Raw genomic sequence first — 72,089 nt, 5'->3', positions numbered from 1 at the left:
AATGGGTCCCCACCCGAAAGAAGTGTAGGTAGAAGCGGTGTATGTGGTATCCCCTTGAGGTATAAAAGGAGGACCTTGCCCACCGAGAAAGGGGACGACTCTCAGAAAACCTAAGCTTGTGGAGGAGGGAAGTAAGAGTGTTCTCCCAAGTTTAGGAACCCTTGTAACTCTCAGTCTAAATCCCATACATAGGAGTAGGGTATTACGCTTCATAGTGGCCCGAACCTGTATAATTTGGTTGTGTGCGAGCTAGCTAGGAGCCTTGGGGACGGATACGCGATTTCTAAAGGCGAGCTTCTTCCCCCGGCCGAACTCACGAAAGGGGGGTCTCACGATCTCCCGCTAGAGAGGATCACTGCTCGACAGTCCTAAACACCTTAAGAAACCCTCCAAATCTCATGAGCAGTTTGAAAATGCGCAACACGATCATAATCAGAACGAGAAATCCCACTCAAAAGAATATTGCGAGCTTTGCAATTTTGTTCAAATTCAGTTTTTGCAGCAACAATATTAATAACTTCAGGAATCACACAAGGATGAGAAACTTTTCTCCAAATATCATAATCTTCAGCCATAATGTAAGATTGCGTCCTACTACACCAAAGAGAAAAATCCATTCCATCGAAAACATGAGGCTTAGTTGAAAACCTAGCAGGAGTAGCCATGGCAAAAACTCTAGATCGATAAAAATCCAAAGAAGAAAACAAGGCTCTGATACCACTTGTAGGATCGAATCACAATAACTAAGCCAACCAGAGGGGGGGTGAATGGTTGGTATCACCACGGACGTCGTCTTATCCCCAAGCTGACTCCCGGTCCATCACCGCAAATACTCTCCCGAGGCATCGAGTCACCTACACATGAAATAAACAAAGAAACCATATTCCGAGACCAAGCTGTCTCCAACTTGACTCATTAGTAGAAAGCAATAGTATTACATACGTATATAGAGCATTTATAAATCAAACCATATGCTAGCACCAACGTTGCATATTTTCTTAATTCAAGTAGAATTTAAGTGTCATGCATTATCTCCCTTAAAAGCAAAATCTAAATCTCATGAAAAGACTAGAATACATACAAGCTATGCTAGAGACAAATAAACCTTCAAATTATTGCTAGCATGCACAAGAAAATACCATATGCACAAACAAAGCTCTATTTTTCTCAATTTTTCTCATTGTCATATTATTGCTTGATAAAACCATGAGGTACAAACTCCCCCTCAAACTATGCCAAAATGATGAACTATGCCCAATTCACCATGAAGAAAAGCAAATCGATTAGAATCCAAAGATTTAGTGAAAATATCAGCAAGTTGCAACTTGGTGTCCAAAAACTGCAAATCAACATCTCCCTTCTCAACATGATCCCTCAAAAAGTGAAAACGAATATCAATGTGCTTTGTGCGTGAGTGTTGAACAGGATTCTTAGCAATATTGATAGCACTAGTATTATCACAAAAGAGAGGTAGTTTCTCAAAAGTAAGACCATAATTTTTCAAGGTAGATAAAAGCCAAAGAATCTGTGAACAACAACTAGTAGCAGCAACATATTCAGATTTAGCAGTTGATTGAGTAACACTAGATTGTTTCCTAGAAGACCATGCAATCAATGATGTATCAAGAAAATGACATGTTCCACTAGTACTTTTCCTATCAATTCTACAACCACCAAAATCAGCATCGGAATATCCACTTAAATTCCAAACTCAAGTGTATGATTCAAATACCTCATTATTCGCTTGACTGCTTGACGATGTGAAGCACGAGGAGAAGCTTGAAAGCGTGCACACAAACACACAGCAAATTGTATGTCTGGCCTAGAAGCAGTTAGATAACAACAAAGATCCAATCATACTTCTATACTCCTTTTGATCAACAGCTTCACCATCTTCATCAGGATCCAACACAGTTGTAGAACCAATTGGTATTGAAATTGGCTTGCAATTCTCCATCTTGAACCGTCTCAAAAGATCTTTTGTATACTTCGTTTGATGTACAAAAATACCTTGAGGTGTTTGCTTAATTTGCAATCCCAAAAAGTACGATAATTCACCCATCATGCTCATCTCAAATTCCCTGCGCATAGTCTCAGCAAACTCTACAACCAAAGCGTGAGTTGAACAACCAAAGATGATATCATCCACATAAATCTGAACAAAAAGTTGATTATCACCATGCTTAAGAACAAAAAGCGTTTTGTCAACCTTTCCCATTGTAAAACCTTTCGCAAGCAAAAAGTTCTTAAGCCTATCATACCATGCTCTAGGAGCTTGTTTCAAGCCATCCAAAGCTTTAGACAATTTAAAAACATGGTTGGGAAAATCAGGATTTTCAAAACCTGGTGGTTGTTTGACATAAACTTCCTCCTGTATAAAACCATTTAGAAAAGCACATTTCACATCCATTTGATACAACTTAAAACCTTTTAAAGCAACAAAAGCCAACAAAAGTCTAATTGCCTCAATTCTAGCAACAAGAGCAAAAGTTTCATTAAAATCCAAACCCTCAACTTGAGTAAAACCTTGAGCAACAAGTCTAGCTTTATTTCTCACTATCAAACCATCCTCATTTTGTTTATTTTTGAAAACCCACTTGGTTCCAATAATATTATGTCCAGAAGGTGGTTCAACTAAAGTCCAAACTTTATTTCTCTCAAAATTTTCAAGTTTCTTCATGCATGGCGTTAATCCACGATTCATCAGTTAATGCATGTGCCACATCTTTGGGTTCAAAAGAAGCAATAAATGCAGAATTTGCACAAACATCATGAGTCGTTACCTTAGATCTTGTAGTCCGCTCACCTATATTACCAATGATTTGTTTTGGCGGATGTTGTCATTGAATATGCAAAGGAGCAGTGACTTTTGAAGTTGATCCACGTTCTGTATCAGTACTGGTTGAAGTTGTAGTTTCCGAAGGACCATCTCGAACAGCATCAACAGAACCCTTAGCCGACGACCCTGGCCGGTTTGACCGCACCTCCTGTGCCGATCTGACCGGAGGTGTGCCGGCGGCCTGACCGGCCTGGCGCCCGGTCTGACCGGCTGAGCCGACCTCGTCGTCGTCATTGTCGTCGCTCTCGTCTTCAAAAATACGACCATCCTCCCCATGAACCTGTGACAGTGTACCTGCAATATCGGGTCTAGTACCTGGACTAGCCTCATCAAAAGAAACTTCGCAAGTCACAACGATTTTGTTAGTCTCCAAAATAAGTACACGATAGCCACGAGTATGTGCGGGGTAACCAAGAAACAATCCATCGGTAGAACATGCCTCAAACTTATCCAAATTTCCAGATTTCAAGACAAAGCACTTGCAACCAAAAACACGCAAATGTGAAACTTTGGGTTGATGTCCAAATCGAAGTTCATAAGAAGTTTTTCCAAGTTTTGATCTCAAGAAAACTCGATTTGAAATATAACATGCAGTGTTTATCGCCTCGGCCTAAAATTTTCTAGGAGTTTTATATTCATCCAACATCGTTCTAGCCATCTCAACCAAAACACGATTTTTCCTTTCAACAACACCATTTTGTTGAGGAACACGAGGAGAAGAAAATTCATGTTCAAGACCTTTTTCACTGCAAAATTGTTCAAAAGAAGCATTTTTAAACTCACCACCATTATCACTTCAAATTCTTTTCAAAGAACCAGGAAATTCAAGATCCAGTTGAAGAAACAAACCACGAAAGTGTTGAAAAGCTTCGTCCTTAGTTGCCATAAAGAAAACCCAAGAATATCGAGAAAAATCGTCAACAATAACCAACACATACCACTTTCCTCCAACAGATTGCACTCTAGCTGGACCAACAGTGTCCATATGTAATAGCTGTCTTGGTGCATCCGTCATCACAGGAACAATAGGAGCATATGAAGTAGCAACCATCTTAGCATGACGACACGGTGTACAAACCAAATCAAGATCTTTCTTAAGTTTAGGCAAACCACGAACAAGATCCAAACCACTTAACCTTTGAGATGATCAAAACCAATATGTCCAAGTCTACGATGCCAAAACATCACATCTTTATCAAACTTAGCAACCAAACATGTTATCACAGGTGACACAGGATTTTCAAAATCAGCTTTAAACACTCTTCCATAGCGAGAAATATTCAACACAGAATCACCACAAGAATCAAAAACTTTACTTCCAGTTTTCTTAAAGTGAACCTCAAAATTTTCATCATCAATTTGTGAAACCGAAAGCAAATTGTACTTTAAGTCCTCAACCAAAGCTACATTCTTCAATTCAAATTTTTCATTTACCTTAACCAAACCTGTAGCGAGAACGGCACTTGTACAAGTATCACCAAAGATAATCGATTCAGTCTTGGATGCCTTTTTGAGGGAGGAGAACCAACTTTTATCACCGGTCATGTGCCGCGAACAACCGAAATCCACGATCCACATGTTCTCCTTCCTTGCCACCAAAACCTACACACAAGCAGAAGTCGAAGCCTCAGTATTGGGGTTAGATGATAACAAAAATTTAGGAATCCAGTACTGAGACACACGACCAGAAGATCCAATAGGCATATATCCACGTGCAAAAACAGTTTGAGAATTTTCAGAAAAATTTTTCCGAGGCTAGTCTGACCGAGGGTGTGCAGCTGGTCTGACCAGGGGCCGGTCGGACCGAGGCTTCACCGCCGGTCTGACCGGTGTCCGGTCTGACCGAGGCTGTGCAGCCGGTCTAACCGCGGGACCCACTGCGGTCTGACCGGTTTCCTCGAGGGAAAACCCGATTTTTGCCACTTCGATTTTGCAAAAGCAATTTCTCTCTCCTTTTTCTGTTTATGAGCTAATCTGAAACAAAAACCAACAATATGTCCATCTTTGCCAAAAAAAGAACAAGTATATTTTTCACGATGATTATACACATTGATAGAATTAGAAGACTTAGCAGCACAAGCAACAACAGGAGATTTTGCATGCACAACATTGGATTTCGAAGAGGATGCACTCAAGGTAGACATGCTACCAGCAGATTTAAACACAGTTTTGTTAGTATCAGGTTTAACCAAAATCTCACCACTTCTAGCACCAACACCTAACACAACAGGAGGATGTCTAGAATTATGAGCATAAGGATTAAAACCTAAACCACGATTATGTGTGCTAACCTTTGATTGATCTAAAATCATGTTGAGATTCTTTTTACCATCAGAAAATCTTAGCAAAGAATTTTTCAAATAAGAAACCTCTTTTTCCAAATTAGCACAATTTTCACAATCTACTATGACACCTTTGCTTTTACGACACTTGGGCCAAAAAAGCACTTCATTGTTTTTCATAACATCTTCCATGTATTCAACACGACCTAAAGCATCTTTTAGTTTCATCTTATTCAAATCATATGTTAAGCAATCCAAAACATCATGAGGTTGTTTTAACTTTTTAGCATAAATCATGTTAAACATCAAACTAGCATGAAAAGCAATTTGATATTTTTGCAACAACTTTTTAGTTAAAAACAACTCATCCAAAGTGCGTGTGTGCAAAGCAAAACTAAGAGCAAGAGAAGATTTATTTTTCAAATTATGTGCAGCATTAACCTCTCTAATTTTTGAAATCTCATTCATTAAAACCTCACAACTTTTGCAATCATCATCATTTGGAATAAGAGATTTTAATCTAGCAATTTCAGAATTAAGAGATTCAATGATGAATTCCTGTTTTCTATACATCTTCTCACACTTTTTATTTTTTGCACTCAAAATATTAATAGCTTCCTCAAAAGCACTTACCTCATTGTTCTCACACTCTGAATCAGATTCACCATGTGACATGAAGAAAACACCGGAGATGTTCTTTCCCTTAGCTTCATCTCCACTATCACCATTTACGTCGCTTAGTGGCTCAAACGTGGTGTAGACTTGATCAAAAGCCTTCTTGAGATTCTCCTTGATCTTCCTTCCTTTGTATGTATCCTTCGACTTGTTGTCGTTGGTCTTCTCACCAACTTTGTCTTCTCTTTTGCCTCTCCCAAACTTAGGACAATGCGAACGAAGATGATCAATTGAACCACATTCGAAGCAACGATTTGGACCACCTCTTTTCCTATTCCTGGCATTATTCATAGCTCGAGCAATTCTGTTAGCAACCAACGCCAAATCCTCCTCCTCAATTTGTTCGAGTTGATCATCGGATGTGGCATTAAAAACAGCAAGAAAAGAAGGCTTAGATGAAGAAGCATCAACATCCAAAGAGGAAGAAGAAGAAACCAAAGCACTCGACTTAGAATCAACTTTCCGAGAAAGAACATTCATCTCATGTGTTTTCAATTTTGTGTAAAGTGAATCCAAAGTCAAAGTAGACATGTTAATAGACTCATGAATAGATGTAACTTTCATCTCCCAAATAGACATGTCAAGACCATTCAAAAAGTGACGAGAAATCTCAGATTATGGATAATTAGCATCATAAGAAGAATCAACAAATCTAAGATCACTCAAAATTTTATTAAACCTAGAAAGATAGTCATCCAAAGCTTCTCCAGGTTTCATCTCAAATTTAATTTACTCCTTTTTGAAAATATCACGACGAAGTTCTTTAATGTTATTTGTTCCTTGATGAAAGTTACTCAAAGCATTCCAAATCTCATGAGCAGTTTGAAAATGCGCAACACAATCATAATGAGAACAAGAAATCCCACTCAAAAGAATATTGCGAGTTTTGCAATTTTGTTCAAATTCAGTTTTTGCAGCAGCAGTATTAATAACTTCAGGAATCACATAAGGATGAGAAACTTTTCTCTAAATATCATAATCTTCAGCCATAATGTAAGATTGCATCCTACTACACCAAAGAGAAAAATCCGTTCCATCGAAAACATGAGGCTTAGTTGAAAACCTAGCAGGAGTAGCCATGGCAAAAACTCTAGATCAATAAAAATCCAAAGAAGAAAAAAGACTCTGATACCACTTGTAGGATCGAATCACAATAACTAAGCCAACCAGAGGGGGGGTGAATGATTGGTATCACCATGGACGTCGTCTTATCCCCAAGCCGACTCCCGGTCCATCACCGCAAATACTCTCCCGAGGCATTGAGTCATCTACACATGAAATAAACAAAGAAACCATATTCCGAGACCAAGCTGTCTCCAACTTGACTCATTAGTAGCAAACAACAGTATTACATACGTATAGTATCCATCTAGAAGTCATAATCATGAAATAATCACGGATATCCAAACAAACAACCCGAAACCGAAACCGACACAGCGTCGGCCGGTCAGACCGCGGGCTGCGCCGGTCTGACCGCGCGATACATGCCGGTCTGACCGGCAGCACCTGCCCGGTCTGACGGGTCACATGAAATAACAGTACCTGTGACTCACCTGTAAATCCAATCATCTCCAAAACCACTTCGTGAATAAATTCCAAATAACAAAACCAATAATCTCCAATGCCAATTGTTCATCACATAATAACAATCAAAAACACCTTTGATTTTGATTTTACAGGTTAAATTGTTATGGGACTGAGGGAATATATGTTATAAATTGGTAACCAAACCTAAGTTATATCTACAGTTGGATTACCCGTCCAAATAAAAAAAACTAGAGTCTTTAAGTAAAGGCCTCTCTATATTAGGGATGAAAACGGATTGGAAACTAGCTTTATCATATTCGTTTTCATATTTATTTTTTCGGAATCGAAAACTCGAATACGGAAATAAAATCGAATATTATCGAATACAGATACGGAGCGAATACGAGACGGAACAAATATGGTAGCGAATATTTACCGGTATATAAAAAACCCCTCAAATTGAGTTTCTTGATCAAGGAAGAGATATCACTTATTATTGTAGTTCAACATCTCCAATATTTATATCGTCAATTTCATAGACGGTCCCACAACCGTATGTGAAAATCAATTTTCATAGCTGTTCCTCTAAGAGATTCATATGCAAATATGATTATCATTTTCTATTTCCAAGACCTTTTACTAGATATATAACTTACTTACCATTGTATAAATTGGAGATTTTATTTATTTTACTTCACATATTCGAAACTTGTAATGTTTGTATTATACTTTAAATGCTTTCAAATACAAATGTTATAAACTACAAAGTGGTAGATCCCATTGAGCTCTATAACTTTGATATAGAACACATCTCTATCAGATGTCGTTGAATTGTAGATCTGAGATTTCGTAAAAATTAATATGGTATATTATAATGAATATTTAGACCCATAAATGACCTCAAATAATAAAATAGTAAATAATAAAGTTGTAGATCTCATCGAGCTCTACAATGTTGATATAAAGTTTGTCTTCATCTGATTCCGTATGAAAAAGTTATGTATATATACGTGTTTTTTATATAATTTGCTCAATGTCTGCGGATATCCGAAAAAAATTCTGGATAGTTTCCGACCGTTTTCCGATTCTGACGGATAGTACCCTTACTGTATTCATTTTCGTTTCCGAGAAAAAATATCCAAATTCGTTTCCGAATCCGAGAATTTTCGGATAATTCTGACCGAAACTATCCGAATCCGAAAAATGGTCCGGACGAACGGAAACTATACGAACCAGTTTTATCCCTACTCTATATATAACGATCCACGTAAAACTTGCATAAGTGGACCAGCACATATGGGATGCATCCTGTTGATCCCACCTGATCGGAATGCTCTAGACGTTGTGTTGTTATGGTACTATTTTGATTTGGAGAACTGTTAAGGTACTACTTGGTTCTAGAATGATCACACAAGTGTTTGCATGAGACAAAACCTTTTTGCCGTTTTTATTTCTCTTGGATTTCTATAACTTTTTTCATAGATGAAATCTAGGATTTATTTGAGAAGATATGGGCACCACATGGCCCAATCAAAAGCCAGCATAACTGGTAGCTTGAGATTAGTAGATAGATATATATATGATTGCTTTCTCCGTATTCATTTCATCAACTACATAAACATTTGTTATTGTGTTGTATCATTTCATCAACTATGACTAATAATTTTATTATTTACACTAAATTTTGAATAAGATGAATAGTTAAATGTTATGTCTAAAACTAAACAATTTGGTACATTAAAAAAAATACATGTGCAGGCATCCATTTGCTTGGATGCTGATGTATATTTTTAAAAAAACTTCCCAAAGAGTGAATTAATTGTTCAAATTTGACGAGTAGTGCTAGCTCGCACCATTTTCACAGTTTTACGTTTACCAAATTTGATCAATTCATAGTCACTGTAGGTGCACAGTTGTATGAGATTTTATAGCCGTGTTTATCTTCACTATGACACCCCCGTTGTTTCATTCAACAAATAATTGTTAACTCGCTCGTTGCATAGGTAAAAGTTTTGTAGCTAGCGTTCAGTGTCGACAGTTGAAATTAACACGTCAAATCTAGATGATATACATTAACCCCACTTGGTATACAACTACACAACGCGTGTACGACTTCATCGTACTAGGACCTTTTAGGTTTCACGATTTGAAAATCCGTATATATATAAATTGTCGCAATCAACTCATACATGTAACAAAAACTTAATTACTAAAGATAGGTACTATATGTTTCAGAAAATATGCAGTTAAATTTTAAAAATCCTAAATCACTACTAATTACATAAAATACTTCATTTTGTATAGTTATTATTTGGGAGTGGATTCTAATCTCTCTAGGTGATATCCCCACGGTAACCTTTTCTTTTAAATTCGATACGTGAAAAATTCTGAAAAAAAATGGCAATCTCTATTGATCCACCAAAAATCAAATTCAAATTTAACCTACACACATCGAGAAAAAAAAATATTCAGATGTGAACAGAGCGTTACAATTCATACGCTAAATTTATCTTTTTTATATTTCAACGTGTGAATTGACTTTAGACTTAAGATTTTGTGAAGTTGTATAGATATGTTATATGAGTGTAGCTATTTTTTTCCAGGAATTTTTTATAACATTTTAGATGGTTTTTAAGCAAACAAGAGGACATCCCCTTGAAGGATCAAATAGTTTCCCTTATTATTTACCTACTTTCTATAAATATACTATAATAAAAAAATCAATTATAAATATTAAAGTAAAGAAGACTTCACACAGATGCCCAAAAATAATAAGTAAAAATATGTGCTTAGGTAGCTTTTAAAGCAATTCAATACATAGCAGCATACACCGCATACAGTACAGTGTGCGTGTGCGTTTTTCGTGTAATCGAAATCATAAAAGTCGTATCTCCGTGTGATCATCGTCAACTTGACAAGAATTTCCAGCTGCGATGTACTCCTCTACTATCAAATTAAGCCAAAGCCACAGAGCCAGCCGTGTCCTTTTCGATCCGTATAGCAATTAGCAATGCGATGTTGTTATTAGATCAGCTCTTAATTAATTTGACTTTGCTCTCCAAAAGACAACAAAAGTGTCGACAGTTATTTGTCTCGTCTCATAACTATATTGCTCTTTCTAGCGGCCTTTCGTCAATACGTGTTCCTTTGGTGCACATATATCGCAGCTCCCATCAGTTGGTTCATTTGATCTGCAATGGCAATAAAAAAATTCGCTATAATTTGGTTACAGGCATGGCATGATGTAATAATTCTCAAGAGGGTATAATTATTGGATTTTAATTAGACATATGAAAATTTGTGAAATCCAATAATACTGTTTCACTTTATTTTTAGCTGAGCTTGAATTAATATTTAGCTGCAACCACCCCTGATCTCAAGCGACGGCTGCAACCTCCCCTCGTCCTCAGTTCTTGTGATGAATGTCGGATTGATTATATGAGTCTGTTTTTTAATAAATGTTTGATTTTATGATGAACTTGTGATTCCCTTTCTCTCTCGCATTTTCGATTTTTCCTTTATGGATTGGAGCCGTGCCTGCCTTCTTTTTCTTCCTTTTCTTTTTCTTCTTTTTTTTAAAAAAATCATGCAAGCCATAGGTGCCGATGAGACCCCCTCATGAATGCCGTTAAATTAGTACCAATTGCAAATCCGACACTCATATAGGATTGGCACCAGCATCTAAAGGTGTTCAAGTGAAATATATAAAAGAAAAAATAACATCACATACTCCTATATTTTAAGATAACAATACAGAAAACTTTTGTCGGACAGTAGATTTTCAATTAGAAATGTCTATATGCAAGGACAGAGGGATCAGTGTTTTACAAGTTTGACTCAAAAACAGGTGCAAACAACATATATTCATGAGGACGGACAGGAAATTAACATATAGGACGTCGTACAATATCTAAATATATTTCTTGATGACAAAATTAGAGGAGAAAATGAGCCGGGCGGCAAAGCTGAGATTGATCGATCGGCCTCATGAACTTAATTTAATCAGTACGTACTCCGATCCTTTGCATAACCACAGTTGTAAGTAAGTACATTGTTGAAAAACGAAATACAGTATCTGGTTTCAGGACAAGGAATCGATTATGTCGTATGCAATCGCTACGTGTCGAATCGATCGTGTGGTATCTGTAGCAGATACCGCTAGCTAGCTAACTCGTACGTACCGATCTCATATGCATATATTCGACTCGACGGTTACGTACTATCGTACGCAACGACCTGCAGTACTCCTTCAGTTTCAAAATATAAGGCACAATCATCCTTAGAACAGGTATAATAGCAGACTATTAGCCGTAAACATATTGTAATAAAATAAAAAATGATAGAGAAGAGCAGCGGGCTACAGATCTGTAGCCAGCTGCAGCGCGAACTCCAAAACGCAATGTGTGTATGACAGGTGGGACCATATATTAATAATATAGTAAGCAACTATTGTATGAATTGGCTATTATATTGACTATAGATGAATTGGAGCTAGTAGTGGGCTATACTATTAAACTTGCTCTTAACTCAAAGACCAAGAAATAATTATTATCATCTTGTAGTTTGGATCATCCTAATAAATATAATGCATGCATCCAATAGGATTAGATAACATGAGAGTGGAGGATTTAAAAAAGTAATAATTTAATGGAGAAGATGTCATGGTTAATTACATGCTTGCATGCATGCCTTATATTATGGAATGGAAGGAGTATTTGGTTAGGAGTTGTGGCTCCTGACCATGTATACATACATGTAGTATTAAATAAGCTCGTGTGTACATACACTATGCAGAATCATCCGTGACACCACAAATGCTAATTGGTACGTACTCCCTCCGCCCCATAAAAAACCAACCTAATTAAAATAAGATGTTATATATTCTAGTGCTATGGAATCTGTACATACCTCCGTCCAAATTCATGGTACTAGCATGTGTCACATTCGGCACTAGGTTGTTTTTTATGAGGCGGAAGGAGTATACGTTGAGAGCACATATCCGGGCCATAGGTATAGTCCATGTTAGACATGTGAGGTGGAGACCGAATCCCTCCTGTCTTTTCTCGTCTCTCCTCTCGTTCGAGTTCGCCTCCTCGATGCGCTCTGCGCTGCCGGCACCCATTCATGGCCCCGACTTCATCTCCAACCCTTGCCGCACGTACTGCAGTCTCCTTTTCTCCCTCGCTTCTCTCTATCCCTGCCGCCCTTAGCTCATTCAGCCATACACACTGGGCCCCTCCCTTCTCCATCTAGCACCTCAATCCTATCCTCGAGGTTGTGACAGCAACGAAGACAGGAAGGCGGAGATGTGGTTGCTTTGGGGCAGCAGTAGGACACCTGCACGTGGTGGAGGCAGCGATGGGGAAGGGATTTTGCGTATTTAGATGAAAGTTTTTGAATTGCAAGTTTTGTGATTCTTGAGATGGAAATTTTAAATTTGAAGTGAAAGTTTTTTATGATTTTAAGATAAAATTCTAGACCTGCAATTAAAAGTTTTGTGATTTTAAGATGGTCTTTTTTAATTTGAATTGAAAGTTTTCATAATTTTAAGGTGAAAGTTTTAAATTTTCAATTAAAAGCTTTATATGACTTAGGATGAAAGTTTCATATTTTTTGGAATTGGAGGTTTGTGATTCTTAATATGAGAGTGTTGAAACATAAATTGAAAGTTTTGGGTAACTTCTAAGCATTTCTGACTGGAGTGCGACTCCCCACTGTGCGAGTACGGCATGAAGCCCTTAAGAGTGCCACGTGTGCGGCATGCATATGTTCCCTGCGTGCTTGTACGATGTATGGGTCCTCTCATGACACACTGCATAGGCAACACAACTCCCCTCCATCATAATATAAATCGTTTCATAGAAAAACTAGCAACATCTACCTAACTAAATTAGTAAAGTGTATTAGCGGTCCTTAAACTTATAAGGTTGTGTCATATAGGTCCCTAAACTCTCAAAATGCATATCCAGATCCCAGAACTTGTCAAAGTGTATCATCTAAGTCCCAAATCGACACATCCCCTCTAGGATTCTACATGGCGCTGATATGGCATGCCACATGGACATGACGTGTCCTTACTTTTTTCCGTTCTTTTCTTTTTCTTTTTCTTTTTCTTTTTCGTTTTCTTCTCATTTTTTTCCTTTCTTATGCTCGGGTCAAAGGAGAAGAAAGGGAAACAAAGAGAAGAAAAAAGAAAAAAGAAAAATTTTAAATGGGTCCCATTTGTCAGTCAAAATGATGCCACGTCATGTCCGTGTGTCATGCCACATCAACGCCACGTAGGATCCTAAAGAGGTTGTGGCGATTTGGGACCTAGATGATATACTATGCCAAGTTCTGGGACTTGGATATGCATTTTGAGAGTTAGGGACCTAAATGACACACCCCTAAAAGTTTAAGAACCGTCCGTACACTTTACTCTTCACTAAATGTAATACTGAATATATTTTGATAATATGTTTATTTTGTGTTAAAATTATTGATATATTTTTCTATAAACTTTGTCAGACTTAAAATAGTTTGATTAGCCAAAAAGTCAAAACGACTTATAATAAAAAAGGATGGAGTATAAAAGTTGGTAAAATATGGGAATAAACTAGTATAAAAGTTTATAGGTGGAGAATAAAGTATTTGAGACAAATTTAAATGGGAAAATCTTTTTTATTAAGGGACTTAGGAGGGAGCATCTTTCTTTTTGGATTTTTTTTTTTTTTTACGTTCGCGGTTGGGAGTTGGGCGTACTGTTTTTTGGGCCTTTTAAGATTTGGGAGGTCGCCACCGTTGACAGGCAGATCTCTGGGCCGGCCCATCTTCGAACGCCACACGGCCCGGATTTCCCGTCCGCCAAGTGGGCTTCATCGCGGGCCTCACTGCACGAGAGAGGAAAGAAGCGCCTCTTGCACACGCGAGTGGGCTGGGCTTCCAGCCTACGTCGTCGTCTGATCATCTGATTCCTACCAAAGCCCAAACCAGAAAAAAAAACCCATATCGATCGGAAGCTGCTACTAGCCTGCTTCAGTACATGTCTTGGTGAGATCCGGTTTTATAAAACCGATGAAAACCAGGATGTTTCTTTTTTAAACACCATACAAACCAGTCACTCACAACGTGCATATTCATCTCAATAAATACACATACATCCTACCCTTATAAGCATTTTTAATAAACTGGAACGGTATATCTTGAGATTCACGAAGTCACCATGGGTATCTCGTTATCAGTGGATGCGTCGCTTACTATTGAAGAAAAATAATAGGTCGTAAATGCGAGAACGTGTCTAGAACTTAAATTTGATAGGTTGATTCTACCACAAGAAGCCTAACCAGTTACTTTGCATAAATGATATTTTAGACTCGGTAGAAAACATAGATCTCTCTGTTTTCAGTCCATTTTTTCAATAAAATCAAAATTTTATTTTTTGATAGAAAAAAATTGTTCAGGTATCATTAGGTTTTTCTTTTTTTTAATTGTTTCCGCGGAATCTAAGTTTAAAGATACCACTCACGAGTGATTTTTATTTAGTACATGGATTGTTTTTTTTCTCGCGAACGCGTAAAAATATTGCACGTCACCATATTAGAAGAAACAAAATTTTAATTACGCAACGCAACCAGTCAAAAATGGCTCATTACCTTGGAAAAAAAGAGGAGAAAAAATGGACTGCCAAGTGCCAAGGGAAGTGAAAACACACTGCTCCTATAATTACATGGATTGTGTGAAGTGTGAGATGCACTGACGCGTCGATCGGTTGTATCTGTGTGTGGCGTACATACGATAAGATTGATAGTTCGGTAGCAAGAGGGAGGACAGCCTAGCTACTTTAACATATGGGGAATGAATGTTTTCTTTAATTTCTTCCCAAAATCATTCTTATGTAGCATATATAAGTATTCTGGAATTAATTAATTAATTAATTATAATCAATGCGACGAGACACATGCATATATCGATTGCTCGATCGATCGCCGCCATGATTTGTGGTAGCTTAGCTATGCTGTTGGTGGTGGACGCGAACGAACGACCGACCGACCGACGTACGAACCAAAACCTTATCGCATCGCGCTTGACACGACCACTCCACACCCTCGCACTACTACATCATCGACCCGCACGTGCCATCCCCTTTCTTTTCGTTTCGACCCCACTGTATCTACTCGTTCTATCCTAAAATATAAGAAATTTTGTTGAGATATACTATCCTAAAATATAAGAAATTTTAGTTGGATACTTAGTTGTAACATATTTTGGTATTGCAAATATTAACAGAGAAACTGTCTAAATTCGTAGCAATATGATATATTTCATCTAATTAAAATCCCTTATATTTCGAAAGTATATACTTTCTGCACTAAATCTTGAGCTCAATATATATGTAAACATATCACATTATATCTTAATATATATTTTCATCATTTTTAATATTTATAAATATTCATTCGTATATTTCATAGTAAAACACCAGATATCATCTAGCATATTATACAGCACGTACGAGACCACGTGACGGGAGGAGTCCGACCTCTAAGTCCCTCCTCAATTGAACCATTACTAGCCATCCCTCCAGTACAACCAAACCATCTACCGGTGGCCTCTCACCTCAACTTCTGAAGTGAACATCTCAACGCTCGATCGATCGCCTACACATATCAAACGCCAACCTAACCTCCTCCTGACCTTCTGCTGCTAATGCCGCTTGCTGTCTCACCTTCAAAAAAACGATCCCACGTTTCTACGTTTTGCCATTAATATATAGATGCCTAATTTTATGTTTTTATATCGTCGAGTGTAAGTTTTACAAATTACCATAGTACATACGGTTTTATCTAGAAAATGACACCATTATCACTTTTCATTTGACGTGAGGTCATACCAACCAGGTGGGTTAACACACCTCTATAATACGTACATACCACGGTGGCCGGTGGGTTGACCCATACGATTAGGTGCTTGTCAATGGCAAAACATATAATTCTTCCTTTTTCTCTCTTTTTCTCACGTAAAGAAACAAATCTGTTCTTTTTCTGTTTAATGGGCATATCAATGGATAGATATAATGGGTGCGCTTCCGAACCACTTAAGTGGTGTGTTCTTTGCGAAAACTTTCTTTACGCTAATTACTGTTTTAGATACATTTGTTAACTTTATAGTAATTTACTAATTATTTTGTATGTCGAATCATTATCACAAATCCATTCATCACAAAGTAAACACCCGTAATGTCGTAGCTAGTGCCCTTCAATTCTGTTCTCTCAAAGTGCTATAGCTGTCTACTCATACCTAATACATTTCACATGACTTTGACAATGGAAGCAAACATCCAAAACGGTTCTACAACTATCATCCTTTGCCAACCATATTGCGGCCCAACTGTATTCAGGTCCTACACACGCATTTCTGAAAATTCCCAAACTACGTAACTGTACGTCAATCAATCAGTCATGGAGGGTTTAAATCAAATCAAATCGAATCGAATCGAATTATTCACCACCTGAAACAGAAGAGGCTACATATACATATCCTCTTCTGCTTTTTTCTCTTCACCCTGAAACAGTGCATCCACAAGGCTTTGCACCCTAAATACAGGGACAGGCAGAGACAGTAACTCCTGGAGTCGTGGACCAGCAGCATAGCTACATGATCACACAAACAAATAAACCTGTCATAACCACCAATTCATTCTCCAATAATCTCCCATTTTGAATCAAAAGCTAGCAGCCAGAGATATTGGAGGTCCCGGCCATATGTAGGAGGATTGTAAAGGTAGGTCAAGGGTTCTTTTAATTTTTTTCTTTTTAGTGGCTACACTGCACTGCACACTAGTTCTGCAGTGCAACTGCGTGCATTTTCCTCATTCAGTTGACATCCCAACTGATCGATCGACAAGGTGTGAGTATGTATGTATCAGGTGCGCATTGACCACTGCACATTATATATTGCAATCATTCCATCCAAGAATTGTATTCTAGGATCAATTCCAGCCATGTATAATTCATTAGTCGGGTATGACGATACACAAACATCATGGGTTGTGGAAATCAGAGACAGAGTCAGGATTTAAAATTTTGAATGCGGATGGTCTAATTCTCGGATAAAATAAACTAAAAAGGAAAAATATATCAGTAATTTTTTTAGATGGCTAGGACTTGAAATTCTGAAAAGAGATTGTCTAATTCTATTGGAAAAAAATCACTCAATTCCTTAGACTGCTAAGATTGCCTTATTCATGCACGGACATTACCTATCCTTTTCCCCTCCCCAGCTCCCACGCACGGGATCCATCAGGTGCTGCCCTCCTCCCCTCGCCTGGCCGCATCGACCATAGCCTCATCAGCTAGCCAAAAGCCATCAACGCTGCTGACGAGGCCCGCCCGCCCGCCTCCTGTTCCCCTCCCCTCCTTGCTCTCCCTCTCTCTTCTTCCCTAATCTGGCAATGGTGCCATTCCCCTGCACCGCCCTCTTCCCCGTATCCGGTGGCCCATGACCTCCCTCGTCCCAACCACCAACCCTGTCCATTTCTTTAGATAATGGAAGCTTTATTGATCTCAGTCATTCTAAGGATACTCCCGGCCTCTGCACCACGACAATGCACACAGCCAACAAACTCCAACACACTCAAAGTAAGAGAAAAACAAAACCAGTATGCAAGATCAAGGCCCTACGACCTGAAGACTAGGTCGCCACCCATATGCCGGGGTAAAAAACTCCTTGACTACTTGCTCCAAATGTAGACAAGCCGAAGTGACAAAGTCCTGCAAATTGGGTTTCTGGAGAATAATCCATGATCAGAGCCAATGTGTAATCAAGAAAATAACCTGCAAAGGAGAAGAAACAGTTTTCCTATAAAAACCACATCATTCCTTGAGAGCCAAATTGCCCAGCAAGTTGTTGCCGTCCCTAGTAAGACTAGAGGTCTAAACTCTTCGGTATATCGTAAAACCCATTGTCCAAATATATGTGACATGTTCCTAGACGAATAAATGTTTGAAGCAATCTGGATTAGAGACCAAACCGACTGTGCTAGCCAACATTCAAAAAATAAATGTTTTATCGTTTCTTCTTTGTGGCAAAAAAAAATATCTTACTCCCTTTCCATTTCCTCTTAGCCGGGTTATCTTTTGTTAACACCACTCCTCAACGTAGATACCACAAAAAGATCTTTACTTTAAGAGGCATTTTTAACTTTCAAATAATTTTGTTAATATTGGGAGCTCCCGTATGAGCCAAAGCAAGATTCCCGTAGCTTTAGCAGTGCCAAGGCCATCTCTCTAAACCTAGAAAATTCCCCCTCTTCCACCCTCCCCTCCCATCATAACCCCCACCCCAAAAGTCTAACTCTAACCTCACCACCACCCTCGCACCATTGCCGGAGAAGATGACCTTGCCATCGCTTCCACCCCTGGGGTACCGCCGGGGAATTTCCATTGCCATTGAGTTCCTCCCCTCCTCCCTCCATAATTTCAGTACTAGATTGAAGGTGACTGAACACTAGCATTTCCCTTCTGAAAGATAGGATTAAGAATAACGCAGGCATGGCTAATCGCCTATGTATGTGGATATCGCAAGAGATAGTAGATAGATGGATCATGGATGGTCAGATGGACAACTCAGTTTATATCAAGACAAGAAGAAGAACGTCGATTGATTTGATTAAGGCCCCGTTTAGTTCTCAAATTTTTTTTCCCCAAAACATCCCATCGAATCTTAGGACACATGCATAAAGCATTAGATATAGATAAATGAAAAAACTAATCACACAGTTAGGGAAGAAATCACGAGACGAATCTTTTGAGTCTAATTAGTCCATGATTAGCTATAAGTGCTACAGTAACCCACATGTGCTAATGACGGGTTAATTAGGCTCAAAAGATTCGTCTCGCAGTTTTCAGGCGAGTTATGAAATTAGTTTTTTTATTCGTGTCCAAAAACCCTTCCGACATCCGGTCAAACGTCCGATGTGACACCCAAAAATTTTCATTTCCTCAACTAAACACACCCTAATTAATGGGGGCCCTCAGGACTTGATGGTGCAACTTGTCATCCATTGGCGCCTAACTGCAAAATTTCAACGCAGGCATCACATCTTGACAAGCTCACACAATATTCACTGATGGGTTTTGATTGATACACTGCAGAAGAATCAGAGATGCAATCAGTGGATGTTTCAATGATTTTTAGTATTTATTTTTGGAGTAGAAATCAGTGAATGTGCCGACGCACACTGCAGTGCTTCTGCATCCTGAAACAGTGGTTTCAACTGTACATGTGTGTTTGCATCATGCAAAGATTTATTATTTTTAAGAAAAATATAAGTCTTCTGCCGACTTGCCTAGCAACAAGACAAAGGCTAAAAATTTATGTGTTTTTTATTCACTTTGATTGGATTAATTAAAGCCATGTGTAATCTCCATTTCATGCTACAGGATTTCTTCACAACAAGATAAAAACTAGTAAACAAGAACATAGTACATCAACTGGGTAGAAATTAACTGGTTGCCCTGATACAATGGACTGAAACTATCACAAACACTTTTTGCAACCGCAATATAGAACCACAATTTTTTTTAAGAAAATGTTCATCAATAACATTAGAATTTTATTTTCAATAACTATTTTGACAAAAAGATAAATGATACTCTAATCTCACACCTAATGACGTTCAGTTTACTCCCTCCATCTCAAAATAGTTATTACTACTTATCTCATCAATCACATTGTTAATAATAAAAGTTGGCATACATACACACCGTTAGTCAAGGAGAAAGTCAAAGGCGGAATTAACGGTTTTGGTCGTGATTGCATCGGCTAATTAATGACATCGGCTACCATTGACATCGGGTTCATGATTATAGAGAAGGCCGATGAATGATGATTCAGGGCCAGAGGTCGAGTTCTTGTTGAATTTAGTTGAGAAAATTGGTCAATTAAGGAAAATATTATCCAGAAGAGACCAGATTCAAAAGGGCTCTATTGTGGCAATTTATCTATTAATTAACTGGAGTTTGTTTTTTTTTCCTTTTATACTTTTAGGAAAGATTGTTTTAGAGTCCAGTTTGGACTTATAATTTTACTTTATCTTTAGAAAAGTTTGTATCATGTCCGAGAATGACTAGTATCTACTCATGGGTATAAATATGTACGCCCAAGGTCTTTGTAAACAACAACAGTTCAATAATACAACTTCTGGTGTATCGCTACTCTAGTTTTCTAGGTTTTCATCTCGACGAGTTCTTATTTTTGATTTGGGCTGCATTGGTTGAGTTTGATCTCCAGCAATAAGGTAAGTTACGTCTATTTTGTTTGTATCATCGGGACTAGTACTTCCGTCGAATGGATCCAACACTCTAATCCAGTTTATACAAGTATTATTTATCATATACATTAGCTAATCTATCTTGATAATATTGTTTGACTTTTATCGGTTAATTCAAATTTGAGTAAGCCGATACTATTTAAACAATATTTTTTTGCTTTGGAATAGTTAATGTATCTACCACCCTGAATAGCAATTATCAGCTTGTTTAGAATAGTTAATGTATATACCACATGCACTCTGAATAAAAATATGTGTTTTTATTCACTTTGATTGGACTAATTAAAGCCATGTGCAGGAGATTGGGTCTTCTAATCTCCATTTCATGCTACAGGATTTATTCACAACAAGATAAACACTAAACAAGAACATAGTACATCAACTGGGTAGAAATTAACTGGCTACCCTGATACAATGGACTGAAACTATCACAAACAGTAAAAAGAACAAGCCATGTCCCCTTTTTATTACCCTCTTTCAGAGCAAAAAGTTTTCACAAGTCTTCTGCATCAACGTTAAGTAACTTTCATTGTTCCATACGATCATATCTTGATGTCGCAAAATGCTGTTCACCTGTTGTCTTCATCGTAAAAGTTAGCCACACAAAGCACAATTAGCAACATGTTTGTCAATATAAACAATAGTTTTCTTCTTCAGAATAAAAAGGGAGACAAAGATTTGGGAAGAATCCATCGTACTCCCTCCGTCAAAAAAAAACCCTAGATTTCCGTGTCCACTTACTGTTTGTCTTATATGAATTTCTTTAAATAAGAGGACGGTGAAACGTTGGACACGTAAATCTAAGGTTTGTTTTTTTTGGACGGAGGAAGTGCTAAGAGTAAATTTAATAGTATAGCCCACTACTAGTTTCAAATCATCTATAGCCAATGTAATAGCCAATTCATACAATAGTTGCTTACTATACTATTAATACCTGGTCCCACCTGTCATACACACATTACGTCTTGGAGTCCGTGCTACAACTGGCTACAGATCTGAAGCCCACTGCTATTCTCTCTCTTCATTTATCTTTTTAAAATATGTTTATAGCTTAGCTTATAGCCTGCTATTGTACCTGCTCTAAGTAGAAGCATCCACCAAGCTGATGAAAGGACGTGTGATTACTGTTAACTGAAAGCCTGAAGCTGCGAAACCATGGATTCGAATTCGCCGCTAGAAACTGTTCATCAAAGGTAATCCAAAACCGCAGCTGCTGCAAACATCTCGCCCTAATCCAATGCGAATGCAATTGCTATCACCTAGGAGGAAAAAAAATGCCATGAAACTGAAGCTACAGACAAATGGGATGCCAGTTGGACTCTCTCAAAGAAAGGGACGTGTGTTTGCTCGATCACTTCAAAAAGCGCAGATACATTCTGAATTCAGAATTTCAGAAGATCAGAAGTCTGAAAAATTCAGAAAATTAAGCAGATATCATTCATGTTCTTCTTCTTCTTCTTTTTGAAGTTGCTATGATCTTCAACGAGCTACCATGACCTACATACATGGCCGGTCACAGCAGATGGAGACTCAGCTCACGTCTGAGGCTGATGTAGAAACAATCTTGTTAAGAAATTCAGCAAAAAGCTCAATGCAAGATTGAAAAATCAGTAGAGGCAAGATCTAGGAGGAGCATGCATTTCTCTGTGGAATCAGACGGGGATCAAGAAAACGACATGAGAAATCCCTTTCCGGTAGGGGTAAAGAGATCTAGAGCTCACCGACGAATTGGGCATTTTTATCCGTCGCGTTCGTCCGTTGCTGCAAGCAAACAGATATTAGCATAAGAAATTACCACTGAGCGATCGAATGGAAACGTTTTTCAGTTTTTCGTATGGACTTGAGTTGAACCACGCGAACGCAAGGAAAGCGGCAGGGAAGACGCTGTCAGATCTTTTTTTCTCCCCCTCTGTAAAAAAAAAAAAAATCTAGGGAAGCCAATAGTATAATGAGAACCTTTACACGACTCGAGCACCGCATCTAGCACTGCTTGATAAGGAAAACTTTAAATATGTGGCATCTTCTCAGTGACGATAAAAACCGAACTCTACATATAAGATATAATGGTGAGTGCCCGCTACTTTAAAGCAAGTACAATAGCAGACTATAAGTCAGCTACAAGCACATGTGAAGAAGATAAATAAAAAGAGATAAGAGAAGTGGGTTATAGACTTATATCCAGCCACAGCTTAGACTCCAAGACGTTGTTTGTGTATGAGAAATGGGACCAGGTATTGATGATGTAGTATATATTTATATGTAACTATTATATAAATTGACTATTAGATTGGTTATAGATGATTTGAAGTTGGTAGTTGGCTATACTATTAAACTTGCTCTTATCTGTCTAGATGCTTTCAGATACGCAAATTTCTTGTTCATCTATAAGATGTTGCCAGCAAAGTTCTAGGATTTGGACCGAAAGATCTGAAATTTGGCGAATTTGATCTATTTTGGTGAGGTCCGAGCCAAAAATTTAACTCCCATTTTGTCTAAATTTGGTTCAAATTTTCGAATTTCGTCCATTTCGGTAGAGGCAGGAATTTTTACGCAATCGAGTCCCAGAACCCTGATTGCTAATTTCATTACCTTTTCTTAGGACTTCAGAACTATGATCAAAATTTCAAAGTTATAATTTATTTTATAAAAATAAATGAATGAGTAATGGGGACTAAGGAGTGAAAAAAACAGAGTCCACAACCCCAAAGTAGAGCAGCACTACACTTACAAGTATCCACATGTTTTCTCCCCAGAATTCAATCCAGTTAGTAGGAACAGAATCACTCCACATCCATCTTTTCCATCAAAACAGAACAAGAAAAAGAGGAATAATTATCTGCAGCCTGCACTACCCAATCCGAAATTCTGAATTGCTGGGAGAAAATTAGGAAAAAAAAGGTAATAACAAATTCGTTTGCAGGAGCATCCATCCATAGAGAATCCTGCATGAGTGGGCGCCGAGAACCCATCCGTTTCTGAAGCTTTGTCTGCCTTTTCAGTAACACTGGTAGCTAGCTTACCATCCTCAATCCTTTCAAGAAGTAGAAAGAAGAGAAGTAACCAATTCTGCTGTGCTGCACAGTGAAATGCTGCAAAAATTTCCTCTTTTCTCACCTCACCTCAATAATTGGACAGCTCTTCTTGCACAGTTCATAGTATTTACATGCAGACAGTAATACAAACAGAAGAAGAAGAAGAAGCTCAAGTAATATATATGTGTAGTATATATGTATTTTATTTACATCTCACACCTCCAAAATCTTATTCTACTACAGTAAACTGGGTACAGAGATATAATAATACTCATACAAATATGTACAACAACAAGCACACCACACACTGATCAACTTTTCCTTGGATTTTTTGCTCTGCAGCAAAACACCAAGGCAAAAGCTTATCACTGCTCATATGTATCTCATCATACTGAATTATACTAAGTAGTAGTAGTAACTACATGGCTGTATAGCTATATGCAGACCAAATCTCGTCAAAATTAAAATCCTAAAATCCAAGAAGAAAACAAGAAGGAGTAACAAATCGAATGAAGGTGTGCAGTGCAGGTAGGAGGAAGGTATCAACGGTGACCCAAACACACCAAGAGCAAGAAGGATGACAACGAAGAGGAGCTAGCTCGAGCTCGAGCTCGAGCCATGGCGATGGCGATGGCGAGAGAGAGGGGGAGAGGGAGAGATCACCACTTGCCGTCGACGGCGCGGGAGCACTTGCCCTTGATCCACTTGACGCTGCGGCGCACCGAATCCTTCACCTTCCCTTCCACGTCGTACGCCTTGTAGGCGACCAGCCGCTTCCGCCGCTGGAGCTCGGCGTCGTCGACGACGGCGCCGGCGAAGCTGCTCGTCGGCGACACCTGCTTCTTGGCCGGGATCGGCGGCGCCACGGCGGTGTCGTCCAATGCCGCGAACGACGGCGTGTACCCTCTCAGGTTCACCGACCGCCGCCCAGCCGACGACGCCCACGTCGCCGCGCCACCGCCCCCGCCGCCGGTCTTCTCCGCCGGACTCGGGTCCTCGAAAGGCGAGTACGACGCGGCGTACGACGCGCTGTAGCTCCGCAGGTTGAACCCGGGCGTCGGCCCGCCGCCGCGGCTCCACCCGGCGGCGGAGGACGCCACCGTCTTGGTGCTCCCGCTCCGCTGCACGCCGCCGCCGCCGCCCGGCCGCGACCACGCGTTGGCGCTCGTGGCGCGCTTCATCACCTTCGTCGTCGTGTTCGTCCCCGCCCCCGCCGCCGCCGCCGCGCCAGCGCCCGGCTTGTACGACGTGGCGTACGACGCGCTGTAGCACCGCAGGTCCGCGGCTGCGCCGCCGCCGAACGCCGCCGGTGGCCTCTCGGCGCACGACACCGACCTCTCCATTGGCATCTTCGGCTAAGCTTTGAAATTCTTTTCGAGGAGGAGAAGAGAATGGCAGCGAGGCGAGGAGTCGAGGAGGGGCGAATTTATGGGCACGAGATCGGGGGGCACCCGGATCCGATAAGGGGGGAGGCTTAGCGGGTACGGGTCTAGGTAGCAGCCGTGCATTTGCTGACCCGTCGGATTCGGAAAACGACGTGTCATATTTAGGATTTAAAGCTTTGCCTGATAATGGACACTGGAGTACAGCATCAAGAGCCGATCGAACGTGTTCATCTCAACATATAAAGAGAAAAGGAAAAAAATATGACGTGTCAGTCTTGGATATGCCACAATTGTTTCTTGCGATGTCTTTTTATAATTCTTATTTTATAAAAAAAATCGGGAATGTCTTCTTATTATTACGTGTCAAATTGTTATGGTAAACATTTAGGCCGCTACTGCAAATCAAACGTCCGATCTGAAAGGGAAACAATGTCGAGCGGTATTTTAGCGCTTTGGATAAAAATATTTGATCAAATGTTTTAACTAACTTAATCAGATATTTAAAAAAGATAGATCATTTAAAAATACTTATTTATTACTGCATCAGCCCCAAAATATAAGAAATTTTAGGCATAAACATGGGTATTTAAAATGTAGGTGTGTAATTAAATGGGAACATGTTTTGATTTGTTGAGTAGAAAAACCAGATGTAGAATTTGTATGGTTGTGATTCGTTGAAAAGGGGATGTTTTAGGATAAATTTTGAACGTTAGAAGTTATTGTATTTTAGATGGAGAGAGTAAAAAATATTGAATGCAACACTGACAATCTGTTGTATGAAACATTGAGCCCAATAACAAAAGCATATAAAAAATAAAATCAAAGATAAATTCTGATTGGAACTGTTTTCTCTTTCGGGTATGTAAAGGTTCAAAGATATATTTTCCTTTCATCATAATATAATTATATGAGACTTATTATAAAGACTTAATTATGACGGTATAGTTAGATTTGTGAATGTGATAAGTAACATATGAGAAAAATATTTAAAGTTTGGTAATAAAGCTCATGCATACATGTGTGCAGAGAGAGCCTAGCTATGTGGAGCTAGACCACCACTAGCGTATCCCATACAATGATGGACTCTATTCTCTAACGCCGGGGTGACGAAGGAATCGACCTTGTCGTTGTTGTAGTAGGAGCTAGAGGAGGTATGACATGGTGGAGGACTTTCGGAGCCTCAAGGCACGCTCTGCATATGTTGTGAGGAGCTAGTGTCGGAGGGGTAGGTGACGCATGAGGCGGAGATGATGAAGGGTGTAATCGAGCTGGTATTTTAGGGGTATTGAGCCAGATACTGATGGGTATTAGCTATTTCTTATATGATATAATCTCATTCGGAGGGGATACGTAGTATAGCTGCCTCCAAAGCTATTATGTCATTGGATAAAAAAACATTTACCCATGTTTTTCATGTCATGTCGATTGGGGATAGTCATTTACAACCACATAACATGAAAGTGCTATAGTCGAATGTGTCGAAAATTCACGTCGATCACATGATAATATTGCAGATGAAAGATTCAATTTGGAGGCGTACAAGAATGGGGAAGAAGGTGGCTCTCAATTTTTGTAGGGACAGCTGCAGCTGGTGGTGGTAGTGGTAGGGGATGGAGGTCGATCGTTGCTTGCTTTTTGTGTTTTCTTGGCGTTTCTTTTGGCCTGCTTCACTAGTTCAGGATGAGATTTTGTTTGTCTGCGTGTGCACAAATCATAGGGGATTCAGTCAAAAGTGCCTGGGAATGTATGCGTGCGTGCGTTGTCTTGTTGCTTCCAGTGTGCAACTGCAGTTGTGCAATTGTGTACGTGTGCTTAGATGATGTGATGAGAAAAAAAACAAGGGGAGCATGCAGGGGAGGATAGCCTTTTCAGACCACTCTGTTTTATCTTAAAAATGTGAAAGTTAAAAGATAAACTTATCTTGTGTGATTTCCTTTTTTTTCATGTGCTGTTGTTTTCAGAAAAGAAAATGACAAAACTTTTTTTAAGACAAGTCCTGTTTTTATCTGAAAATGTGAAAGTTCAAAGATAAACAGATCTTTGTGTAATTCCTTTTTTTATATGACTGTTCATGTTTTGTAGTTTTCAGGGAAAAAAAGATGAAAAACTTTTTACAAGAAGCAAGCAACTGTCATGACAGGAATTACTCTATGTTATGCACTAGAAAAAGACAAATTGCCCTGCACTATACATATATTGTGTAAAGCTGAAGCAATTCTTTTTTTTAAAGAAATACTATTAGATGATAAATGAACTAATATTGTTGGCATTATCTTTTGTAGGAAAAGGGGAAATATGTAGGTTTGTATACATTGGACAGATGGCAGGCCAGTAGCAACCATGCACACATGGTCCTAGTACCACGTGAGAAAAGAAAGCGCAGAGTTATGCAGGATATGGTCGTGAGTCATGACTCATGAATGAAAGAACAGAGTCTCATCATACGAAAATCCAATAGAAAAACAAGCACATGCAACTGACGACCTGACGTAAAGGACCGAGGAAAAAACAAATTTCAATTCATTAAATTTGGATTACCTCTTACTCCCTCCGGATCGTATTACAGGTCGCTTTGATTTTTTTAGAATTATTTTTAAGTTTAATTATATTTAGAAAATAATATAATAACGTAAAAAAATCAAACTAGCTGATAGATACTATGGTGCCAATGCCTAATGAACTATGGATGGCTACAGTGCTGGTAAGCCAGAGAGGTAATGATCCAACGGATTATGGATCGAAAAAAAAATTCTTGTTTAAGGGCGTATAAACTTTATTGTTATATTCAACCTTATTAAGTTTTGACATTACTAAATTTTTGTGATTTTAGCAAACTAAACATAATCTTACCATTGCTACCGCCGTCGGCCATTGGTGCAAGTGGATCCACTGGCTTCGAGCGGCGACAGGCTTTGGGTGGTGGCGGTGGGGTAGCTACGAATATGGTTACGGGATTAGGGCTAGGCTTTCTGTAATTTTTCTAAAAAGATAAGTTTTATTTTCGCTAAAATTCTTATGCCAGCAGGTATTGCCCGTGTGTGAAAATAAGTTTTTCCATTCAGTTGTGATGCCGTCTATAATAATCAATATTTTTACATACCTCTCCGTTCAGACCAATTCTACCTATGAATCTGAACACATATATATCTAAGTTCGTAGCTAGGAATTGATTTTTAGACAGAGTAATATATCTGACGCTACATGGTCGTTTCGTCTGTCTGAAAAAGCGATTTGGTCCGTTTGAAAAAATGAAAAATGTTTATGTAGGTTGTGTTTAGTTCCTCCTCTAAATTTAAAAAGCGATTTGGTCCGTTTGAAAAAAAGAAAAACGTTTATGTAGGCTGTGTTTAGTTCCTCCTCTAAATTTTTTTTTACGTATACGGACGTACATTTGAAGTATTAAATATAGACTAATAACAAAATAAATTATAGATTCTGCTTGTAAATTGTGAGACAAATTTATTAAGCCTAATTAATCTATCATTAGTAAATATTTACTGTATCACCACATTATCAAATCATAGCATAATTTGGCTCAAAAGATTCGTCTCGCAATTTACATACAAACTATGTAATTGTTCTTTTGTCATTCACATTTAATGTTTAATGCTTCATATATATATATCTAAATATTTGATGCGATAGATTTTTTTAAGTTTGAAGGTAACTAAACCCACCCGTAGCAGTAATATCGATTAATCGGTCTCAGAGAGGGTGAGAGAGAGAGAGAGACGACAGGTGCAGCTGTCGATGGGGGCATTGAATTAGGCGAAAGGCGATACCCGGCCGGCCGCGAGCGAAAGCCACAGCGCACAAATGTACTATCTTGGTTGCTGGGGCGACACGTACGTTGATTTGAGACTCCTCCACGTTGCGTTACCGCAAAGCTATCCACAACAAAGGATTAGTGCTGCTTTGCCCATCCATCCATCCGTCCGCATCGATCCATCGTGGCATCGTACGTATCGCGTGCTCGCTAGCTCTGGGGACTGGGGACACGCGCGCTAAAAGAAAAAAACGAATAATTCACATTTTTTCGCACGAGATTTGTTTTGCCAGAATATGTCATATCCATCCAAAATCCCTTATATTATACTCCCTCCGTTTCACAATATAAGTTATTCTAGCATTTACCACATTCATATAGATTTATTAACATCAATATGAATGTGGTAAATGCTAGAATGACTTACATTGTGAAACGGAGGAAGTGGGACGGAGGGAGTATATTTGATTTGTGAAAAAGTTAATAATAGATTATCATAAACGCACATTTGACATTCTTTGAAAAATATTTTTAACACTTTTATGAGTATATAGCCAAAAGGATAAATGATAAAGCATGTAAAAGTTTCACGAAAAGATCGAGCATGCACATTAGATCCTGATATCAAACTGAACTTATTCTATGGCAAAGTAACATTATTGTCATATATCGACAAAACATCGTGACTTTACGATGATATGTCCGATAGAAAAGGTGATATTTTGCGGCAGTATTTAATTTACTATCTGCCACCTCGACAAAAAAGTATATCGTTAAAAGTAAATTAGTTGGCTAGCTTCTTTTACAACTGATATAAGTGGTTTAAATAATAAATTGATAATATATTTTAGTTGTGTGCATCTAGATACATAGGCTCAGGATGTAATTTATTTTCCTAATCTTAAATAATTCACCAGAATTTGAATTAATTTTTTTTCTAACGATCTGACGAGGCAATTTAATCTGTTTATCAAGACCGTAGTGGGAAACGGCTTGGGACTAGTCTTTCAGCTCGATTTCAGCATCTGCAGCCAAGATCGCCTCTCGACATCTACAGGCTATTTTATAGGCGTGCTTGCTGTTTCAGGAAGAGACAAACTGCCAAGAAAACGAGACAAAGCTCAATGTACTCAATCCTCTAGTATCTCCTGCTCTTGCTTGTACTTGATCAGTCTATAGTACTACGCCTCGTCGTTTTGTTCGTTCTCTGCAAAAGTTGTGTGTCCATATATATTTGCTATCTCTACATGTACATAAGCCTAGAAGATGCATGCCTACATGATACGGCTATGCACCTACCATAATAGGGTTTGAAGTCTAGGTTTGATGTTGATGCTAGTTTACTTTTGGAGTATGCATTCCAATTAGTATAATCTCTCTTCATCTTAAAATATAGCAGCATATATTATATGATGAGACAATCTAATACAACGAATCTGAACATATCCTAACTCGTATTAAGCTTTGTAAGCCGTTGGAGTTGGATCAAAGTGTCTAGCTGTAAGATCAATGTTCATGCATACAAACGAGGCCTACATATATCAGACTGTGGCTGGATCTAGAAGGAGGCATCATGCATGTATATTTGGGGATTCCAACACATATATAGGTTTTACTATATATTGTAATAGAATATTACCAATAGAAATGGTAATATTTTAGTCACCTAAAATCCAGCCAAGATTCAATAGTAGTGGGACCTTCTCTATTGACAACCCAGTCATGGTGACAATGATACTAGATTAGGGGTTAGGGTATTGAGATAGGAGTCAATGGATGGCAAAGAGGAGGGGTTTCCTAGCTTAGAGTGATGGTTGGATAGATAGAGGATTGGTCGTCGATGGCTAATATGGGTGTGCAGCGGCGCCAAAGCCATGGGGTTGAAGGGCGGTGGATAGGCAGTGGGGTCGTGAGATCCATAGTGCTTAGAAGGCAGGGGCAGGGCAGGTGCGGCTGGTGATGTCTTCAATGACGAGGGAGCCACTAAAGATGGGGACAAGGTGGGGCGGGGCACCTCGCAATCGCTTGGACTTATAGACTAGGAGCAAAGGGTAGGGAAGGGAAGAGAAACGAGGAGGCCAGTGTCTTGTTGGTAGACCAAGATCTAGGGAACCAATGTTCGGTGATGGAGTTTTACGGTTATATTGAATGGCTTTAGCACCGAACAAACTAATAAACGTACATGATTTACTAAGGACCAAGCGTCTCAAAGGATAATAGGCCTACTACTTCTTTCTTGATTGGAATGTATAAGTTTTACACTAGGCAGAGTCTAGAGCTCCTAGAGGTTCTGTGCGTTCTGTCATGTCTAGCTAAGTCCACACCCCCTCTTGGTGAGCCCTTGCCAACTTATATACTCAATAGGACCACCTAACCACCGCAGGGGCCCCAAACAAGGCACTGTAAACATATATCTTGCTTACACTATAGTTGCTTTCATGTCATATGTCCCTCGTTCCTTTTTCCCTGCAGTGCTGCACGGGCTTTGCCTCGAGCCTGCCACCAAAGTGACCATGCCTCCCTCTTGTTATAATGGGTTGGTTGGAGAGAGAGGTACTAAGAGAGGATTGATTCACCGAAGTGCATGCATTTAATGCCTTTGACTAGCCATGACCAGATTGAAATAAAGAATTTGATGTACTTGATATACAAGGACAAGTTATAGCTCTCTGTTAATTTTGAAAGCCCATCATAAGGGTTTTTTACAATATGATAAATATGTATGATTGCATTTTTTGTTTGGTTACCAGGATGCGAAATGCCCGCCTAAATATATTGCTTCCAATAGTTTTACATATGATAGGCTTCAGCTATGCAAGCGTAGGTGCCCTGGAGGAAAACACGAGAGGTTACACAGGGAATACAATAAAGAGAACAAAAAAAAGAAGAGGAGCTTGATGTTTTTCACCTATTGAACATGTGTCGAAACTCCCAAACAACTAAAGCTAGCTTCCTAGTTTGACAACATCCACTTCACACAAAGCCATGAAGCATATAGAATAGAAGATTGCTAAAGAGCCTTTTGCCAAGCGCAAGCCGGCTCAGTTTCCGGTGATCGGAGGTTGTGGTTTTCTAAGGCCACTTGCATCAAAGCCACCAGAAATGACTTAACTTTGTTGATGTCTAGATAAATGGCCACCAACACCCTTTAGGGGAAGGAAGCCCCAGAGGAGGGAGGTCCACTGAATGTTGCGACCATCGGCCACACACATCAAATTATATTCAATTAGTTTTTAACAAACTATTAGCCAATTCAACACCCTCCAATACCCTTTTGGGAAGGGATTTTTTAAGACCCATAGGGGGAGAGCCGCTAAACGTTGTGGCGAAGGCCACCAAGCGAAGCGGATGAAGACGAAACTAGGAGCATGACTAAATTGAAATGGCAAGAGGCAAAATCGCAATGGGAGAGGAAACATCAACACGACATTAGAGAAACATAGTTTAGAAATCATAATGGCCCCCGAAAAAACCTAGGCTCCCAACCAATTTGCAAACCCATGTTATGGATCAACGAGCATGCCAAAAAGTGCAAGTTTAGAGAAGGAGACAATGCAACGCCATACTCGTGGTATATGATGGGTCAAGGCAATGGTGGTTGAAGCAAAAGCTAAGAACGGTGGTTGTATTGACTCCGACGTTAGAGGCACGTTGGTGTTGGCACCGATTTGACAAATAGGGGAGGAAAGCAACGGATTTAGTGGACTGGTGTTGGACGAGTCAAAGATAAGAAGTGCCCCAAGGTTGAAAGTGTGGGGAGGAGGACGAGGATGGGAAGGACACAAAGAGTCTAGGTGCCAGGGGACAACCAGGATTGTTGGTAGAATGATGATGCCTTCAAGAAGGGAAGCGACGTTGAATGACACCGCTATCGCATACCGGATGGGGTTTTCACCTAGAGATTCAAAGTAGAGAGGAACATGTCATGCAAAAGACAACGCCCCTATGGAGGGAGATGATGCCTGAGGGACATCTCCTCCACGGGCTCGACTTTTGGCCAATGATAAGTACATCGCTGTAATGTATATGCACAAAACACCTACAATAAAGATCACACGTTCCTGTGTTCTTTTGTGTTGTTTATATTTTGTGTGTCTAGGTACATTGGCACGCGCGTGCACACACACACACACACACACACACATCTCTCTAAATAGAGAGATCCAGACGTTTTTTCTATCCTAAACAAATTGGTACTTGGCAAACTTTTGTTCTTCCTCTCGTGGCTCTTTCACCTTCTGCTCATGCTCTTTTGCCTCTATCTTCCAAGAGGCTCCTAATTGCTTCGCCACCTGAAGACCTGCAACTATGGTGACGTGGCCGCTCTTGATGACATCGAGGTCGGACAACCATTGATCTAAACGTTGATCGAGACCTGCCAAAGAGGAATGCGCTTCACCTTCATGAGTGGCCAAAGTTTTCTCTTCAAAAGTTTCTTTTTTTTTATCATCTCTTCAAAAGTTTCAGGAGGCTCTCCTTTGAGGAGTAGCACAAGAGCTTCTAGATGAGACATCAATATCTCCAGGTCCGTTAGGAGTGGAGGGTTATAGCTTTTAGTCCTCGCAGCATTAGCCATCTTGATCAGCTTGATAGTATCCTTATCGAACTTCTTCCTTCTCAGGCAATCCTAGATCTCGACTAATCCCCTTGCACCATCCTGGCATCGCGACCGTCAGCAGGTGTGGACTTCGGGAGCTTTAGTGCTGATGGCTCATCTTTTATTGGGTGCACAGAACTGAGCTGAAGGTTGGGGCTGCATACTACAAACTTGGTGATATAAGCAGAGGTCTTCACCTTCAATTTCTCCACATGACAAGAGACGTTGAGTGCACTGGTATCCACCCCTCTAAAAAGAAAGAGAACAAAACAAAATGATGCACGCTGAAAAAAGGAGAAAGAAACAGCAAGAAAAGAATAACATATATATATATTAGGAAATTTGATCACCTTTGTCTTTCTGGTGCTTCCTAATCGAAGACCCCAGAGCTGAGACATCGCCAATCGGTGCGGCCTGAGTCGCGACGCCCTCGGATGCCAAAGCAGTGGCAGGGGAGACAATAATTTTGGATCCGTGCAATCTAATACCATGGTCTATCATATCCTGAATCAGGGGTATGTCTTCAAGTGTTAAGTTCTCAAGCCAATGGATTAATGCAAGAAAAATAGTTGTGTAAAAAGAAAAAAAAGAAGAGAAACGAAAAGCATAATAATAGATAAAGGAAGAAAAATAAGGAGAAGCACAGGTACCTCTTTGGTCTCTGGAGAGAAGTCGCTCAGATCATCCACTTGTACAGCCTCTGAAGAGCCTGTAGATGATGACGAAGGAATCTTGTTATAAATCACCGGAGGGGCTCTTGCTTGCCCCTCAGAAGCTGCTGGATCCAGCCCGGGTAGAGGAGTTTCCTCTATGAGCGAGCACCTGAAAGGTTTTGGTGGTGGAACCTTCTCGAGCCACACATATTTTTCTCTCTTCTCGTGACCATCGTGCAGAGGCTGGGCACTTCGACTCACCTTGATCGGACAAGTATCTTAACGATGTGATTGGGTGCAACGTTGTTTCTTGGTTCCTTCAATGGCCTGTCACCCTTGTCGCTCTTGGCCTGAGGCTTGCTGCCCGAGTCTCCCATGCGCCTATCCCTTGCGACGCGTTGGTTGCCGATAGAGCCAACACACACCTTACCCACTCTGATGAGAGTTCCTTACCCACTGAGCATAGCCGAGGGTCTCTCGCTAGTCGCTAGAGCCGACTACAATTTAGGGGGGGGGGGGGGGTCTTCCTAGGGCAGCACGGCATTGGCCGCCCCACCCTATCCACACATTCCATTGCCTGGTAGAGTTATAGATGTAGGCAGCCTCAGCATCTACAACCTATCTCCGCGCTATGCTACACCAACGCTGCTAGAGAAGGAGCAACAATCATTAGGGTCTAGATGCAAACATGCTCGCCATCTCCTCAGTGCCCCATGCCTACATTGCGGGTGAGGAGCCGCTACCGATGGGATTTGGACGTGATGGTGTTGGATCAAGCCACCATGACACGACATATGGTATTCCCCGCTATTGCTACTAGTCGATACTGATGAGAGCTCGCTGTAACTGCCACCACCGACACCCCAGTGACACTGAGACAACAAGGATACTGGCACACCGTGAAGAGCTCGCATGGATCTGGATGAAAGCTCCATTAGCAACTCTAGGTCCATGTGCAGGCTCCATATCTGGCTGTCGTTGTGCCACCACTGACGCCTCTCACCTCAGCACTACCCACCAGCATTTGAATTTGACCAGTACGGTCAGCTCCACTCCCGTCGCTTGGCAGTTGCTCCAAGACCAGCGTGATGAAAATACGGAGGCCCCACCGCCACCATCTTCAATTATGTCTAGCGTGATGCGGCCTGCTCAGGCGGCATCGAGGGAGAAGGGATGGATGTGGACAATGGAATATGTGGGATGAGTCTCTGCCATAGTCACCCTGTAGAAGCGACGTGGGGGCTAGTGGTGGATGGATTTATGATCGTATTTGTTCCACCTCATATCACGATTCGAATTTGTATTCGATAATATTTTTTATCGTTTTCGTTTTCCATTTTCGTATACATTTCCATTTTCGTTTTACAGTCCAAAATATATATCGAAACAAATACGGTAAATGCAGTCCATATCTAAGCCATTTTCATCCATAAATACAAGCTACTGCTACAGTCCCAAAATAAATTGATTTCTGTATGCGAATCTGGACAGAATTGAAGTTGATTTATTTGGTACACAGTCCCAAAATAAATCTACTTGTTCTACACACGAAGTTTGATTTATTTTTGGTAGAGAGGAAGTAGATGATAAGATCGCATATGAGAGATTATATTTCATCAGAAAAAGATCAGGAGAGAGATTGTACTAGAGAAAGAGAGGGAGATAGAGATGCGTACATTCGTACCTAGTGCAGGTAGCTTTCGTTTGGCTCCAATGGTGAGTACGTACGTATACCCCACATCCTCCACCACTTGTTTGCCAGCAGCAGCAGCATAAATGCCTCCCGGCTCTGGCGGTGATGGATGGATTGGTGGTGGTGGCCTGAAAGCTACCCGGGGACGGGAGGCGAGCGATCGAATTCTCCATATTTCCTCCTCGCTGACGGCGACGCCGGCGGCAACACCATCAATGATTGATGCCATCCGTCCATCCATCGGGTTCTGGATCATCCGCCAAGGTGCAGTGCTAGCTATAGCCAACCGGCCCGGTTGTATTAGTTCGTACAGTACGTAATTATATTTCTTCCGTGGTTACAGTTTAAGTTTATCATGACGTAAACGAGGGAGGGGATAGATCTTTAATTTACTCCTACAGATTTTGTATTGATTGCGAGCTCCAGCATCAGCGTGGTTCGTATATAGTTGACACTTGACAGGTGGACAGGTGGGTCATATATATAGCATCGCAATCTCGAGTCTAGGTGGACAGGTTTTAATTACCACAACGATTCTAAATTCATTTCACATTTACCATAAGTAACTAGATTTTATAGCTTTCTTAGCGTTCTTGTCGTGAGTCATGACATGTGAGGTACCAGGAGACATCAAACTTTATAATATAAAACTTAGTACCCAAAATATCTCGAAATACGTTGGAATATGTACCAAAAATTTTATCAAATTATAGTATATCTATAGGTACTTTATGAAAGAAAACATAAAACTTATCTTTTAAGGATATAGCTAGTGTGAGCTAGTCGTGTGACACGTCGAATGTATATATATAGCTGAAAACAAGGTTTCAATTGTTTTTTTTAAGTTCAATTTGTTTGTAGTTATAAAAGATATTCAGATTTAGTGAAAATCCATTCAGTTTTTTTTTACAATTTGTGCCAATATTAGCCTTTTTTTACTACAAAATACATAAATCTGGTTGAAAATCTTGCATATTTCAATTAAGTATGAGTACCGTGCATGAACTTCAAGTTTCTAAAGAATTTTGCACGAAAGCATAGGGTTCATTGTCTACACGCACTGTTTTTTCTGATTTTCTTTTCTAGCACCAAGATATGTCAGGTTCTAGTGGGCTGCGTCCTAGACTTTATGTTTTTCTCCTCGCGCACACTTTTCAAACTGTCGAACTGCTAAAGGTAAGTTTTCTTGCAAAAATTTGTATATGAAAGTTATTTTTAAAATCATATTAATATATTTTTTAAATTTAAAATAATTAATACTCAATCAATCATACGATAATAACTTACCTTATTTTGCATATCTTCTTATCTCTTCTTTACCCCTCCTCTCAAACACGCTAAAAGTACATCAGTGATATATGATCTTGAGATGTGACGATGGGACTATGTATATACATACTTTTTTTGGAGACACATTACAGACATTGATGCTCAAACTCATGCACGCACATCCTATCTCTATGAGAACTTTTATCGTCACATCTCAAGAATTCACCCTATGCTCAAACTTTCGAAGACTAGGCAACATATATCAAGATTGACAAAGTCACTACAGATATCTTGCTGTTGACAAGTACATCATATATCACTGGAAAAAATAATTAGCCGTATAATGCGAGCACACTTGTGTTAAGTGTAAAACTTAAATTTGGACGGATATGTTCCATGCACCATAACAGACTTTAATTAGCTCAGCTAATTAAGTTCGCTGACTACACATAATTTAAAACGTCATATATGATCTATTTGAAAATAGTAGTAGTAAAAGGAGACATCAGTACAAATTTACAGTTAGGGAGTAATAGAATTGGGTTAATTAAGAGACAAAAATTTTCAATAAATTCCCTCTACGTCGATCGAACTACGTACTGTAAATTGACTATACATAACCAGCCTTTTTTTTAGGGAAACATAACCAGCTTTAATATCTCAGATATTTTTTTTTTTAAGTACAATGTAGGCACCTACCAAGATGTGCACACACGGGACCATATATGGGTCCATGTCCCTAGAGGCCTCAACACGCAACGATAGTAACCTGAGCTATGGTATATGATTAAGATTTTGCCCACACAAGCCTGTCCGGAAATGTAAATCAATGGCGACCTAAATTTTGTTGCACTCAAGGTACAAACCGAAAAATTTCTAAGAGAGGTTTGCTCTGGTCCATCAGCCTTGTGGTACTGATACCGCATAGTACCGAAATCATCCCTGCCGTTCGCTCGCAAGGGGCATGATGGGAATCTGTGGAAACGCACCGCTCCTGCACCGCGTGTACAACCAATCCCCTCGAGCGTTTTCCTTTCTCTCTTCCCTGAAACGCAGCATCGTGCGGTGCGACTCCGCTGATTCATCCCGTGGAGATGCGCCGTCGCCATCGTTGTTGCCCTGCTCGTCGACGGCGCAGCGGCCGGGGGACGGGGAGAAGAGGAGGCCCCATCAACCTGTACGTGAAGGGGTCCGGCTTTCCTCGACGCTCTCAAGCCATCTGGTCCTCGGCGTCGCCGCGCTTCTCGTCGTCGACTGTTGAGATTAATCCTTGTGTGCTAGATTAGTGTTTGTTTTATTTGGTTAGTTACATATCCATTATGTGATCATGCATGTTTCGGCCTGATTGGAGGCTATAATTTCCTTTCCTTGTAATCGCATATTTAAGCAATACAAGAGTCGGGAAAAAGCTGCCTAGTTAGTAGCACCAAACAAGATGGTGTTCATTCCTATGTTCGCGGGAGTTTTGTGTGTGTATTCTTGCCGGCGACGTGAGTTTTGTGTGTGTGTTCACCGTGAGCCCTTCGCCTTGATGGCCTTGCCGTCAGCACCCTTGACGCCGGAGGTGTTCTCAACGGCGGACGCGGCGCCGACTTTTCCAATAGACGCTCCGACATCAGCCGCTGCCGCTTCCGCCTTGGAGAGGAGCTCCTCCTCGGCGGCGCCTAGCTTGTCGTTCTCAACGCGGTCATCCGGGGCCGTCATCTGCACGCTTCTCTTCTCCACGCTGGCGGTCGCCGTGGGGAAAAATTCACCGGTGCGGAGATGGAGATGGAGAGAGAGGCGGCGTCGGACGAAACGATCGAAGTGGATAAGACCGAATCAGCCATGCGAAAATACAGAAATACCCTTCCACCTCCACATCCTAATACAGTGCCACCACAAGGACGAGTTGGTACCTCGTGGTACCCAGCGATGACAGCCATTAGATCCTATCTACTCAACGGTGACGATTTGGTACCGCTTTGGCCTGCTGTACGGTAAAAAAACTCTTTCTAAGAACATAATTAAGCTGTCTATTTAAGTGTCAAAACTATATACCATATGATGTGTATTCGGTGGGCGCCGGTGTAAGTGTGTCCATCAACCGATCGAGAGAGTTAAAGTGGAGTTGAGCTCACTCTACAGTGTCTCACTAGGACCAGGTATGCCTCTGGCCTACCTAGCTACCACCTAGAGGTGTTGTAATACAACGTCAAGGATAAAGAAGCCGCATCGTCTTCTCGCGAGTAAAATTAATTTATAGATCCAGTCTTATATATAGGTTTCACTGGTGGAGAAAACATCTTTAATCGTTCGACCAGATTTTACATTAGTCCTGGTTATATTAAAAATTGGGACTAAAAACATCTTTAGTCCCGGTTTAAAAGCTCAAGGGTACTTTTTAATCTTTAGTCCCGGTTGGTAACACCAACCAGGACTAAAGATCTATTTATAGTCCCGGTTGGTAACACTAACCGGGAAAAAAGATCGACATACGCGGGGAGGCGTGCGCGCAGATCGGATCTGAGGTACATATCTCCTCCTCCTCTCCTTTAACTCCTCTCCTCACACCCTAACTCTTCCTCTCCTTCTCTCCCTCCTCCATCCTCCCCACTTCTGATCTGCAGCGCCGGCGGTGGTAGCGGGGTGTGAAGGGTCGGGCTGCCGGCGCGGCGGTGGCTAGCGGCCTCGCGCGGCGCGGCGGGTGGCGCACTGGCGGCCGGCAAGGCGGCGGCTAGTGCGGCAGCGAGCGAGATTCGTCGGCCGAGCTTTTTTTCTTTTCTTTTTTTTTTGAGAATTTGTGATTCGGATCTGAAATGTATTTGATTTGTGTGTGATGTGAATATGTGATAAATTTTGTAGAAGTTGTGATGTAATTTTTTTAAGATTTTGTGATGTATTTGGAGATGATCGATTTGAGTATTTGAGGATTTGGAGGCGATTCGGGGATGATTGATTTGGAATTTTGGGGACGAGGATGAAGTGAAATCCATATATTAAAAACAATGAAGAAAAGAAAAAATATAAAGTGGCAACCGGATCTAGCCTCTTTAGTCCCGGTTGGTAACACCAACAGGGACTAAAAATGGATTTTTACTCCCGGTTATTTCACCCCGGACTAAAGATAGCGATCTTTAGTCCGGGATTCGTAGTTCTGGTTGAAAAACCGGGATTAAAGGGGGTTACGAACCGGGAGTAAAAACCACTTCTCCACCAGTGGTTTTCAGAAAAGCTCGAGACTCGCGAGCTGGTCGAGCTCGGCTCACCTCAGATTCGATTCAAGTTCGGCTCGAAATCTTAACGAGCCAAACCAAGTCTAGTTGCAAGCTCGCGAGCTTTGTCGAGCCGAGCTCGTGCTTCTCACGAGGCTAACTTTATGTGTAACTTTTATCTTTTAAATGATAAGTTAGTAACTCAAGGATAAATTAGTATAGATTCATGTGAAAAATTAGTGGATTTTGGCATCAAATACATCAAATATTAATCTTAAGTTCTCATAATCTTTTTCTTCAATATTGTTAATTACTCCCTCTATCCTAAAATATAGCAACCTTTGAGTGGATGGGACACATCCTAGTACCACGAAGGATGTGTCCCATCCGCTCAAATGTTGCTATATCTTGGGATGGAGGGAGTAAAATTATTGCTTTTTACAAAATTTTATCATTAAAATATACATAATCATATACTCGATCGAGCTCATAAGCCTAATCGGGCTTGAGCCGAGCCTGCTTAGATGCTCGAAGGAGAATTAGACTTGATTCAAGCATGGCTCAAGCTTGTGTCAAGGTCGGGCCTAGGCATGCAAGCTCAGCTTGTTGAAAACCTACTTATATAGGTCTTATCTGCTTAAAGAGTTACTCGAGGAGCTAAAAACCACAATAGTGAGTTATAAACCCACCATAAACATTGCAAATGGATCCTTATGTATTGCCTTCCAACTTTGAGTGTTGATATTATGGGCTCCACAACTAGCGGGACCATATATTAGTAACCCACGTTAGAGGGTAGTACGTTTAGAGAAGACTCATCCTATAAATTTATATGGAGAAGAGAGTCAAAGAAAAAAAATAAATTATTGGCTCTCATGTAAGTACCAGCTCTTTACATGCTTTATGATAAATGCATTAAATATATATGTGAGAGAAAGAAAGAATAAAAAAAAAAGACAACATTATATGTTATCTTGTACACATTAGCTTTAATACGAGATTATATTAGTTGGCTCTACTATTCAATTTTCTCGAAGAAACAGCTGGCTGATGATAATCTAGCAAAGTTTCTAGATTCTACAATCACTAGTTCTGGATTTTTCAGAGTAACTGTACTATTCAATAAGGCTGCGTTCGTCACCGTGAGATTGTGAGATAGTTCCGTTTTCCATGCGCACGCTTCCCGAACTACTAAACGGTGCGTTTTTTTAAAAATTTTCTATAGGAAAGTTGTTTTAAAAAATCATATTAATCCATTTTTAAAATTTAAAATAGTTAATACTCAACTAATCATACTTTAATGGCTCATCTCGTTTTGCGTATCTTCCCAATCTTCTCTATCTCCCCTTTTTCAAACTCAGCCAAATCGACAAGATCATTTCAGTTCCCGCAATTTTGAGGATATGAGTTGGTTCAAGTTGACGAACCGCTCGGAAAACCGTTGAAATTTGAAATAAAATTTTAAATTGATTTTCAATGTCTTAATAAAATTCGATAGAATTTTCAAAAAAAATAATGGTTTTAGCAAAAACTGTCAATAACTTTCTTAAACGGTTTTGGATCAGCCAATGGTTCTGTGAAACCGTGTTGCATAAAAAACCTCACCAAAGAGGCCATAGAATTGGCAAGTACGGCTGTGTTTAGATTCAGGGCTGTAAAGTTTTAACGTGTCACAGCGGATATACGAACACACATTTGAAGTATTAAACGTTCTATAATCTGCCTGTAAACTGCGAGACGAATTTATTAAACCTAATTAATCCGTCATTAGCAAATGTTTACTGTAGTGCCACATTGTCAGATCATGGACCAATTAGGCTTAAAGGATTCGTCTCGCAATTTACACGTAAATCTGTGTAATTAATTTTTTTTCGTTTATATTTAATACTCTGTATGTGTCCAAACATTTAACGTGGCAGGGTGAAAAATTTTACCAAGGATCTAACCGAGCCTACAATAACAAATATAGCCACACGATCGAATCATTATCTGTGGTATCTGTGGCCATATTGAATGCATGCTAGATCGATCCCAGATCATCAGCCGTACGAACTAAACAGGCAGAGTGATCTCTTTGGCAGCAAGCTAGCTGTCATCCTCCTTCCTCGGCCCTACTTCTTCAATCCTAAAATAAATACTCTATTCCATTATCTAAAAAAATAAAAATATAATAGTATATGATATGATATATTCTAATACTATTAGATCATATCATTTATTATATGCTTATTTATTTTACATCTCATCGAGAGTGTAACTTTTCAATTTTATAGTAAAATCCGCTCCTCACCGGTTTATCGAAATCCGACAGAAAACCAATAAAACCGATAATTAACTTTTGGTCAACGCTGTACGAAAACCGGCTAGTATCGACCGGTTTTCATAAACCAGAACCCAGTGGTTTCACGAAAGCCGACTGGTTTTCGTGAAATTCCATCGGTTTCGTGAACCCTGGTCTTGTCTACCTCCAGCTAGGCATGCCGCGACATGCCAGCAGCTAGGAGCGCTATAGCACAGTGGTCACTACACAACTGAATGTGTGATGACCAGTGATCGAAATTCCAAGAACCGGCAGTAGCTCGGCTCTCGATCTCTAGCCGAAAGCGAGAGCTTAAAATTAATGGAGGAGTAGTACCCGTCAGTAGTGAGCTGATCTAGCGTTCGTTGGGGCGTCCAGCTCTCGCCGTACCGTACGCCCCGGTCCGTACCAATGGCGAGATCCATATGTAATGAAATGGTCCTGGGATCGGTGCCTAGCTAGTTAATCGACACATCAATTTTAGTTTCATTTTCTCGAATAATCATGTAATATTAGTACCTTCTTGGAGGCACATCTTAATTTGCATGAAAAATATCTACAATATGTACTCCATTCTAAATTAAAGTATAAATATTTTCTGGATTCAAAATTTTTACCATAATATAAGTATTTTTGAGAAGTCCATACATTTTCAGTGCATGGAAATTCATGAATTTTCTCTGTATCAGGTGCTTGGGAGGAGAATTTAAATTATTTAAAACTCAAAATCTGACCACTGATATGACTAAAAGGGAAACTTTCTTCAACCACAGTATTTACTAAACAATCTATAAATGTTTAATCAGAGACATCAATTTTAGTTTCATTTTCCTAATAATAATGTAATACTAATACCTTCTTTGGAGCTGAGGTAGATCGATCTCTGCATGCATGAAAATATCTGAAATATCAAATATGTATATAGTATAATCTTTATTACTCATATATGTAATCGATTGGGCAGTTGGCCGGGTTTAATGCACGGGGGCCGGTGCGAGACTGTTCTCTGTCAAGTCACTATCTCTGCTTAATTATGGGAAGCTAAGCTGGTATTATCTTTGCAAGTACTCTCCAAAGACTCTAACTCTCTTGTGGGCACCATATATATGGTCCTTGGTTTAATTTCAACGATATTATTTTCCGACACTTGATGATCATATGCTGGCACAAAAAAGCTAGAGCTAAGCTCTGTGCAAACATGTGTGTGCGACAAGGAAGAAAAAGAGATTGGGTATTTAATTAGCCACAACCATCTGTAGAGAGAGCACCGGTTCACTGTTTTGGAATAATTGCTACATGGACATTTATGTCCTATTTGGTTTTGTTGCCAAGAACTAACAAACCCTACCAAATAATTAGTCTGTTCACCCCAAACTTAGACTAATTTGTTGACGCCAAACTTAATTTGGCGTCACTGGGATTTTGGTAGGGTCAAAAACATGGATGTGTATTTTGGTTTGAGACCTTATGGTGTAGTATGTTTCGTAGAGGAAAGGTGTCAAATTATTAAATTTTAGTAGGGATAAATTGGTGATTTATTTTGTGATTGAAAGAGTTCGTTTGGTTTGTTGCCCTCCTAAAGTTTAATAATAAGCTCTTAGCCCCGTCGTTTGGGCGTTTAATTAGTGGTGATAATTTCCTCGTTTTTCGTTACACTTTCCAAACTATCATACGATGTTTTTTTTAAATTATATATATAATTTTATTTTTTAAAAAAATCAAATAATACTATTTTTAACTTTTTAAATAATTAATATTTTTTTAAAAATTATACATATAACTTTATTTAAAAAATTCAAATAATATTATTTTTAACTTTTTAAATAATTAATACTTAATTAGGCATGCGATTGCCTCGTTTACATGCCGCGGAATTGCCGATGCCAACTTAAAACTAACTCAGCCAAGGTTTACGAAAGGGATCACCGATACATTTGTTGACAAATTTTCTCCTAAAAATTTAACAGATGTAATTATAGTGCAATAGTAGTGTAATTACACTGTAACTTATATGTAATTACACTGTAACTTGCATGTAACTACAGTGTAACTTGTATATAAGTTTCACGTAATTTTGAATCGTTAAATCTATTACAAGATTTATTTTGGTGAGGAAGAAAAAAATCACAGCACACACACATATGTGTAAGGAAATAATATATTACAGAGAGATTTTTGAAAGTTATATACAAGTTACAGTTACAGTATAATTACATGTAAGTTACAGGGTAATTACACTACGATTATACTGTAATTACATCTGTTAAATTTTTGGGAGAAAATTTGTCGACAAATATATAGCAAAATCGTTACGAAATCTTCGTTAATTAATGCTGATGTACAAATAATATGATCCTTTTGTCGAAGTTTTTTAAGCGTATATAAATGGAAACTTAAATATAATAAAATAAAAAATGATAGAATTGTTGAAGATTTACACGCACATGTAATAAAAAGGGAACGAGATAACTGGAACTGAAATGAACAGTGATTCTTTTAGGATGGACCAATATCATAATTGAAAACGAAGTAAGGCTGCGTTCGTTTGGGTGATAGGGAGTGAGAATGCATATCGTTTTCCGCGCGCACGCTTCCCAAAATACTAAATGGTGTGTTTTTTTGTAAAAATTTTCTATATGAAAGTTGCTTTAAAAAATCATATTAATCCATTTTTAAAATTTAAAATAGTTAATACTCAATTAATCATGAGTTAATGGCTCACCTCATTTTGCGTATCTTCCCAATCTCCTCAATCCCCTTCTCCTCAAATACACCCTAAGTGTAGCTAACTGGTTAGGTTTTTTTAGTGAAATCATAAAACTCATGTTCATGTTTTAAACTTAACACGTGCGCTCAAATTTATGATTAATTATTTTTCAGTGGCCGTCAACATAATTGTCGATTATTCTTTTTGTGGGACGATATACCCGTCGATAGTGAGGTGTTCGTAGTAACTTTGTTCATCTCAAGATATATCTGTCCAGTCTTCCGACTCAAACAAAATACTATAATTGAAAATTCAATAGCAAGATATGCGTTGTGATTTTGTCGATCTTAACAGATCCTTCCGGCTAAAAAACTATAATTGAAAAAGGAAAAGGGGTTAAACACAATTCTTTTCTAGCCATCTAGCCCATCAAATTATCCACATGCGACTTTGCTGGCACAGACATCTAGCCCATCAAATTGTCCCTGAGACTTTGCTGGCTATCTCGTCCCTCCATGGGCTGGGCCGCTCGGCTCTTCTTCTTCATGTGGCCCAATAGACCGCCTCTTCTTCATGTGGCCCAATAACTAATCCAGTTAAATAGCAATAAGTTCATCCGAGACCTCTTAACTTGTCAACGAATCCGATTTTCGTCCTTCAACCAAAACCCAGATACACCGGGTCCCTCAACTATCAAAACCGGTGCAAACGAGGTCCCTTGGCAGTTTGGAAGGTGGTTTTGGCTGACGTGACGCCAACGTGGCTAGTTTGACTTGGTCTTCGTCCCACGTGGCATTTGACGTGGCGCTTATGTGGCAATTCGAACTCGGAAAAATAATAAAAACTGTGACCCCACATATCAGTTACACACAAAAAAATAATTTAAAATGGTGGGGCCCACATGGGCCCCACATGTCAGCCTCACCCCTCCTCTTCTTCCTCTTTTCTCCCCAACTCCCCTCTATTCATCTCTCTCTCCCCTCTCCTCTATCATCTCTCCAGGGGCGAGTGAGGAGGGGCGGCGAACGGATGGGTAGGGATGGCAATTTCCCCGTAGGGGGTGGGGACCCATCGGATACCCACCCCTACAGAGACGGGGACGGGGACGGGGCTGGTTTTCCACCGCAGGTTGGGCGGGTACAGGGCCCGCATATATGCGGGGCCGGGTCCGGGTGAAGGGTTCCACCATGGGTCCCCGAAATTAAGAAAGATAGAAATATAATAGAGGTCCATTACCTTAAATCCCAGAAAAGAATTGATATAGATGATCATTTGACAAAGGCCCAACAGAAAAGCCCATCAAGTCCTTATAGGGGATGATATAAAAGCAAAGAAAACCCTAGCTCTCCCCAGTCCCCAACCATGTCGTCAACGTGCGGAGGTTACTTCTCTCGACAGTGGCGCTGGATGCCTTCTCCTCCTTGCGTCGTCGGCCTCCTGCTACTCCTTGTGCCGCCAACCTCTTCCTCCTCACGCCGCCGGTCACCTGATCCTCCTTCCTTGCGCCGCCAACCTCTTCCTCCTTGCGCCGCCGGTCGCCTGATCCTCCTCGCGCCGCTAATACCTTCTCCTCCTCATGCTACCAGCCTCTCCCTCCTACTCCTCCTCGCGTCACCGGCCGCTTGCTCCTCCTCGTGCCACCAGCCACTCATTCCTCTTCGTGCCACCGGCCACCTCGCTCATCTTTCAGATGGAATCCACTTTCAGATGATTTTGGTCCCACGTCAAAAATATGAATAAAAATTTCACAAAACTATATGTATTTTGATCAAATTATCGCAAACTACTGATTTAAGGCATTGTATCATAAAACTATATATTTAGCACCATATTTATCACAAAACAATAGATTTAAGATTAAGTATCACAAAACTGTATATTTAATATTAAAATTTAATATTGAAGTTATCACCAAACTATAGCTTTTAGAGTTTAAATCCCAAGCACCATTATTATGCTGGAGCTATAAACATTATTGTTTTGTGACTAAATTGATTTAAACCTGTAGTTTTTTGATAGTTTAGTTAGTAAACATGTATTTTGTGACACTTCATCTTAAATGTGTAGTTTTGTGATAAATTTGGTGTTAAATGTGTAGTTTTGTGATAATTTGAACATAGTATTTGTAGTTTCGTGAAATTTACTCTAAAAATATACCTAAGGCTTCCAGGTGGTTTTTTGGTCCGTCTTTTTTTCACCGTTTTTTCTGCATATTTTTTCGCTGTTATTTTTCTTTTTTTTTTTCATCCGCTTTTTCCGTCCTAATTTTTTTTTGAGTCGGGCCAAACCTAGCGTCGCCACCATGTTAATTTGACTTTCATGTGTCTGCTCCTCCAATTTATTGTAATTTCCCACTACTCCCCCATTATTTTCCCTACTAAAGATCGCTATATTAGTCTCGGGTGAAAAAACCGGGAGTAAAAATCCATTTTTAGTCCTAAAGATAAAGCATCTTTAGTCCCAGTTGGTGTTACCGGGACTAAAGAGGCTAATCCGGTTGCTCTTTCTGGTTCCTCTTTATTCTTTTCTTTTCTTCATTATTTTTAAATATACTAGTAGGGTGCCCGTGCGCTGCTACAGGGAATTTTGTTGATCACGGAAAAAAAAATCTTGCAATCCAAAAGAAACTATAAGTCATAGTTGTTCTGAGATTAATTTGAAAGCAAGATATATGTTATCATTCCAGAAGCGTAGTGCAACTTTTTTGGCGCATAAAACAATCTCATGGCGTTTATTAAATTATAAAAAAGAACATAGATAGTGCAGCAGCGCGAAGATAGCGACGAGGGCTGGTCGCCGCGGCGGCGTCCGGATGTGTGCGGCGACAAGTTGTGGCGGCCGGTTGCATGCGGGCCGGCAGGTGGACGGCGATTTTCTTGTTTTTTTTTAATTTTTGTTTTTTTCGTGTGGGCGGTATAATTTGACCGCACGGGATAATCGATTATAAAAAATCAACACTGCACCAATCAACTCAATAGTAATGCAATAATACTGATATAAACAGGTGATTTATTGCTTAGGCCAATGCAATGTGAAGCAACTCTGGCACCAAATATGTAGCAATTAGTTTAATTAACATACAGCTAACATATAACTTACCACCAGGATGTATCGAGATGGAGGAATTCTCACGAACAGCTGACTCCAACTTCTTGACTAACTGTGCCTTCTGGAGATCATAAACCTGAACAATTTTCTTAGTGGCCACAAAGAACATCTTTTGACTTGGATGAAACACCGCTGCAATAGGAAGGCCTGGCAATTTACGGAAAGGATGATGCGAATGCGTCTTAGAGAGCTGATGCAACAGTACAGCTCTTGAATCACGTAATCAGGAATTAAGGAATACACTTGAATAAAATCATAATGAAGACGCATGTGTCTATAATTATGCATTATACAGGGACATGCAAAAGAATAGAAAACACATGCCCCTCCCTGAACAAAGAACATAGCTTATTTACATGGGAGCTTTGCTGTAGACTAACTGATAATATTCCTTCCAGCCAGCAAATAATCACTATCAAGAATGCATGCAATCAAATCATATTTGTTTTCACCAAAGTTATTATTTTGAATCAGATAACTTTTTTGCAATACTGTAACGAACTACAGTGAATCTTGTGCAGAATGTCTGCTTCTGCAGAATCCGTGACTGAATTTGTGCTTGTGCAGAACTTAAAATATCCAGTGACTGGGTGCCTGCTTGTAAAGAATTAAGAGTATAAAGATTAGAGATATAGTATACAAATTCAGAGTACCGTGAATATGCAATTCAGAGTATAGAGTGATTGAATGTGTGCTTGTTTACAAATTACAATTATTGACTTACTTTCGCTGTTAGATTGGACACAGCTATTTGGAACTTCTCTCTTGTTCTTGACCCAGCAACATGAACAGTCTTAGCAACCTTGCTGAAGGCACCATTTAGCCAACTTGTTCTAGCAGACACATACGAAATGTTAGACTTGAAATATAAAAATTACAAAAAGAATGGAACTTAAGCAAGCATAATATACCTGTTCTAATATGTAAGGACCTCTCTATACACAATATTTTTTGCGTATGTTGCAGTCTGTTCAGACAATTGCTTTCCTTTCTTCTTATTGTCCTTCACTCCAGTACGCTTAGACCTTTTCTTTTGTTTCTTCTCTTCTACTGGCATCGATAGTATTTTTATATTTGTTTTAGAGGTTGCTCTAGACAACGCAACGTATAGCTGACCATGAGAGAACACCGGCTCCGGGAGGTAGATGCCTGCATTTGAAATTGTTTGTCTCTGTGCCTTATTGATCGTCAATGCAAAGCTCAGTCTAACTGGAAACTGCTTCTTCTTAAAACGAAATGGGAACATCTCATCATCCGAAGGACATAGGGGTATCCGAGGAAGGAAAACTCTCTTACCGACATGCTGCCCTACCACAATCTCTACGTCTATAGCATTTCTTCTGAACCCACGAACAACCAGCCTAGTCCCAATGCAAAGTCCGTTGGCTGGGTCAATGTTCCTCGATAGTATGACGGGGCAATTTATCTTGAGCTTAAGCATATGCGGAGGTAGACCGTTGGGAGTTAGATAGTTCAAGAATTCAGGCGGGTAATAATTGTGGGGGTCATCCTCGGCTCGGTCAAAACTATGGATGTCACCACCTCCCCATGGAACTGCCCGATCATTTTCATGTTTATTCTATCGACATACTCATTCCGAGTAGATAATATGGCCCTTGATGTTATGTAGTTTGGGTCTGTGAGGTTATCATTTAAGTTGGGGAACACGGTATCGATAAGGCCATCGAGATCCCCTTTGTATGGCACACAGATATCCAAAGGTAAGCATATGTGCCCTTCTTTGTTGACCTCCTCGGTGCCATTCCCGACTCGAAGGAGATATTCCGCAAACCATGCGTCGTTCTGCGCTCTCATATTGCGAACGAGCTTTAGCTGAACCATACAATCCCACAGATAGGACCTACGCAGAGTTGCATCCGTAATCTGAGACCTAGTGCCCTTCCTAAAAACTGGGAGGACTTGCCTGAAGTCCCCTCCAAACACAACTGTCTTTCCTCCAAACGGCAAACGTTGGCAACCCATAATATCTCGCATACTCCTATCGAGGCCCTCAACTGCCTGCCTCTTTGTCATGGAGGCCTCATCCCATATTATAAGTGATGCCCTCTGGAGAAGCTTGGCTGTCCCGCTTTGTTTGGTGAAACTGCAATACGCCCCGTCATCAATGCCGATAGGGATTTTGAACCGTGAATGTGCAGTCCGGCCTCCAGGCATTATAGAGGCTGCAACACCAGACGTCGCGGTTGCCACCGCCAGATTGCCATGGCCACGAACAGTCGCAAGCAACGCCCTATAAAGAAAAGTCTTGCCAGTGCCTCCTGGGCCATCAATGAAGAAGACACCCCCTTGAGCACTATTAATCGCACTCATTATTTCGTTGTACGTGGCCATTTGCTCAAGATTCAGCTAATCCGACAAATTCATGTCACCTTGCTCTACCACAATCGATGACTCCTCTAAAATCTCTCTAGGTTCTCCTCTAGCCGTATCATATGATTCGTCAATCTTGGGAAGTGGAAACGATGTGATTTCTTTACCCATTGACTGTAGCATTCCCCGGATATCTATCAGCACCATCTGTTCGACCGTATACTGGCTCGAGGTGTTGCGCTTGTAGTCATCACACATAGCATCTACATGTTTATCCCAAAGAACAAGCACATCGCTAGGTTCACAGAACACCAGGATGGTAGCAAATAGCCTATGGAGCGACGATGGCATCTGAAATACCTCGGCCTCCGTAAGGCACTCGTCGAGGGTGTTGTCTGCCTCAATTAGTCCCCTTCTTTCAGCGGCAGCACGAAAGGAAGGCATAACCACACCATCAATGGTGCGTAGGTCTTCGAAAGAGGTGGAACCTGCCACATGGTTTAGCAACACCCGGAGATAGTAGCGCTCCCCCTCCGCTGGATAGGCACACACAATTCTCCCGACCTAACCCCCTCGCTTTCTTTTTTGCCAGTACTTACCTCCTGGCTGCCAAGTAAACCACATCGGGAAATCTCTGTAGAGGATATCTCGAGCCCATTCGTATTGTCTATTTGCATCAAAATACGCTGTAAGCATCGACTTGCCTGCGTCTTCCTTATCGAGAACATCTCGAAGATCTTGACTTGCATCAAAACACAACATATGCATGTTGGGTAGATGCAGTTGCAGTTGCTTCACAGAGGGAGAGATCTGGTTAGATCGAAGCCATATATGCGCCACAATGCTTCTGGAGGGGTTACCCACCTAGCGTCCCTATAGTGCTGGATCTCATCGATTTCACCGTTGCTACCAGCCTCGTTGATGGAGACTGATGCCCTGTCATGCCCCCTGTATAGGTATTTAAAGAGATACTTTACAGCCTTGATACTCGAGCAAACCTCCATGTTGATGTGACAGTTGTACATCCGAAGGAGATAAGGATTGTACGGAACAACCCACCTATTATCGAGAGGATGGCCTCGAACCACCTTTGAACGATGGTCGTTGCGTCTCCTATACAACGGGTATGAATCCTTGCCCTGTGAGGTAGAGGGGTTGAAGTCTCGTGGGTAGTGGTTCTTGGACTTTCCATCTTGCATGCACTGGCATCTTCTATTCAGTGGACCACAAGGGCCATGCATCATATGATTGGTAACCATATCGTACAACTCCTTGTACTTGCTATTGTCTGGAAGTTCGGTAGAAATGATGCGGTCATATTGTTGCGCGCTCGTTAGCTTGTATCGACCACTCATGATTAACAAGAAGTGTGCGTGCGGTAGGCCCCTCTTCTGGAACTCGACGACATAAACATGTGCAATCACCTTGCCAAGCATGTGTTTCTCGAACAACTGCTTCTTTAGGTCCTCTAGCTTGGCACGGAAGACACGAACTATGAGATCAGGACGATCTTAAGGTGTTTGTCCAGGCTCTAGCTCACGCATAATCTCTTCCCACCTCGGATTACATGTCATGGTCAAGAATACGTCCGGCTTCCCGTACTTCTGCACTAAAGCCATGGCATCCATGTATCTGCGCTTCATGTCTCGACCCCCGCCGACGAACAACGCTGGTAGCACGGTTCGTTTACCGATCGCGCTTGCGCGACTCTCACCAGCCTGGATGCTATCCATCAAGCCTTGATACAGGTCGGCCCTTATCTCCTTCTGGTGGTTCCTAACATAGTCTAGGCGCGAGCTCTCAACCTTGATGTACATGTCAACCGCGAACTGTTGGAACAGGCGTCCGCCATGTAGTATGAGATTGAAAATCCCACATCGCATCTGAAATTTGTAGCAGTAGTAGTCCCTAACTGAGACATGTATCCTGCTATTGCAATCTGCATGTGTGAAACATGTGGGTTAGACTAATCATAAAACGCACATATGAAGAGAAGCAAGACTACATACTCTGAAGATGAACTCACCAGGATCATCGTCATGTTGTTTGCTCGCATCTTGCTTTGTTATTTTGTTCTTTGGCAAACCTTGATGCCAACCACTCTCCCCTCTAGGGAAGAACAGAGGGTAAGAGAGTGGATCGTAACATCCGTAAAAATGTTGGATACTTTGTCGCGTATTATTGTTTCCATATATTGTCACGCTAGGCTCAAACTTCCTTTGGCTCTCGTTCCCCTCCACCTAGACAGCTGCCACCTCAGTAGTCAACGGCACATTGTACCGCCTTTGGTCCAACCTATGATCCAGATTAAGTGTCACCCGGTAGTTTGCGAGGTCATCGGCCTGCCCTAGACTTTGAAATGTCTCTGAATACGGATTATTCCGAAGGATGTTTGCAACACTCCTGATGACATCCTGGTCGAGACTCGGGGAACGCCGAAATCGATGATCCAAAGTTGGATCGTCATCATAAAAGTACAATTCAAGATGTTCCGGACCAGACTCTCTAGGTCCAAAGGAGTGTATGTTATGATAAATCTGGCCATGGGCCAGAAACGTGTACACGCCTGAGCTCATGTTTGCAATGGTCTCATCGAAGCTTACACCAAGAGTAGTGAATGAGAAGTGGCCATTGAAATATCTAATGTGATCTCGAAAATGCTTTGCATCTGGATCCGCGCTTGTCCACAGCCTCATGAGTTCAGGGGGTGTATCATTTTCTACAAGTTTGATCTTGCCATCCCGACAACAGAATCCCTTTGGTTCATACTGGAACTTCTTAGCACCACAGTGGCTACAGTCCGGCTCGATCTTCAGAACAGGGGTGCTCTTCGGAATGTTGCTATACACATAATCGAATGGATCAGGAATGGAAGAGGTCGGTGCAGGCTTGTTTTTGTCCTCTGCCTTTTCCATCTCATCAACCTCGGTCGTTTCCATCTCGTAATCATCATCATTGGCTGAGTTGTTCAGCGCAAAAAAGTTAGGGTGCAATATATACATGATAGAGAGCTATATATTCCATTTTTACAAAGGTACCTTGGCCAGCAAACATGTAGTATTCATCATCCATGGTCCCATCAACAATGGCTTCCAAAGTGTCTAAGGAATTGGAAGTCAATAGATAAACAATTTATATCATCCATGAAAGAGTAAACGGATGTGGATCGTACCATTATCCATGGGGTACGACTGTGCGGTTTGATCCAACGACGGATTGCAACCATCCGGACACTCCATTGCAATGGATTCTGCACATGGTGTGTCACGCCTAGCCGCGTAGAGCGCATTGTGTCGAGCTAGTAGAGCAGTCCTTTCTCCATGCGTTATGTTTTGTCTCTTCAATCTATGGTGGGCATTGATATCATGGATTTCCACATCTTGCAAAGATTGCCTCGCAACCCTACGACGTGCGTTCATCTCTTGTCTTTGTTCTACTGTCATAGATTAACGTTATGATCTCCGACGGTCCAAAATAGCTTGCTTATGCTCTGGTGTTAGAGCTGCATAATTGAACCTATCGCGAGCACGCCTCCACTCCAACTGTTCTTCTGGAAGACTCTGGGATGCACCCACTCGAGTATTCTCCATAATCATGGGATCGTTATCCATAGCTTCATGAGAACTTTTTGTGGCTACAATTAAAAAATTTAAACAACATTAACAATATCCCTATGGGCATAAATCCTACAAATTTTCTCACATTGTCCATCACATTTTATATTAAAGTGAACACAAGTTCTATGGGCATGTGCAGTTTTGGAACAGAAATCATCACTATCTTGTAGAAATTCTGACATATAACGTTGTTCCTATAACTATTATTTCTGACCCTAAGATCCGCAACAATCAATGGATGAGATTCGTCTGACGATCCTCCCACACCTAGGCGTGATCCTTCCCCTTCTCCCCTGCCGCCTGCATCCAGTCACACCCTTCCTACGGCCGCCACTCCCGGTCCACCTCCGTTAGCCGCATCTCCGGCACCCTCCGCGACGGCGCTCGCAACACCGCCGGAGACTCCCTCCACCACCGCCCGGGAGCAAAAAACTCACCGCTGGAGTGTTGCTCCACCGCCTTTGAATCGGCTCCACCCGGGAACCTTGCTCCACCGCCTTCGCATCGGTTCCTCTCGCCGCTTCCGCCGCTGCCATCTTTGCTGACGCCACCAGAGCCTCCCTCCACTACTACCCGGGAGCAAGAGACAAATCGAGAATCGATGTTACCCCATCGCAAACGCCTCTGGATCTCTCCTCATACCACGTCGAGGCAGGGATCGTGCAGGCCAGCAGCCCATCGACAGCTGCGACCAACGCTCCCGACAAGTACATTGCTTCGTGCCATTGCTCCCGTAGTTCTCGATGAAATGCTTTAGGGTTAATCTCAGTTCAAGAAGAGGCAGTATTGCAACTGAATGAGTTATGATTTACCATTTGAAAAACAAATAGTATTTCTCGATTTAAGACAAAATAAATGTTTCTGATAAATAGTACTTTGATGAACATCTCAAAGGGTTGCTTACGTCTAATAAGCTACTATACTACATTGGAGTATTTCAGCATTAGCACCTTAATCTGTTCTTCCCTCGTACATGCACACTGAAAACAATTATGAGTGGACATATTTTGTAAATATATATGGAGCATTCATCTTGTGGCAACTTTAATTATCCACATGTAGAGAAAGGAGCAAAAGTGATAAAATGCCTTTATTTTTTGGCAAAAAAAAATGAGGCAACATTTCATTTCAGGCACGTCAGTATTGCAGCTGAATGAGTTTTGATTCCATCAGCATGTAATTCACTACAGATCTATTAATCACTGTTTTAATTTGGTACCAACTGTAAATGGAAGTTAAAATAAACTGCTTATGCGTGTTAGCCATGAACATTTATTTGTTAAAGAAGCAAAAAGGCATTGTTTGTTACCACTGATTTGAAAAATCAAAATGTAGTGTAACATAAGCTAGGGCGATTTGCTTCGAAAGTTCAGCAGAGTAGGACAAAAGTACGAGTAGGCAAACTTAGTTACTGAATAATCTCCTGACAACTGTTGTTGTAATTCTGACATATGGTGATATCTAAAACTGTAGTTGCAATGCAATTGTGCACATGACATAACCTGGTCTGGTCTAGCATGAGCAAAGCCTGATGTATTTGGTCGGGCACTCGGTAGACATGTTGGTTACGAAGGTACTGCATCAGATGCTTGATGACAAGGTATGCTCTATATTTTAGTAGGGGTGGGCATTCGTTTTCTTTAGTTGTATAGGTTACACTGGGTCTGGTCAATTTCAATTAAAACAGAGCTATTAGTGTGTTTGGTACATAGTAATAGTGTTTATGATACTGAAAACTGAGAATAGCAACTGACTGGATATTTAGAAAGAAGGACTAACAATTAGAAATGAACATAAAACTGCGTTATTATCAAAGCCAAAATGTACCTGATTTATCGCGCACGAAATCAAGTTTTAGGCTGTCTTGTGATGCTCGTTGAACAATGCAACTCAAAGGGCACTCATTGTTTTCAATATCATCATAATGAGCTACACCGTTTCTCACTGTAAATGAAAGTCGCCTAGGTGTGATCATGGGTTGGCGAGTTTCAATTCCTGTTGAATCAAAGACACATAAACCCCAAAATATAGACGAACTATCAACTTGTAAAAATAGGATAGGACTATTATGTGGATATTGTTAGTCAGACGCAGTCTGAGTTAATTAACAGAATTAGATGGTACCGGATGAGCTGAGTTGGTTTGTAGTTACCGTCCGCAGTAGTAGCAGATTGATTATCTCCTTGGGAATCCTCTTTCTTCTGTTGCCTCTTCTCACGGGCCTTTTTATTCCTCGCTTCCTTATCCTCCACACTCAACAACGCGTACCTCTCTCTAGCATGCTTCCTTCTTAATTCAGCAGCACTGAGATTAGTAATGTCGGAAAGAACTCCAAGGGAAGCATCACCTGCTGAAACAATAATGCAAAAGGCATATGAATGGAACGAATAAGCATATAGGGGCAGCGGACAAAGTAGACTACTTTGTAGACATGAAAGAGCCGATCACAAATATACATATAGCTGGAGCGAGAAAAAAAATCTCACTTGGTATTGACGACGATTCAGGTGTGGAGACATGAGTGTTATTATCCATTGCAATTCCTGTCGAATGTAAGGCCCATAAACCCCAAAATAGAGCAACTACTAACTTGTTAAAATAGGAGATGACTATTATGTGGATATTGTTAGTCACTAACTGTGTGAGTGAATTAACAGAATAGATGGTCCAGATGAACTGAGTTGGTTTGTAACTACCTTTCACAGTAGTACCAGATTGATTTCCTTCTTGGGATTCCTCCTTCTTCTGTTTCCTTTTCTCACGGGCCTTTTTATTTCTCGCCTCCTTATCTTCCACACTCAACAAAGCGTACCTCTCTCTAGCACGCTTCCTTCTTAATTCAATGGCACTGAGATTAGTAATGTCGGTTCAATGGCACTGAGATTAGTAATGTCGGAAAGAACTCCCAGGGGAGGATCACTCGCTGAAACAAGAATGCGAAAAATATATGAATGGAAAGAATAAGCATATAGGGGCAGTGGACAAAGTGGACTACTTTGTGGACATGATAGAGCTGAAAAAAAATACTCACTTGGTATTGACGATGATGTAGGCGTGGAGACATGAGCATTATTATCCATTGCAAAGCTCGATGAGCAAAATAACTAACTTAACTGAAGATACAAAGAAGTGTCTCTTTCACCTGCATTGCAAAAATTAAAGATATATCAATAGATTATACTCTTAACATTTTCTACTTAAGTAGTGCTAGAGAAAACATAAATAGCTGCAAAAAAAAATAGCTTTGCAAGATATAACATTTATTGACTGAACCCATATTCTTGTTTACTTAAATTCAAATTCGCTGATTTTCAGTAAAGAAATTCATATTCTGTGATTATAATCAGCAACAATGCCAAAGAAATTCACGCGCACATACAAATGTATATGAGTACAGGCCCTTTAGTTCACACTGAAAGAAAGAGATAAGTGGCGCACTTGAATTGTAGCATATCATCATAAGTATGCTCTTTGTAAGTAACTCTCTTTGTAGGTACCCCTATGGCTGGCTAAGCTGACCTGCCAAAAGTCCATGGGCAGTTACAAATGACAATGCAGCAGCATCCTCCAATGCTGTCATAATTGTTGACCCTCAGGACTGGCTCCTACAAGTTCAATTTATATACTTCATAGCAAATCTATTTTCCTTTTTCTTGTCTTCTGAAACATATACCATGGTCTGAATATGAAATAAGACCATTTGTTTGCAGCAAGTATTCATTACAAAAAAAAGCATGCCACAATATAGTATAATGTACCATACTACCCAAGCAAGATGATCTTGATTTTAAGTGTTGGATTAAGGTAATGTAATAAGAAAAAAATTATATTTCTAAAATGAAATTTTTAGAGCATAGATATAAAAGTTTCGAAAAGGCCAATCACATTGGATCCACATTGACTTTGGCTTTTCATTAGGGGAAAATATAAGAGTATATTTTCTAACGAAGTCAATAAACCATTACTCCTGTTTAATGCACAGCGAAACATCTTTACTGACTGCAGTAGTACAAAAGATATCGCCAAAATAGGATGATTAAGTGCCCTGCAGAAATTTGCAGAAAGTAACAACCTAACCTGCCTGTATATAGTTGAGGCTCTGTTTAGCGATAATGGACAACGTAGTTCTAGCTTGTTTATCATTTCATTAAAGAATGATTTTTTTATAGATATCAAACCATATAAACGAAGCTGGGTAAAATACAACCCAGGGACTAAAAACTGGATAAATGTGAAACAAGAAATGGATAATCATATTCACTTCAATACAACAGAACTATAAAGAGGCCCTAATCCCAACCAACACCTGCATGTAACCAAGAAGTGCGAGTCCCAAATTTTTCGCACGAACTCCACAGCGCTTCACGATCTGAACCAACATCCCGATCACCGATACTAACCAAAACGTAAACAACCTATCTGTATTTTGTGATGACAAGTTTTTAATTAGATCCTTGTCTGTTTTGGTGGTATTTGTGATGATCAGTGATATAGATGATTGGGGGGTATTATATTTATATGATCATCAGCATATCCTTTTTCTAAAGGAATAGTATGCGTACCTTCAAGGTCGATCACGAGCCGTCAGCGAGCAACAAGAGACTCCCTGATGACCATAATTACAAAAAGTAATTATTTCAATCAGAATGAGTTATTGTTGCATGAAACTAATTCTCAGAAGCATATCATAAGAGAATATATATGCAAACAATTCCTTCTTGGTTATCAGGGATCAGGGAATAAAAGAGAATATATATTCCGCAAATAATTCTCAGAAGCCTGAGTTTGATAAATTCCTTCTCCTACCTATTAGATTGATCTTTTATTCCACTGATGGGAAGGCTTCATATATGTAACATTCTGAAGATTTGTTCTTCATATATCTAACGTTCTAAGAACAATTACCTCTAATCAAGAGACAGCATAAGCATATGTTGTTCAATTTCAGATTTCAGAAATTAGCAGAAAACGGTATGCTACCTTGACGCCCCAGATGATGAGGCAGAAGATGTTGAACAGGAGGACGAAGCAGAGGAATCCGTGTAGGATCTGGCAGCGACGGGAGAGGCCGCTGTCGCCGGCGCGGTCGTTGGCTCTCGACGGACTTGCGGGCCCCGTTGCGGAGGGTGCCGGAGAAGCGGCTGACGGAGGAGGACCAGAGTGGCGACAAGATGCGGCCGGAGAGGACGGCGGAGTGGCGGCCTGCGGATGGGGAAGGCGAGGACGGCGGCGGGGCGGCGCGACGTGGGCCGGGAATGGCGGCCGGCGAGGACGGCGGAGGGGCGGCGTGCAGCGGGATGTTGAAGGCGAGGACAGCGGCTTGGCGTCGCGATGTGGACAGTGAGGACAGCGGCGGGGCGGCGCGATGTGGACCGGGAGTGGCGTCCGACGAGAACGGCGGAGGGGCGGCCTGCAGCGGGGCGACGCGGCGGATGGGAAGGCGAGGACGGCGGCGGGGCGTTGCGCAGACTTGCAGGGCGAGGAAGTTGGAGGTAGTTGTTTTTTTTCTTACGCGGACGCGGAGGTTAGCGCGGCGTGGGCGGATCGCGCGAGTGGGAGGATCGCTAGAGCAATGTCATCCGTTGGATCGTACACATCTAAAGGTCAGGAATACAAGTTGCAGGAACAACGACCACCATTACCTTCTTTTTTAGTAGTAGAGATTTATTTCACCCCATCCCGTCCCCAAAATCCCAAATCAATCATCCTCAAATTGCCTCAAATCCACAAATCGATCATCTCAAATACTCAAATACATCACAAAATCTTAAAAAATTTACATCACAACTTCTACAAAATTCATCACATATTCACATCACACACAAATCAAACACATCACACAACAATCTCAAGATCCAATCAAATACATCATACAACAATCTCAGATTCTCAAAAGAAAAAAAAAAGAAGAGAAAGCCGCTGCCTCGCCGCGCGCCGCCGCCGCCGCGCCAGCCGGCCCTCCGCGACCCACCGCCCTCGCGCCGGCCTAGCAGTAGAGAGGAGAAGGAGAGGAATAGAGATAAGAAGAAGAATAAATAAGGTTGAGGAGAGGAGTTAAAAATGAGAGGAGGAGAGAGAAGTTAAAGGAGAGGAGGAGATACCTCGATTCGATCGCGCATACCTCTTAGATCTCCGCGTCGATCTTTTTTCCCGGTTGGTTTTACTACCCAGGACTATAAATAGATCTTTAGTGCGTATGCCGATCTTTTTTCCCGGATTAGTCCCGGTTGGTAACACTAACCGGTACTAAAGATTGAAAAGTACCCTGTAGCTTTTAAACTGGGACTAAAGATATTTTTAGTCCTGGTTTTTAATATAACCGGGACTATTGTAAAATCTGGTCGACCGCCCAAAGATGGTTTCTCCACCAGTGTGATTTCCCCTTTCAATCGGATTTGCTAGAAAAATTTCATAAGTTTTTTTTGCCCCTAAAACTTTCAATTTGTGACTATCGGATCGCATTTGTACATGAAGAGGAAAAAGTTGCTAGAAAAAAAAATTTCACACGTGTCATGCGTAAGATCTCAGTGCTATCTAACCAAAGGATTGTTGAATGCAAGTTTTAATAAGTTATATCGTTGTTACAGTGCAGTTACAATGTAGTTACAACGTAATTACACTCCAATTATACTATAGTTACAACGTAGTTATAATGTAATTACACTTCAATTATAGTTACATTTGAAACTTTTTCACCTAAAAACTGTTTTTAGATACTCCATCTTTTCCTTCGACTTTAATTAATTGGATTTAATTTCTATTTAATAGTCTTCGTTTTTATTCCGAGTTTTATAGATTCTATTTTGATAAAAAACGGAAAGAGGAGATTGAGTAAATCATAGTCCCTCAACAAATTTTGGGAGATTAAGAAGGAACGGGTATGTGTCTCTGTAGGTTAAGCCGGGTATATAGCTTCACTTATGGTTGAGAAAAAAAGACACGCCGAGCGGAGGGAAATATAGGACTAGGTTGGAACTGAAAAGAAGAAATGAATAAACTTTCGACCCAAAAAATTTTTAGCCGTTTCAACGCACGGTTATTTTCTTTAGTATATTATAAATTTTCTTATAAATTTCCTAATTATTTATTAACATACCAAATAATCCATATTCACTACGCTCGTTTCTAACCCTCTTTTCTGTATTGTATTCTACAGTTCTATCTTATATTGCTCCAACATCTCATAATTGATTCACTTTGTCATGTTTAGGAAACACATTAGAAATTTCAAATGTTTTGAGAATCGTATGAAGTTTCTCCCATAGCACTAGCTCTGATATTTATATTGAAACGTTATTGATTAGTCTTAACATTCGATCGATGATGTGGCTCATCCAGTTTTTTGTGATGCATCATGCATATATACTGGACTTTCACATTTAGGACATGATCCCCTCCTCTGCCAACCTTGGTAGCAGGAAGGATGCAGAGCATTAATATATACTCCTTCATGAATTCAGCACTGATCCCTGTTTGGACCTGATTAACGTACATATTTTATCTTGAATTTCATTAGCATGTTTTTCAAACCGCTAAACAGTATGTTTCGTGTGATAATTTTCTATAAAGAATTTACTTTAAAATATCTAATAAATCCATTTTTATGCTTAAAATAATTGAAACTCAATTAATCATACGCTAATGGCTTTCTTGTTTCGCGTTTCTGTACTTGATTAATCTTCAGTAGGTTCAAACCGAGCCGACTACCAACATTACTTCCTCTATCTAATAATATAAGCATTTGAAAAAATTTAAATTTTATCTAAGAATATAAGCATATATGCACTACTATATTTGTCCAAGAATATTTTTGAAATTTTAATTAGAGTTTATGCGGGAAGAATATGTTTTTTTAAAAAAAAACTAACATATTGCCCATGTGTTACAACAGAATTTTGAAAAAGAGCATTACCATCAATTAGTCTAAGTCTTTGCCACCATTTTCTATAAATATTCCTTTTCTAATTTCCGCACATGTTCCTTACAGCTGACAAGTGGGCTCTTTGGCCCCATACTCTATTTTTTTCTTTCCTTTTTTAAAAAGTAAGAGCAAGCGGTAAGGACGATGGCTTATTGACCACTGACCTACATCATGCTTTTTTTTATAAGAACAATATAGATTTACAATGTATAAACTAGGCTGAATGCAATGAACTAACAATGAGAAAAATAGTGAATATCACGTACATACAAGAAGAATGATGAGCTACATGAGACTGAAATAAATAGAAGTGGTGTGATTTTCTAATGGAATTAACGATACAATTAATCTCAAAAAACAAACATATATAATTCATTTTCTAGTCATTTCATAGCTCCAAATATTTGTATAATACATTCTCTCTTTATGAAATATCTCTGTATAATAGGTTATTAGTTGTTCTCTTATTGTTCCTTCCTTCGCGCAATAGTTTGCTTGTTTCTTGTTCGTTTGTTGTTCCTTCCTTGGTGCAATAGTTTGCCAGCTTCATGCCTCAGTGCAATAGTTCGCCAGCTTCATGTTCGTGATCGAGGCCGACTAAGGAGATCGAGGTGGCGGCTAACATCGCTGAGTGTGTTTGTGGGTATGAGTACTTTATAGGGGCCGCCGTGGATTTATAATAACGTTCTTCTCTTATTGTTTCTTACATCTCCGCAATAGCTCGCTACCTTCACATTCATTGCAGGATAGATAAAAAATCGACGACCCATCATTGACCGAGGAGATTGAAGTGGTGTCTACATCAATAAATGTGCGGTAAGTGATACTGTGAGTGGCAAAAATATTTGAATCAACGACTATAGGATCAATTGTTTTTCTCCAACATCTCATATTCACTGTAATATATATATATATATATATATATATATATATATATATATATATATATATATATATATATATATATATATAAAAGGTTAGATTGAACAAGCACATAGGAACTTTGGAAAGTAAGAATACTTCTGGGCAGCACATCGCTCCCTCATTTACGCTGAAAGTCTGATTGCCCTTGCATCTAGGCAAAAACTAGCTCATTCAGTTTTTGCCATTGGTCATGCATATATGCATGCATAGGTGTTTAAGGAATTTAACTACCTCCTTTTTCCAGCCCCCAGCCTATCTTTCTCTGAGCCTGGGGATTGACAGTTTCACAGTATCCATCCATAAACCAGATGGGTGTTTTAGCTAACGTCAACTTAATCTTAATCAGTATGTGCATCACAGGATCTGTATGGAAAGTGGGGATTCACAGTTGTACGCACTGTCGCAAAATTAGTGTAGAGGTGAAATACTGTTCTGTTGGTAGTATAGCAATACTCTTCTTGGATAGTTGGATGACAAAACAGATGGCCGAGAGATTGCGTTTAGTTGTTATTGTGAAGTGACAATAGCATAGCATATGCAGTTGGACTTCATCTCAATTGGTTTCCAGCTAGGCAGTATGAGTATGAAATCTATCTTGGAACCAAAATTTAACTCCGATTAGTTCATACTGATGGTTCTCAGGAAAAAAGAACCACCCTTTGATTATTTTAATTTGATTTGTGTGAGAGAGGACTTGTTAATACGTACTAATTCCTCCGTTCCACATTATAGGTTGTTTAGGGTATATTAAGTATTTTTTCCTTTGGCTAATTGATTGAAAAACGTAGTAATGTTTCTCAGTAACACGAAACAAATATACTATAAAAAAAACTCAATGGTGAATTTAAAGAAACTAAATTGATATGTTACTATATTTTTTTACAGACTTAATTTAACTTAAAAAGAATTGATTTAGGTCAAACTAAAACAAGTAATCCGTTTCAATGACAATATGAAAAGAACAGGAGCTTTATACGGCCGGCCGCAACACAATGAGATCAAACTGATATTTATGTTGAAAGATTATTGATTAGTCTTAACATTCGATCAATAATCTGGCTCATCCAGTTTTTATGATGTAGGGTGTGATTAGATCCAGGGGTGTAAAGTTTTGGCGTGTCACATCGGATATACGGACACATATTTGAAGTATATTAAACGTATGCTAATAAAAATTTACAAGTGGATCTAAACATGGCCGTAGTCATGCATATATACTGAACTTTCACATCTAGGACATGATGTCCTCAGAAAAGCTAGTTAGCGTGCACGCCGGCAGCGCGTGTTTCAGGCCCAGAAGGCCCAGCGCCGCTACGCCGGCGTGCGCGTCCTCCACGGTTTTTTTTTGTTTTTTTACGTTTTTTCCCACTTTTTTCTGATTTTTTTTATCTTTAGCATGTTTTCAGTTTGAAAATTTTTAAATTCGAAGTTGAAAATTTTTAAATCTAAACTTAAAAGTTTTTAAATCTCGACTTGAAAGTTTTCAAATCTCAATTTGAAAATTTTCATTTTTTTCAAATCTGGATTTGAAAGTTTTCGAATCTCGGGTTGAAAGTTTTCAAATCCGAGTTGAAAGTTTTCAAATCTCGAGTTGAAAGTTTTCAAATTCGAGATTAAAAGTTGAAAGTTTTCAAATTTTGACTTAAAAAATTCAAATTTCAAGTCAATATTTAGAAAACTTTCAAATCATATTTTGAAAATTTTCAAGTCAATATTTGAAATCATTTTACTCAAAAATTCAGAATCAATTGTTTCTACTTTTATTGAGAAATTACTGTAGCATTTTGTGATTAGTGCTAATTATTTGGATTAGCAATGTTGCGCTGTTTTTCTTCGAGAAAAGCGCTAAGCGCTTGAGGCTGAGGCCCGCGTGCGCGCGACTTAAAGTTCTCGTGCGCACGCACGATATACTGGACTTTCACATCTAGGACATGATGTCCTACCCCCTCTACCAACAGTCAAAAATTCAAATTCAATTGTGTCTACTTTTATTGAGAAATTACTGTAGCATTTTGTGATTAGTGCTAATTATTTAGATTAGTAATGTTGCGCTGTTTAGCGCTTGAGGCGGAGGCCTGCGTGCGCGCGACTTAAAGTTCTCGTACGCACGCGCGATATAATAGACTTTCACATCTAGGACATGATGTCCTACCCCCTCTACCAACCTGGGTAGCAGGAAGAAAGCAGAGCATTAATATAACCTCTTGTGTATTCAGCCCCATTTAAATTAGATACATATTTTACCTCGATTTTTATTAACACATTTTTTCAATAGTATATTTTTTAAACTGCTGAATAGTATATTTAATTAAAAAGAATTTCTAGAGAGAAGTTGATTTAAAATATCAAATAAATTCATTTCCTAAATTTAAAATAATTAAAATTCAATTAATCATATGCTAATAGCTATCTCGTTTACGTATCATTACTTAATCTCAATCTTAGCCTGACACACTATCCACATCTACCAACATTACTCCCTCCGTATCTACATTAGTGAAAGGTAAAACTAAAAACTTATCGAGAACGATCCACGCAAGCAACAAACAAGTGACCATCAGATTAAGAAAAACGACAACACAAGGAAAGAATATAGCAGCCGTCGGATCAGATGGATAGTAAAAGCAAAAAATAAATATCGTTGTGTAAAAAGGCAACTAGAAAGCTGGAAAGATTAAAAAGGGATTAACAACCACCTCCCGCCAGGGTGTCTGCTTATCCGGCCGATGACACAGATAAAGTGGACGATAGGAGATGAATCGCGATCCGTCAGGTTGACTGGGGAGCAGAAACGGCTCCTCCTCTCCGGGACAATGCGCAGCAGGCAGCAGTAGCAGCAAGGCAAAGAGGTACAAGAAAGACAGCGGAACTGCGGAAGAAGCGCAGCGCTCACAAGACCAAGGCCACCTGTGTCTGACTCTGGCTCTTGCTACTTTTACCTTTTTTTTAACGCTCGCACCAGACAACACCAAATTTATATTGACAGAGAAAGAAAAAATTACAAGATTACAGCCGTGGGAGGTCGTAACCTGGAAAACAAAGAAAATTATACCATCACCCATGCAACGACAGCACCAACACATAAACCCTGGAAAAGGCTATCACCGGGCCGGCCGCGCTAGGCCAAGAAAGGACGTATAGCCGGGATTGTCCAAAACCCAACCCTTACGACAGACACAGAACCCTACTCTATCCACATCTTTGGGATTGAGGGAGAGAGGGCGAGAGAGAAGAATGGAACCGCTCTCCCTCCTAGGCCCTCCAACGTGGCCAACTTGCATATATATGCTAGGATGCCGACACAAGAGGACAAGAATCTAGAGCAGGCTTGCATTGATTGTTTGGGAGATTTCGGCAAGGGGCTGCCTAAACGGCGTCTCCAGGGAGATAACGACGAAAGAACCGCCGCTGCCGTCGGTCAAGGTCTTCAAAGAGATTCGTGACTGGGTTTTCACCCGGCAATCCCACTAGAGGGGATGGGATGGCATGACAACACCCTCAAGAGGGAATGACGCTCTGAATGCCATCATTGTCGGCCCGGCCAAGGCCGGGCTAGGTTTTCACCCGCTGTCCACCGCCTGCCAATCCATCGCTGACACATTAATGCTCCACCGCCTAGCCTAGATAGTCCTATGTTTGACCAATGCTACCTTGTATGTCCTGATCCAAGATTTCTAAGCAAAAAAGACATGGGATTATTGATCAATTCACCATCCTCTTCATCTGAGTCCGTCTAACCTCCAGCGGCGCGTGGGCACCGCTGAACCGGCGTCCCCCGCCGGCCACCCTCCGCATGCCGCCGCCCTCGTCGCGTAGTGCCGACCACCCCTATCGATCACACCGACCTCCGCTGTCGGCCGTGCCTCCTCGCACGTGCTGCGCCAGCCTTGGTCATCGCTAGCCACGCCACCCAGTCGCAGCCGCTCCCGCCGCCGTCGCCGGAAGCACTTCCGCTCGGCCCCACCTTGGGCCTGCTCTATCGCTCACATCTGCCGCTACCGCTCGGGCCTGCTCTACGCCACGCGGGCCGCGCCACCTCGCACACGCCGTGCTGGCCACGCCGCCTAGTCGCAACCACGCCTCCAGCCGGCCAGCCGCTCTCGCCACCGTTGCCATGAGGTCCGCCGCTGGCCACTGCCGCGCCTCCACCAGCTGTCGGCCCCTTCTACCCGCCAGCCGCGGCCTGTCGCGCCGCCGTTGCCTCCACCGGGCCGCCGTTGGGGTCCACCACTCCTAGCGACCGGAGGGGGGCAGATCCGCGCCCGGGGGAGCGGATCCGCGTCCAGCGTGGCCAATTGCGCGGCCTCCCATCAACCCGCACTTGAGAGCGGCCGGTACCTCCCGACCAGCGCGCATCGCTCCGCCTCCCACGCCGAGGGAGAGCTCTGCCGCCGGCTTGTTCTCTCCGCCGCCGCCTTCCCGGCCCGGCCGCGCGGTTTCTAACGACGAGCTCCGGCGGTGGCGAGGCGGCTAGAGGGGAAGGAAGGTGGCGGCGCGGGCAGCTAGGGTGTCTCCCCGAGCCGCCTGCGTGAGAGCGGCGCGAGGAGTATTGGGCATCTACTTTTATATTTAGCCTCTATTTTACCATTTCTTATCCACTAAGTAGTAAAGATTTTTCTGAATAGAAAACCCACTGATAGTAAAATGTTTGTGAGATTACCCCTAAGTTTTTACTCACATTTTAAGCCGAAGGACATTGAAAGTTTTGATTTTTACACTATTGTGACGCTACATTTGCTGTTTTGCTTGGTACAAAGATACATAATTAATTGAAGCCTATCAAGGTGTTACAATCATTTAGCTAGCAATCATGGCAGGCGATAGGCGTATTGTAAATTGTAAATTCTATAAAACATAATAAATAATATATGAAGAGCAAAATATCTTGCAAAAAAAAATTAAGAACTTTGAATAAAATTAAACTAATTCCTTCAAAACTTGCAAAATGTATTTGCGCGGGCTATAAAGCAGGTGCACCAATGAAAATAAAGGAAGAAAACGACATGAAGACGATGACTCATTGATGGTGAATGAAGCAACAGATAATAAATAGCGATAAAAAAGATGAATAGGAACTCCTAACTCTTGCTGTTTCACTCACCATTATGTTCAATAGGCGGGGCATTTCAGATAACACACATATTTACAATATTAGTACAATGACACATTGACACATTTAGAGGTAGGTAATGGGCACGAACGCGCGACTTAATACGTTAGACATAATAATAATAGTACAGTTGACACCTTTAGAGCAAATTATTTAAATAAATGATCCTTTTGAATTATATTACAATCACAAAAGGTTTATTTATTTATTTATTAATGTTTCTCCATAATAGTACTCACATTTTCTACTATAATGAAATTATTTCTTCAAAAACCTTTATATTTAATACATTTTACATCAAATTCTCCAATTATATAATATTATTAATAGATATTCTTTAATACATATCATTATGATAGGATGGTTATAATCGCGCGAATATGTCATTTATACTTACACACATCATTTATGATAGGATGGTTATAGTCGCGCGAATATGCGACTAATTCATATACTAGTAACAATAGAAGTATTTGAAAATTTTAAATTTTATCTAAGAATATAAGCATTCATACACTACTATTTGTCCAATCAATCATATATCATTCAAATATCTTCACATCTTATTTGACCAAGAATATTTTTAAAATTTCAGTTAGTTTTGCGTAAAGAATATGTTTTTTTTAAAAAAATAGTATATTGCACATGCGTTACAACATAATTTTGAAAAAGGGCGGCATTACCATCAATTAGTCTTTGCCACCATTTTCTATAAATATGTTTCTTTTCCTAATTTCCGCACATGTTGCTTTCAGCAGACAAGTGGGCTTTTTGACGCTAGACTGTTTTTTTTTCTAATAACAATATAGATTTTTAATGTATAAACTAGGCTGAATGCAATGAACTAAAAATAATAAAAATAGCAAAGATCGCATATATATACATGCAGTAAAAATGATGAGCTACATGATGTAGAAATAAGCCGACGTCGTGCATTTTTTTAAAGGAACTGGCTGCGTTCGGCACCCTGTTTACCAACCCCTCTCCCTCATCTTCCACGCTCATGCTTTTCAAACTGCTAAACGGTGCGTTTTTTTGCAAAAATTATCTATACAAAAATTGCTTAAAAAAATAAAATTAATCCATTTTGAAAAATATAGCTAATACTTAATTAATCACGTGTTAATGGACCGCTCCGTTTTCCGTACGTAATGTTCCAGTTGGGACCAAGGGTGCCGAACACAGACTAAGGGTAGATGAATTCCAACAGTCAAACACAATCCTGGCATCTCATAACTCCAATACATTTTGTAGCCATCTTATAATAGCTTGAGGTATCCATAGGTTTCCATATAAAGGATTCTCTCTTTATAAAATATCTCCTCGTGTAATTTCTTTCCTCGGAGTTTTACATTCGTATTCTCTATTTATAAAATATCTCCTCATGTAATTTCTCATGTAATTTCTTTCCTCGGCTTGAGATATCTATAGGTTTCCATACGAAGGATTCTCTTTTTATAAAATATCTCCTCGTGTAATTTCTTTCCTTGGCCCGATAGCGAGCCAGTTTCACATTCGTATTCTCAATTTATAAAATATCTTCTCATGTAATTTCTTTCCTCAGCCCAATAGCGAGTCAGTTCACATTTGTTCTCGAACATATTTGTAGATCGACGGATTATCGCCGACCGAGGAGATCGAGGTGGCGGCGACGACAGGTGGGCATGCTCCAGGTGCTATCATGTGGGAACGAACATTGGCGTTGACGATCATAGTTTAATTACGGTAAATTAAGCTGGCCACAATTGTTTGATAGTTACAGTTGTTTCTCTCCAACATCTCCTATTCACTATGACTTTATGAGTTTCTCCAACATCTCCTATTCACTATGATTGATTATCTTATGAGGGATGACAAATGAGTCCAATTGTTCCCTTCCCTTTAACATCACATATTCTTGTTCCCTTCCCTTTAACATCCCATATTCATGATAGGAACTTTGGAAACTATGCATACCTCTTGGCAGCACATGCCTCCCACATTTATGCTGAAAGTCTTATTGCTCTTGCATCCAGGCAATAACTAGCTCATCCAGTTTTTGCCATTGGTCATGCATATATGCATAGGTGTTTAAGGACTTCTTCTACCTCTAGTTCTCACGATCCTTTTTCCAGCTCGGGGATTGACAGTTTCACACTATCCATCCATAAACTAGATCAGTGTTTTAGCGGGTCAGGATCCTATGCAGTTATTATTATAACATCAACTTAATCATAATCACACTACCAGCCGAGAACCCCTCTAGATCGCAGATGAACCATAACTGCCCCTATATGCAAAAATCGCTCCCCTTAAGACAATTCAAGGGCCGCATGCGAAAATCAAATTTCACAGGCTAATAATAGGCCCACATGTGAAAATAAACATATTTTTTGCAGGTGGGAGGCCCACCTGCCACCAGCACATCAGGTCATAGTCGTCCTCCTCCCTTTCCTATCGCATGCAACGCCCATAAAAAACCGAACCGATCGACTCAGTACTACTCTAGGTCTCTTTGTGATGCACGAGCATAGTACTAGTTATCAATAAAATAGGAAGCAAAATTAAGCAGAGCGTGTACCTCTTCATGAGCTCATGGTCGAGACGATCTGCAACCAAACACTAGGTGTGTTTTCAGCTGATCGGTATGAGTTTTACCTGGAGACAAAATCAACTCTACTTTCATGTGTGGGGCTTGATCTATCATATATTTAAAGAATGTGCTCAATAGCGAAGGCAAAAAATTTCAGATTGGAATCCTCTTTATAACTAGTAAAAGTAGTTTCCTATATTGTGGCGGTGTATTACAGACTTTTCATAAGGATAAGGATATGATTGCTTATTTGGCACGGTCTAGAGGAAGCTTGCATAGTCGCATGTAACCATTGGTCTCTCCCCTCTAAACTTTCTTATAATTTTGTTGCTCCACTTGTCGAATTAGCTAATCATGCTCGCAGTAAATTGCCGGTGACGATCACCGGCGTGCTGATATGACAGAGTTGGCCTGACCGGCACGCTGCAACGAGCCATTACATTAAACAACAACAAACAAATATCACCTTGTGGAAATGGAAGTTTGTTTAATACGTAATTTAGTTAGGTATAACATTGGTTAAACTGAAATTCGATCAGAGACTGCGTAAATATTGTTTATGAATTTACACATATTTCCCGCCTATCAAATCCTCACTTGGTTTTTAACTAGGATGGGATAGATCTCTATCGATGATACAGGACTTTATGAAGTCTAGAAATCTATAATGTATCACGGGTGTGTATGCCTATTCACTACGCAACTGCAGATGTCGATATAAACCTCCTCCAACATCCAGTGGCCTCCAACATCCAGGGGTGGAGCTAGAGCAACATTAAGGGGTGCACCACTATATACTGTATGACATTTTATTGATAGCAAATAGGACACTACTAATATTTGGCATCAATAATCAACATAAGCAAAAGTAAGGAAAAGAAGATTCTTACCGAAATGGAGAGTCCGAGTGAAAATATTGCTCAGTAACTTAGTATAGTATAATAGTGAAAGATGGTATGACTTAAAATCACAAAAAAAAAGGTTTTCTCAAATTGTAGAACTACATAATGCTACTTCATTTAATTAATGAAATTATCTATTCCATCCAAAAAAGGAATAACACCAAGGCGCCTTCCGGCTAGCTCCACAAGGTGCTGGGCTAGACGACCTGGGTTCGAAGCCACACTCCTTCTAATTATTTGATATTAGTCATCTTAATATGAGAGAAAATGGCCTAATTTGGCCTAATTTCTAATTTTAAACTATGAAATTGTCTAATACAAATATATTATATTTTTAAAAACTAACTTCCCTAATATTCGCGTCATCTTAATATGAG

General features: G+C 40.3%; 3 protein-coding genes across 6 annotated transcripts; all 3 read right to left on the bottom strand.

Annotated features, from left to right (window-relative positions):
• Window positions 1-23,833: 23,833 nt before the first annotated feature.
• On the bottom strand, window positions 23,834-25,078 carry LOC127761141 (uncharacterized). Its single transcript, XM_052285374.1, has one exon. It carries the CDS (start codon window positions 25,011-25,013, stop codon window positions 24,324-24,326), a length of 690 nt encoding a protein of 229 aa, XP_052141334.1. The 5' UTR covers window positions 25,014-25,078; the 3' UTR covers window positions 23,834-24,323.
• Window positions 25,079-48,243: 23,165 nt separating this feature from the next.
• Window positions 48,244-54,085, bottom strand: LOC127761779 (uncharacterized). Its single transcript, XM_052286108.1, has 12 exons — window positions 53,839-54,085; window positions 53,705-53,767; window positions 52,947-53,625; window positions 52,693-52,775; window positions 52,234-52,605; window positions 51,726-52,158; window positions 51,531-51,614; window positions 51,266-51,408; window positions 50,871-51,154; window positions 49,927-50,702; window positions 49,060-49,168; window positions 48,244-48,525 (listed from the first exon to the last, which is right to left on the bottom strand). Exons 1-12 carry the CDS (start codon window positions 54,083-54,085, stop codon window positions 48,244-48,246), a joined length of 3,555 nt encoding a protein of 1,184 aa, XP_052142068.1.
• Window positions 53,196-60,328, bottom strand: LOC127761066 (uncharacterized). 4 transcript variants are annotated; one of them, XR_008015196.1, is made up of 8 exons: window positions 57,722-58,834; window positions 57,315-57,425; window positions 56,980-57,206; window positions 56,770-56,826; window positions 56,436-56,633; window positions 56,111-56,278; window positions 53,705-54,300; window positions 53,196-53,625 (listed from the first exon to the last, which is right to left on the bottom strand). XR_008015196.1 is itself a non-coding variant. In XM_052285281.1 (8 exons), the coding sequence occupies exons 5-8, from the start codon at window positions 56,816-56,818 to the stop codon at window positions 54,119-54,121; spliced, it is 597 nt and encodes a 198-aa protein (XP_052141241.1). In that variant the 5' UTR covers window positions 56,819-56,826; window positions 56,980-57,206; window positions 57,315-57,425; window positions 58,846-58,889; window positions 59,264-60,328; the 3' UTR covers window positions 53,196-54,118. The 4 variants fall into 4 exon arrangements, 1 of the variants encoding a protein (XP_052141241.1); XM_052285281.1 differs by lacking the exon at window positions 57,722-58,834 and adding exons at window positions 58,846-58,889; window positions 59,264-60,328 and having other exon boundaries at window positions 53,196-54,300; XR_008015198.1 differs by lacking the exons at window positions 53,196-53,625; window positions 53,705-54,300; window positions 57,722-58,834 and adding exons at window positions 54,307-55,047; window positions 58,846-58,889; window positions 59,264-59,941 and having other exon boundaries at window positions 56,436-56,630.
• Window positions 60,329-72,089: the final 11,761 nt, after the last annotated feature.

This window comes from Oryza glaberrima, chromosome 2 (assembly GCF_000147395.1).
Source record: "Oryza glaberrima chromosome 2, OglaRS2, whole genome shotgun sequence".
Classification (NCBI taxonomy): Eukaryota; Viridiplantae; Streptophyta; class Magnoliopsida; order Poales; family Poaceae; genus Oryza; species Oryza glaberrima.
Note: the sequence above shows the minus strand (reverse complement) of the source record. Positions and strands in the feature narration are given on the sequence as shown.

What these genes read in the sequence shown, in the direction of transcription:
- LOC127761141 (XM_052285374.1), bottom strand. Translation starts at nt 25,013, where the DNA reads ATGCCAATGGAGAGGTCGGTGTCGTGCGCCGAGAGGCCACCGGCGGCG.
- LOC127761779 (XM_052286108.1), bottom strand. Translation starts at nt 54,085, where the DNA reads ATGAACGCACGTCGTAGGGTTGCGAGGCAATCTTTGCAAGATGTGGAA. An exon ending in GGCCATCCTCTCGATAATAG is followed by an intron (nt 51,615 to 51,725) that starts GTGGGTTGTTCC and finishes ATACCTATACAG; the next exon opens with GGGGCATGACAGGGCATCAG. An exon ending in ATATTATCTACTCGGAATGA is followed by an intron (nt 49,169 to 49,926) that starts GTATGTCGATAG and finishes TGTGTCTGCTAG; the next exon opens with AACAAGTTGGCTAAATGGTG.
- LOC127761066 (XM_052285281.1), bottom strand. Translation starts at nt 56,818, where the DNA reads ATGGATAATAACACTCATGTCTCCACACCTGAATCGTCGTCAATACCA. An exon ending in TGAATCGTCGTCAATACCAA is followed by an intron (nt 56,634 to 56,769) that starts GTGAGATTTTTT and finishes TTATTGTTTCAG; the next exon opens with CAGGTGATGCTTCCCTTGGA. An exon ending in ATCTGCTACTACTGCGGACG is followed by an intron (nt 56,279 to 56,435) that starts GTAACTACAAAC and finishes TTGATTCAACAG; the next exon opens with GAATTGAAACTCGCCAACCC.